The 72,089-nt window shown below is 43.6% G+C and overlaps 1 protein-coding gene and 1 long non-coding RNA gene across 2 annotated transcripts in view; one reads left to right on the top strand and one right to left on the bottom strand.

Annotated features, from left to right (window-relative positions):
- Positions 1-5,693, top strand: part of LOC138065809 (uncharacterized) — an 8,268-nt gene extending 2,575 nt beyond the window's left edge. The window contains exon 3 of the long non-coding RNA XR_011138878.1: positions 5,343-5,693. This is a non-coding gene — a long non-coding RNA (uncharacterized lncRNA). The remainder of the gene's footprint in view (positions 1-5,342) is intronic.
- A 51,995-nt stretch (positions 5,694-57,688) lies between these two features.
- Positions 57,689-64,735, bottom strand: PDCL3 (phosducin like 3). The gene is made up of 6 exons (XM_068924536.1): positions 64,615-64,735; positions 63,167-63,299; positions 62,387-62,477; positions 61,582-61,725; positions 60,566-60,774; positions 57,689-58,083 (listed from the first exon to the last, which is right to left on the bottom strand). Exons 1-6 carry the CDS (start codon positions 64,618-64,620, stop codon positions 57,941-57,943), a joined length of 726 nt encoding a protein of 241 aa, XP_068780637.1. The 5' UTR covers positions 64,621-64,735; the 3' UTR covers positions 57,689-57,940.
- Between the last annotated feature and the right edge of the window lie 7,354 nt (positions 64,736-72,089).

The raw sequence follows: 72,089 nt of genomic DNA, 5'->3' as shown, positions 1-72,089 counted from the left end.
ATGTAGAAGTTGCATAGGCTTCAGTGAAAATGTACTTATGGGACCCTTTAATCTGTCAGGTTACATCACATAAACTGAGGGGATCATATTCAAACAATTGTAAAACTATTTTCTTGCCCGAAAGAGCACACCATGATGCCATTTAGCTGGAACCTGAAGCTATGGGTATCCTGCTGTGGTATCATGTGCAGCAAGCGCATGTGATTGTTCTCCTGAGGCATTTGTTACATGCATCTTGTTAACCCTAGTTCGGTCAAAATAACTGTGTTCACTGCTGCTTGACCTATTTTAGCATAATTTAGCCCTGAATGTGGTGCATTTCAGTTGCAGTAAGTTATTCAGCTGGCATTAATAACATGGGAACTTAAAATGGAACCATAAGAGTCTGAAAATATCATTCTTATTAACTCAACAGTTTGGTTTCAGTAATTTATGCATCTTTCGGGACTGACCTAATATTTAACCGTACGTAAAAGAGCAAGCAGTAATCAATCCCAGACCTAAATGATTTTTTTCCCTGTAACAAACCAGACTTTTCTCAGGCTTTAGAAAAAGGAGTGCATTTAAGAGTTTCTAAGCCTTGTTAGTAGCTGCACCTATAGGAACTCTAAAATTGCATTCTTGTTAAAGTCAGACAAGGATCTACTGCTATTTCTACTACAGCAGGAATAAAGTCAGATTTGTTTAAAGCTTGAGCACTAATGGCAAGATCCAGAACACTTAAATACCATCTAGTTTGGGACTGAGGTACAATTCAGGCACCTGATCAGAAATCCCACTGTCCACTGCCTCCAAAACCCCTCCAAGCACCTCTCAGTTGGCCTAGGCGCTCCTGGGGCACCTAGTGCCTGTAGCTTTGTCACAGCTCTGTTGCCCCAATGAATTGTGGCAGGGTGAATCCTGGGTGCCCTGAGGGGCTCGAACTGGCAGGCACCAGCGCCTGAGTCCACAACAGGAGAACTGAGTTCAACACTAAGGGCTGCAGCAGTGGAGACAACTGCCTGCATAACCTACAGGGAAAACCCTAGGTCTTAAATCTTCCCCAGAATAAAGGTTTGAGCATACTGACTCGAGCTACGTGGGCTAACCCCCAAGCTGAAGAGGGAACAGAGCAAACATAGTAGGAAATTGCTGCAGGGAGTAATTCTCGTGCAGGGGCTTCTGCCTTAAAAGAGGACAGAAGGCAGGTCCCAGATTTGCTCCCAAGATTTTTTCTGATTCTATCTCCTGTTGCAAGAATGGAGGGTGCAAAGAGCAGAAGCCTCTCCGATGAGAGCCCTATTCCCCACGAAGGGATGGGCCCTTCCCAGCTCCTAAAAGATGCACCGTGAAGAAACATGGGTGCACCTACAAAGACTAGCTCTCGTATACATGTTCAACCCACCCCACCAGCTCCTCAGGCTATAAAAGGCTTAAAGCTCCAGATTTCTCTTGAGCACAAACTTGTAACTAAAAGCTCAAAGGTACGTGACAAAATCACTGCTCATGCATGCCTTTTTTGTAAGAGGCAACTGCGTGGTCCGGATCATGCAAGGACCAAGCAGCCCAGAACCAGGCACTCACGCTATAGACGAGGCATCTCTAGACCATTGGCTATATCTAGGCAACTCCCTCCTCAATAGGCAGGATTTCTGGGGTGCCCTTCTGCACTAGTTACTCCCCATTGGCTGAAGAGGGTACCTGCTTACCACCTGGGTGCCTCTTCTTGGGCCAGACATCTGTGACTGAGACGACACAAAATCTAAGTGAGGCACTTAAAGTACAGGGTCTGCGTCATGCATTAAAAATCTGGTGTAAGAAAGCATTCTTCAACTAATAAAACAGCTATAAACCTCATACCTATTAGTGCATTGATTGGTACAGCCTTTTGGGTGTTTACAAGGATCACTGTGTGTCTGAAGTTAGACATGCGCTTACAGACCTTGCTGGAATGGGGTCACAGAATACTGCTTTTAGTCCGTGCTTCAGGAATTGCTGTAGAGTAGCTATCGTGACCTACATATTGTGGCCTGTACTGACACTTCACGTGACAAGGCAGAATCCTGTTCAGAAGTTTTAAAGGTGATATATCCGGTGGGGGAGAGAGACAGGAGGCAGCATTCATCAACACAAGGATGATTCCTTCGTTCCCTCAGGCTTAAAACATGCCATAATGCAAGGTTCAGGGTCCCAGTCTTTTGGGGGAGGATTTAAGTTACAGGCAGTTTTTTGCCTACAGCCTTCCCTGTGAGCTACTTGGTTCACTCAAATGCTTGCAGCTCAGATTTCCAGGTGTGGCCGGGAACTTGTGGTCCCAAAAGCGCATCCTCAGCAGTGAAGGTTCGGGTCCAAAGGGCTGCGCTGGAGCCGTGGAGGCACTCAGCAAAGCACATGGCAAAAGGGCTCTGCAGTAACTTTGTACAAAGTCAAACTTGACTTCACTTGTCAGCTTGCTCTGTGTGACTCACCGAAGGTGCTGAACAGACTAACGAGTGGGAGGAGGAAACAGGGGGAGAGGAAGAAAGGGAGATGAGCAGCCAAATGAAACTAGGAACACTGATTTATGACCAAAAAAAAAAAAAAGGAGGAGGGTGTTTTGGGTGTTTTCTAGAAAGTTATACTAGTCCTTTTCTGGCTCTAATATGAATGGCATGCAAACCAAGATCTCCCAGATTTGGGGGGGGGGGGAAAGAAAGTATGAATCAGAACTTCTAGCTAAAATGAGATAATAACACTTTTAACCTGATCGTTATGTTGGAACTCCAGGGATTTGATTTATTCAGCTGTCACTTATCGCACATCGCAAGCGTTAACGGAAGACATGTTGGAACTGCAACCTTTATTTAGGGTTTGTTGGCATGATTTCATTTTAAGCGGGGCTTCTGGGAGTTGTTTTTCATCTTCAAGCAGTTGCCACTTCTAACAGGAAAAGGGAAAGCCTTTCTTTGTTAGCTGCTAGTGCAGGATGGTTATTAAGAAAGCTGGAATTGGGGTTTGCCGGGATGGGAATGAGTGTGCTGTGGGGGATGTCTCCTAACCCGTGTTGGGAAGGGGTTAGTGCAGAGGTGGTTTTTGTTAGAGTATCAGCATGGTGGGGAAGAAATGATTCCTTTGGACTCCTTTCCTTTGAAGATGCTGCGAGAGAGCAAGTAACACATAACGCTAAACCAGATTTTTTACTGGTGTTGAAAAGGGGATATTTCTCCCAGGGAATCATGATTGGCACAGGGACACATGATGTCTCTGAAGGCCAAAAGTCATGTTTACTTTTTTTCCTGGACAGGTTTCCTGCATCCTGACCTGGCCGTGTTCCTCTCTTCCCAGCCCCCACCCCATCCTACTTTCAGTCTTGCCGGGGTCCTCTGGGAGTAGTTTCTCATAGAGACTGTGCGATTGCCAAACTCTGCAACCATGTTGTGATGTACACAAAGAAAGATTTTTGTTGAGATGATTGTGTTCACTTGAGAATGAGGTTAAGATTTATATCCTGGTGTCCATAAATAAAAGGCCACAGAGCCTCTGGTTTGAACACAAATATCCCTGCCCACCCAATGCCCCGAGATGAACCTGGGCAGGGGAGGTTGCTGTAAGATCCCTCCGGTGAGACTCCCCGGAGGCCGGTAGTGAGTATTGTGAAGTGGCTTTTCCCTCCAAAGAAGGGCTGACATGAAGGTACATCAAAGAAAACAATGAGTGCCTCCCGCTCTGACCTACATATTTCATTCTGAGAGACTCAACTACATCTGCTAGATCACTTGGAACAACTGTTATCCTTTAGAAATGAAAAATCATTTCTTTAGGGAATAAGATGTGGGGGGGGGGGGAAGCGTAGTGGCTTGCTAGGGCACAGAACATTTAAACTCTGCTGTATTGATTGTAGTTTATGATTGAATGCAATCATTACTGTGTCTATATTTTTCTGTTTCAATGAAACCATCAGGCAGTGAGTCATGCTGTGCATGTAACCTGGAGGAAAGTGCAAAGAGGCTGCTGAGGAGTAGCAGTACAAAAATACCATTGGCATCTTTTCCCTAGGAGAGCAGGGCTCTGGACAATTTCCATAGTGTATTGCTGTTTTTCTATTACATGCATTCTCCACTCAAACATCTAATAGAATCAAGGACACAGTTATGAGTCTTCTCGCACATGCTGTTCCTTAATTAAAGAACAGCTATAATAGAAATCCTACTTTTTTTTTTTTTTGCTTTTTAACAAGCTCAAATTCTTATAGGCATTAAAAGGGTGTATGCTTTTCTTTTAATTTGGAGATTAAAAAAATCTTACAGTAGATCAAGAGCAAGGCTGCAGTTTGAATTCTTCAGTGAAAGAAGATGCACTATCATTAGCAACAAACCAATTTTAATTAGCCCACTCCTGGGTATGCAGTGACACACGCCAAATGTATAGAAGTTTGGAGGAAGGGGAGATATCATCCTCTTGGTTTACTGAACCAAGTCTGTAACAAGTGAAGGCCTACAAAAATGTTTTAATTTGCCATTTTTAATAATCTGGATTTTGTTTTGTCTTTTTGCTATTTTTTTCCATTGAAGGCACAAAAATCTGGGTTGGGAATTACGCGCCCCCACTCCTCCACCCTGAACTGTGCTTCTTTCAGTTCCATTTGGGGATGGAGCATATTTTTATTAAGCTAAAGAGGAAAAAGCCGTCCTAATTAGTAATGCCTCGTTGCATTAGAAATCAAGGTCCGCAGCTACCAACCTGTGGCGACGCAGTGGGAAGACGTGATTGCAGTTTGATTCAGCTGTACCAGGCACTGAGTAAAGATTACGTGCTGAAAGCCTGGCACCCTGTCTCCGTGTGCCCATCAAGAGCACAGCCCTAACTGCACGGAGCAGGGTCGCAGCAGCGGGAGCAACGACAGCAGCGCCTTCCCTTCGCGGTTTAACCAGGGCAGCCAGAAATCTCAGCTCGCCTGCATTAAGAAATACGTGATTTGAAGGGAGTTTCCCCACAAACCTCATCTGTGGGACACGACATATGCCAAAACCATCCCAGCAGCTGTGGGCTGCAGCACAGTGGCTTGCCTTCTGCCCCAGCAGGGGCTGGAAGGATTTTAAAGAAAATAAGGCTAATTGCAACACGGGGCAACTGTGTGCAGAAGCTGGCTGAAATATGAAGTCGCAATTTCTCAGCACCCTCCTTGCCAATTTATATCAGATGTGGTTAATGGAAAGAAGCTGCAGCGCTACTGTAATGGTGCCCAGCGGCGCTATTTCTGGGTGTCCCAGCCCGCAACTTCCCCATTCGGGGCTGATGAATCAGGCTGGGAAGAAGGAGGCAGAGATTGGCATATGCTTTCATTGCCACAAAGTATAACCCTCTCCCTTTGTCCCCCTATTAAGGTGTGAAACGACGCTTGCAAGGACAGAAGCGAGGACTCGTGGAGGGTCACACTGAGGGGTGCAGCACCGTGAATGTGGGCGGCCACCAGGGCACAAGGAGCTCACACTGGGCAGGAGCCCCACCAGGAGCTGGGCATCATGGACGGGGAGAGATGTTTGTCCACGGTTGCTTTGCTGAGGCCTGAGGTCCATGCAATTGCACATGTGTTTGCAGTTAAGCCCATTCATCCAACTTTGTGGCCAAGTCAGATTTTAGCTTCATTTTTTTTTAATTCCCAGGAAAAAGCAGCTCCCACGCTAGACATTTCCTCTGGAGGAGCAGACAGCGCTGGGTGCACTCAGGAGCCCACTCAGGTTGACACAGCCTCTTTAAACCTGCAGAGACATTTAATATTTCCTGAGGTTGATATATTTTTCCATCTCTTGGGAGAGTTAGGCTATTTTTGTAGCTTTTTTTTTTTTTTCTGAGGGACAGAAAGTTGTCTGGCTTTTCAGTCTATTTTTGATATCCTGGCATGTACTGCTATACTTTCAGAGGTGATCCATTCAATTCACTTGTGGCTATGGCTGAGGTTTATCTTGAGTCTGTAAGTCAAGCAGGGATTTTTAAGCAGGGATTATTTTATGGGATTTACTTTGATGGGGGTCTTCTCCCTGTTGCTGAGAAGGATACATTTGGATTCTCTCAATGGCTAGAGAGGGCAACTTTAGTTTTTCACCATCTTCTTTATCAGAGTAGTGCAAAGTGTACAGATAGTGTAACTTGGAAACAGAGATAAAAATGAAGAAATATCTTCTTTTTTTTTAAATCTCTAAATAAGGAGCAGTTTTATTTTTTTGAAATCTCTCTTTCTTAACGTTTGGGAAAAAACACAGCCACCAGCTGAGCAAAAGGCCTTGACCCAGCAGCTTTGCTGAAAAAGGGGCAGGCATTTTGATAGCAACATCATTCTAGCTTGTTAAAACCTATGTTGCATGGAAACAGCATAAAACAGAAATACAAGAGCAGGAATCAGAGAAGCTGATAAAAAAAAATGAACAAAGAATTTTATCTCCTTCATGCTGGGGCAAAAGTACATTTTACAACAGTCACATGTGCAGCCAACCCAAGGGATGACCCAAGCAATCTCACATTGCTGCCAGCTTCCTCCTCATCCAGGCTGTCAGCTAGAAACCTCATTCTTTTACTAGTCAACAGAGCAGATTTGAGCTTGGTGCCATTGTGATGGCAGAAATCCTAGAATGTCACATTAAAAGTATTTTTTTTCTCCTCTGTAGAACTGTATTAGAAAGAGACTTTTGGAACTTACTGGGAAGATACTTCCACCTTGAAGACACAAATGAGTGCTAATGGTCGTCTGCATACTTAAGTGTACAGCTGCTATCTGTTTTCTTAGTCAGTGCTTGGATCTTGAAATCAAAATCTGAGATTCATCAACGTTGGCAGCAGCCCACAGTGGCTCCACAAAAAATAAATGCTTTTGACCATAAACATTCTGAAGCAGCTTTGATATTTGCATTAAACTCCTGTTCCAAATTATTTCTTTTTCAAGCAATATTTCATCAAACTCATCCCTTTGTTAAAAGGCAATGTATCATATGAAGACGCAGGCATTTGGATCTAATTCAAAGTAGGAAGATTTTTCTTCATGCCACAACAGGGCACCACCTCAAACAGTTCTGTCTTTCCTGCAGATGGGTTAGATATTTTGGAAAAATTTCTAACATCTTCTTCTCCTTGCTTTTTTATTTTGTGTACCCTTTCCTGGCAAATGCAGCTTACTGTGGTAGTCAGACCATCACATAACAGTATGGTAGATTATTCCTGAAGCCTTTTGAAAATATAGGCAAACATTCCTTTTTTATTTATTTTTCTGGAGCTGCATGCTTAGTTCTAATGAGGGGCTATTTCACTTTTTGCTCGTCTGCCTCAGGGAAATGAACATAAAAGAATTTCAAAAGTCGTAATTTCATAACCTTAAGACAACACTGTTTTTTTGATGCAAAGCAAAATATTTTCCTTCTAGATTACTGTTAAAGTCTAACGCTCAGGAAAAGTGAGCTAATCAGGGATATGATCAGGACAGTATATTCGTGTGCCCCAGAATTATTTATTTTCTATTATAACAACAAAAAACAGAGCTTTTGCAAGTCTGCTTGGTGTCCTCAGCTATGAGAAGAGTAGCTGAAAACTGAACTAACTGCATGAACGCATCACTGGTAAGCCTGAGAGCATGTTCTTCAGAAATACTATCCTGGGTCAAAAAAGGTCATCCAGACACTCGTGCTTTTCTGCATGAGCACAAGTTTACATGATCACCTGAGCACCTTCTTCCTGGTCTTTGGGAATCCTCTGTCCAGAAGGGGGTAGTCAATGGCTGCTGTTGCCTCACTTCCCTATTAAAAGTGTCCCAGGGCCCAGGTATTGCTGCCCTTAGGTAGCCATCATTTCCAGTTCTCAATGTCTACTCCTGGAGCATCCACTGAGTAGATGCTTTTTTTTTCCTTATATCAGTGACATGCTGTTTTCTGCAAAGTCTTGGCATTCGAGTTTGCTGCAGTGCATCCCCAAAATGCAGGTTCTTTTTTTTTTAACCATTTGAAAGAAAGCTTGACTAAGGATTGGTCCCTCTTCTTTACCACCTAGAAAGATTAAATTAGCTTCTCTACTGATAGTAGACAAGATATACTTCATATTCCACAGGCAATCTGACTACAAGCCCTGAACCGAGCCAGAGTAATTCAATTGACTTCACTGAAGCTGCACTAATTTAGACCAACTATAAATTCATCTTTTCTTGTGAAATATGTCTAGGACTGACCTTGCTGTATCCAACTGACTGAAATAATTCTGGGCAGTATCTTACCCTCAAAATAGTGCAGAGATTGGGGAACTCCTTTTTTAGAAAACTAGATGAAACTTTGCACTTCCTCCTTCAGGGAATTAGTCAAAGGGGTGTACTGGAATAAAGAAGAGGGCAAAATTAGGCCAATGTCTTAAGTAATCCACATACTAACCACAATTTATCCATTGTGCTCTTAAGATATGGATGAAAAAAGCACAGTATTTTTCACAGTATTTTTCTTTCCTCTCCTTGCCTCTTCCCTTCTTTCACAGGAATTTTTTTTCTTCTTTTCAAGGTTGCTTTGTTTCTATTAAAAAAAAAAACTAACTCTGTATGCTTTATTGATTATTATGAAACACTGCAAAGATGAAAGATCCAGATGGCTGTTTTTATGAGGCTGTAAGAGAGATCTTTGCAACCATTTTTAAAATAATCCATGTTCTGTTTATTGTGCAGAGTTACAGCTCTTAACCGGACAACCAGTTGACGGCAGAGAGACCTTCAGGAAGGACCAAGATGCAGTTCTAGGAAAGCAAGGGAAGAGAAAAATGAGCCTTGGAAGTTTTCTGGCAGGGGGCACCCCATTTCGTTGCTGGAGCTGGGGCTCAGGTCGACCAAACTAGCCAGGCCAGGCCGTCTGCAGCATCTTTGCCACCCCAGCGGAGCTCTGGGCACCTTGTCTCAGGCAAACCATGTGCGGCTGTGCTATCGGACCCCAGCGGACCCACAGCTCCTGGCCTTCCTGTGACAACAGCAACAGATCACTCTCAGGAGCACCCAGAAGAAGAAAGGAGAAGAATATCCTATATGCATGCCATATTTTTTCAAAAAAAACCCCAATTCAGCAAAACCTGACTCTACTCTGTCCCTACTCTGCCATAAAGTGGAACTAAACCCCCATCTGCCCCTTCTATCTGGCAAACAAAATCAGCACTTTTTATTTAAAGTAAACAACTGAATACATCTGACTTAAGCTAACCTAGCTCCTTTTTAATCAGGGAAAGAAAGCACTTACAGTAATTAAAGCAAAAATCAGTGTATAAAAATCAGCTTATAAATGACTTTCCCTGCACTGTCAATTATTTTAAAAACATTTTTGACTGCTTAAATTAATTCCAATTTGAATTCAAGATGCATAGTGCCACAGAGTGAAATTTAGGATACCAATATTTTTCTCAGCACCACTACTGAGTTTTACACTCATATCTTTTTTTAATTTTTTCTACTCATATTGAGTCATCAATAATGAAAGTTCTAAATATAGGTATGACTAACAATGCAAACTTTAGAAACTGTATGTAAACTACCACAAGAAAAACAGACCAGAGAGTTATGCTCACCAGCAATTCAAACAACTGTCGCCAACCACTACACAGAAATAATGATTACTGCTTTTTTTCTCATTAGAAAGGCAGCTGTCATAAAACTTACTGTTTGGACAGAAAGAAAGAAGTTAGCATATTGCTTAAAAACTGTCTGCTGCCTCCCTAAATGTGACTCTTTTACTGCATTTTGCCAAAAATATGCTAGAACATAAAATCCTTCATTCTGCAGAATAATAAATGCCATGTTTCCATTTCCTCGTGTCTTGTCAGATTGTTTGAGATAATTGAGATCAAATAAGACAAGCAGGGTGAGCTCAGGACCTCAGACTGCAGAGCAGTGGTTTTGACACTGTCAAAGGCAAGTGACAAACTGCGCAAAGACTTAAATGCCTGGTACCACTGCTGAACCCATGACAAGGATTCGTTTTATATCTCCTAGCCACAACTCTTGACAAGAAGCTACTCATACAACCTGAGAACTCTCCTGTCAGACCGCAGGGCTTAAAGACTGTGGCAAGCATATGCTCAGGAGCAAAAGTAAGTAGCCTGCGTGCCCAAGCAGAGGCATTTAAATCAGACTGAAAACCAGGCCCCGTTTTAGGTGCCACACGTGGAAGACCCAGGTCAATGACCAGTTCTGAAAATCTCAGTGAAAGAAATGAAAAAACAAATTTTCAACACGTGTTGTTTGTTTAATCATATCCTACTGACACCAGTTGTAAGGAACGAATGAGCACTTTTCTCTGGTTCCAGGCAATTTCTGCAGATAGATTGGAAGTAAAACCACTTAACAGGTTGCAGCTTGGACCAAAAAGAGGCATGTTGCCTATATGTTATCCATAATACCTCTAGATTTTCTTTAAAAAGTGCCCCCCAAACCTATAATTCACCTATAATGTTGATTTTACCCATTGATGGGAAATTCAAAAGGAAGTTCATTTCTGAGCCTGCTTTCCCTGGTTGTTCTTTGCCACTAGTTCCCCCATGGTCAGTTCCATCTTCTTCAGCATCTGACAGCAGAGATTATCTGAGTGTTCATTTTCAGTGAATGGTACATTTAAACAGGTGTAAGTTATCTGTGGTGGAGGCCATTCATGTCAAATTGTAACACACTGCTGGACAGAAAGAGTCAGGGCTGATTATTTCTTGCGTTTAGGATAATTAAGTATTCCTTGTTATTAGATGCGAGTTATTATCAGCAAATTGTGTGAAGAAGTAAAAAATCAATGTGAAAATAACTTGGCCAAATTCTAATCAGTGCTCATGCTTAATTCAGTGATGCTGAACTTAGCAGAATTCTACAGTCTGGTATAGACTTTTATGACAGTCCCATTCTATTCTATTCTGTTCTTAGCAACACTGCAATGTCTGAACACCTAAGTCCAGCTTTGAAGAAGTCTGTCAACTTGAGATGAGACACTCAGTGGGATTTTCAGAAGAGCTTTTGTGTTTTTTACCTTGGTGCTCAAAACTGCCATGTTGATGAGAATGATTCCCCAACTTTTGCTATACTGTATGGACCATGTGCTGTTAGGAGGCCATTTACTGTGTGTCCTTGTTAGTCATTCAACTGCATATTGTGTCCATCTGCAACTTTCATATGTAGTTTCACTGCAGTTGCCCTTTTCAGAGTAGTGCGCTTCATTTTGCTTTATACTGGCTTGTGATAACGCCCTTTCCGAGACACACTTCACCGTGTACTCTTTAAAAGAAGCATTAGCGCCGTGTTAAATGTCACAGTAGACACACACACAGAGCACACCCGTGATGTAGAGGGAAAAGAGGCTTGATATTCAGCTTAGGGGTGAAGAGGGCACACTCCTTTCCTTGCTCACCTGCCCCTGAACCCACCTTCAGCAAAGCGTTATGGCTATTCCTGAGCTGTGGAGGATCTCCTCAGCCAGCTGGGCTTGCACCTCTCTGCTGCTCCTGCCACGCTGGAGCATACTTCAAAGCTTCCTGTCCCAGCTCAGTGCCTCCTGAGGGGTCTTTAACAAAAGCGTCTTCGTCCACCACCTTGTGGTGTCTTCAAACCCCTGGGAGCAGCTGTAGGAGCGGTGTTTGTGCGACACAGGAGCTGGGAACGCGTTATTACCTCGGACCCAAACAACTCTGCGCTGTGATCACATCATGTGCTCTAACCTGGGCAGGAGCAGCCAATGCAGAGGCTGGACACTGCACTCTGGTGTCAGCAGAGTTAGCAGGATTAGCAGGAGGAGAAGCCCTTTCTCTCTGCCAGGACTGCACGCATTCTCAGCACGGCACTGGCTTGGGGATAATTTGAGACTGACACAATTTGTATTCCCTTAAAGACCTCATTACACATATTGCTCATTTAACCTTTTAAAAAGGCTGGAAGAAAGTGTGCCAATGGATTCTGGCTGATAAATATCTAAATTAAGTAAATTTAATTAAAAACTGTTGTAAATGTCATCTAATCTGTGGATGCTTTGGTTATTATGGTAGTAGCTTTGAACCAGTTTCAAAGTGTGTAAAGATAGCCTCTCACGATTTTTGTACTGACTGATCTTTCTCGTCTCTATTTCAGGAGAAGGGGCAGGTTAGACTTACATTTTATTGCTCAATAAAAATGTTGAACTGAAATCTTGGAGAACTTTCTCGCATCTTTTTGCTGCCAGGTGATGCTGACTGAAGCAGTGGTTTCCTTCTGAAGTCATTAAGTGTTGTTTGCCAAACAAAAAACAGGAGAGGAAAGAAAGATATATGCTAAGTTTCATCTAGGGAATCCTACTTCTTAGTACACAGGAAATGAAAAGATCAATGCATTTTTTTTCAGCTTCTATTCTGGCCACATTGTGCTGTTTGGGTGAACAGACCACCAGCCTCTCTATTACTTCAGTGCACACCACTGATATCTACTCAGCAGGGAATTTGATGAATTTAGCAAAATGTTGTTGGCTGACCTTTCCATGCTGGAGACATGATTTCATTTCTGTTGTCTGAAATGAGCACCAACAAGACAAGTTATTTCCATGTCCCAGCTGGAATATCACAGTGCTAATGTGTTTCCAAATATTTCTATATCTGTACAATGTTATTACTTTCAGATCTATCTAAGAACAATAACATTTCTTTCCTTTCTGCTTTCTTCATGTACCACCAAAAAGTGAGTTTATTTTACCCTGTTTTGCCAGTCAAGGCTGCAAATACCAAACTGAATAATTGCCTCTTGGAACAGTTAGGCACAAAAGCTTGCAGAGACGTATTCTCAAATTGATGCTAAGGCACATGCAAAAACTGGTTCGAGAACTAGTTCAGTAGTAGTCATCACAATACATAGGATCCCAGACAGCCAGACTGGTTGGACTACTGGTGACCAGACTTCAGTTATTTTACTCTAGTCAGCATCCAGCATTGCTACCCATTTAGTGCTACTGGTTTAATTATTCCTCTGGCAGAACCATTAACTCCCAGGTTTAATAGTCCCACCTATTATGAGGTGTTTTTACTTTGCTTTTGATAGAGGCAAAAGAGATCATTCTACTTAATGGGCTAAGAAAGAGCTCAGGCAAAGTTACACCAGCAGAAGGGTGGATGGGGTGAGCAACACCGGAGACACTAACAGGGTAACAAGCACCCAAACAGGACAGAGGAGGTAGCCCATGCCAACAACGGGAATAGCTTGTCACACTGCATGTTTAAACTCAGTATCCGGGATGGCAGTGTCAAAAATAATCGTCACTGGTCTATTTTCCTAAGAGCTATGCTGATATAAGGCATGCAGCTCCGCTAAGATTTCAACAGCTGGTGAGTGCTTCAGTGCCCCTTGTGCTTTTTCTAATATTCCCCTGCAATTCCACTGTTTAGCACAGTGGATTATGAATCCCAAAGAAACCCAAGAAGGATGTAAAAGATGTTCAGATAATTCAAAATATTCAAATCGCCTTGCACCGGGGCACAGGTCAACCTCTAACACAATTTGAAAAATACTTTTGTCTCATTTAATAATTGGCCTCTTGAAGGCTTCTGAAACCTTTCTGTGCTGCTAGAGGACAAATCTGGGACTAAGGAACACTTATGGTTTTATTGCTTATTGTTTGGACAGTCTGAGGCAGGGAACTCATTCTGCTCCCAGTGAGTCCAGTGGCAGTTATGTGACTGAACCTATGGAACAGATGCTGTATAAGGTGAGTGAAAGCAGCTGATATTCTTGTATAGATGTATAGAAAAAGGTATTTTGGGTCAATCCTTTTTTTGTGACTGGAGAGTTGGGAGGAGAGGAATCTCATAAAGTTCAACAAAGGCAAGTACAGAGTCCTGCACCTAGGAAGAATAACCCCGGGCACCAGTACAGGCTGGGGGCTGACCTGCTGGAAAGCAGCTCTGCAGAGAAGGACCTGGGAGTCCTGGTGGACAACAAGTTGACCATGAGCCAGCAATGTGCCCTTGTGGCCAAGAAGTGGTATCCTGGGCTGCATGAGGAAGAGAGTTGCCAGTTGGTCGAGGGAGGTGATCCTGCCCCTCTCCTCAGCTGTGGGGAGGCCACACCTGGAGTACTGTGTCCAGTTCTGGGCTCCCCACTACAAGAGAGACATGGAGCTCCTGAAGCAAGTCCAGCAGAGGTCTACTAAGATGATGAGGGGACTGGAGCACCTCCCTCATGAGGAAAGGCTGAGAGAGCTGGGCCTGTTCAGCCTGAAGAAGAGAGGACTGAGAGGGGAATATGATCAATGTGTACAAGTATCTGAAGGGAGGATGTCTAGAGGATGGGGTCAGGCTCTTTTCCGTGGTGCCCAGGGACAGGACAAGAGGCAATGGGCACAAATTGAAACACAGAAAGTTCCATCCGAACACGACGAGAACCTTCCCTGTGAGGGTGACTGAGCACTGGCACAGGTTGCCCAGAGAGGTTGTGGAGTCTCCTTCGCTGGAGATATTCAAAACTCTCTTGGACACGATCCTGTGCAACATGCTCTAGTTGTCCCTGCTTGATCAGGGGGATTGGACTAGAAGATCTCCAGAGGTCCCTTCCAACTTTGGCCATTCTGTGATTCTGTGAGAGGGAACATAGACTTTTCCTTCTTTAAGTCCAGTTTTCAAGTCTTCATAGGTATTTCAAAGGGAATTCCCTTCTACCTTTTCTCCTGTGATCTGCTATGCATAGGTGGGCAGGCTTTTCTTTCCAGTTTTAGTTAAGGATTATTATTGCAGGTGCAATATAGAAAATGATAGGTAGGATAGAGCCCCTGCCAGAGCTGTGCTGGGCTCTTGACAGTCCCTTCCAGCGCACAGCCGAGAGCAGGCTGAGTAATGCCTCTGCATGGGACTCACTGGGGTCAGGGGGCACCTGTAGGATTCCACCTCTCTCCACAAAAAATTTGCCTTGTATTTACTGACATTTCCATTTACTTCCTAGGTAGATGTGGAGGAAACCCCCAGTTCTGTGAGTGCAACATGTTTTGGTCTTCAAAACTTGATGCCACGGAGCAGTCCCACAGAAACGGAAGGGTCAATTTACATGAATAAGCTCTCACCGTGATAGCAACAGCTTATAACACTGGGCTGTAATGAGGTCAGATCAAATCCGAATGCATGTAACCTCAGGTCTACTATCTGAATTTCCATAGAGACTGTCTGCATTCAGTAGAGCAAAATTTTGAAGTAAATTGGACTAAAAATCACTATTATTTAACATTAATTTGCACACATTATCTTGCAATGCCTTCTCCCTCTTTGGGAAAAAAAAAACAAAAACCCTGGTTCCCCCTCAACATTCATGCAGAGTCATAGGGCTGATTCGTTTGCACGCACAGCCAGTGATAGAAAGGGCAGGTGATCTGCACATCCCCATGCCTAGAAGACGCATATTGTATTGTTCCCTTATAGCACCCGTGCTTTTCCACTGAGCTGGACACCCAACATTGTCACTCCTAGAGTATCTGTGAAGGCTACAGGATTTTCTAGGGAAAGATTTCTTGGGGCAAGATGTAGTCAAATTTAATCCAGCTCGCTCCGTGCAGCTCCATTTGTAAAGAGCAGCTCCTATGCTAAGGAGAGCCCGTCGCTGTGCTTTTCCTCACAGTGTTACAGAACACAATAACAACAACATTAAACTCAATACCCTTAAGGGGCAATTGTAGTTAAGGGTCACATTTTCCTTCACTCCAATTAACCTACTTGTCATATTCGATGGTAGATGCACTCAGCAAACTGCCCTCAAGTGTTTCTCATGCTCTTTTAGTAATAGGAAGTGGGGGGAAATAAAATAGCTCATACTTTGCTGTTTGACTTGTCCTTGGTATTTTATCTTAGGGGAAACCCATAAGAAATGAATAAGCTTGAAAAGATTTTAAGAGTCTAAAGGTATGAACAGGCTTCTAACTTGCACTACTGAAAGTGTTAACTACAGAGTTAACAATATCAGTCGAGGGGAGAAGAGGGACCAGAAATCTTAGATTCCTCTCCAGATTTTTTCAATCCTTCTGTTACCATGCAAAATGAAGAGTAAATAAAACTTGGCTTCAACAGGACTAGACTATATGCTCTCAATGCATAATAACATAATGCTTTGTGGAAAGAAGAAATGAAATCATGTATGAGGCCCACGTAAAAGCCCCTCTGGACCACATGATTTGTGCGGGAGGGTGCTACGACCTGGTGTGCTCTGGGCCCAGAGTGCTTGTCTGTCCCTCCTCCCTGGCTGTGCCTGCACACAGCGACTTCTCATGCCCTTCCTTTTCTTGTTTCCAAATTTATGTTCCTTAAAGTTGCAGTTTCCAATGCCACATCTGCCTTTCCCAGAAAAATATTAATAATAACACGGACGTAGAATACCTACTGCCAAGTACTCAGAAACAGACTACTTGCCAAGCTAACCAGCAGTGTCAGATTAACCTTTGAGGTGCTTTACATAGTCATCTGAATTGCTGAGTCTCCCTTCAGGTGTGACTGCCAGAAGTCAGTAAATCCATTTATACTGGCAGTCTTTTGTCCAAGGTTTCTTTGTCCTTAACTTGCTACAACTGCTCTTGTTTGAGCCATCAGGCAAAAGGGCAGAATCAATGCCCACTGCAGACATCCCCTCCAGAAGGAGGAAAAGTCTTTTCCTCTTTTGTACGCCCCAGCAGACTGGATAATTTCTTAGCACCTCCAAATATTCAAACCTGACATCTGTCTTTGCAAGCATTGATTACCATTCTCAGTTGCATCTGGACTATTGCCCCCACTCCTTTGACCTCAAATCATGATTTTTTTTGATTGGCTTTATCTATTTCTTTATGTGCTTGCAAATATCTCTGGCATCAATTTCTAACACTATAAGCCTTCTGATTCTCAGATTTCTGTTAAATATATCATCAGCTTGTGGCAATGTGTTCTTCTCTGGTGGCACCCTACAATTCTAGTGCATAAAATATGGATCAGTGCTTGACTCTGCCTTCATTAATAGGTGCTTTATTTTTACTCCATTTCCACTAGCCCCCTGGGTTGATGTGATACAGTCTGTAGGTTTCATGTCCAAATGTCTACTTCACTATAAACCACTTGAACTCGTGCTATTAGATCGTAACCCATTGTTAAACAAGAATATATCAGACATGTCAACTGAGAATGAGCTTGACATGTACAGATGAGTTTTGGATTCTAATATCCACCTGTTAAATTGTCTCAAGGGAGTAAATAAAGTCACTTACTTAAAAGAAATAATAATAAAATGTGCTTTTTCCAGACAATTAACAAAATAATAATCTATGCCTACTTTTTTCCAAGAGAGCAGTGACTTTCGTAAGTGCTACTATTCACAAGGCCCTTTTCTTAGATTTTTAATTCTTTAAATCAGCATCTAGCATTTTTTTTAAAACATAATTTCCTGTCGTATCTTGAGGATTAGCATCCTGGTGCCTCTCAGTGGAGCTCCACCTAGAACTGAGAGCTTTTCCTTGGAGGGAGAGGAATTCCATCGACACCTTGTGTCTTGCTCCTTCCGAATCTGTAGGTGCTGTCTTTTGGGGTAGAATGCAATCCACCTGACAAAGGCACTTCAGTCACAGTTTTATTTTAGATGCCTAGTGAAGCAGTTCTTCTGAGATACCCAAGTACCCTATTCAGTCAGTAGATTAGAGGTAGGTGTCTATGAAGACCAAAAATTTCCCTTTTTCTGGTGCACCAGCAGATAGGAAGCTGGCGATTCATAAAATCACCACCTTCACTGCCATTTCATGAGAAATTGTAGAGCCTGAGCTCAAATTATTAGGTTATGTGATAGACAGCTCGTCTCCTCAAGCATGAAGGAGCACAGAGAGTCAATGGCAGGTGGGGAGACCTGAAAAATACCCTGCCCCAGCTACACCCAGGCCCAGGACAGCAAAGACATCAGCCCATCAAGGGCTCACCTCTGCAAGCATAGCAGAGCCCAGAAGCACAAGGGCAAGTGTGGAACCTGAATTACCTGCTTGGAGGACTGGACACCCTGTCCAGGCCTCTCCAGGGTTGCCCAGGAGAACATCAGTCCCACAGTTCGTGAAGGAAAGCTCTCACCGTGAGCCAACAGGAGTAGCAATCCCAATCACCCCTTGAAACGAGGGGGTCACTGCCTGGTGGTGTTGGACACATTGTGGGGTGCAGGGGAAGAGCATTTGGGGACTGCGCAAGACTTGTTATGGGATGTTTGGGGGAGGAACCAAAAATGGAGAAAGGGAGGGATCTAGGTGATTTGGGGAGGAAGAAACATGGGAAAATAGAGGGATATGGGGAGAAAAAGGGGCTGGTTGTTTATAAACAGGGCTGATCAATACACTTTTCTGGCCAAGACCTGTGCCTCATCAGTACAGTCTGTCGTCTCTTATTAAACTGCTTTCTAACTGTTTTCCTGGGTGTGGGACTCTCTATTCTGTGCGCATTTGCATGTGGAGGTCTGACGGCCAGCAACTGGATTCAGATCACAGGTGAGAGGGCCTAGGTGATAGGTGCCAGCAACTGGGGTGACTGGAATGAGTGAGGTCTCAGCAACTAGAGGGGATGGCAGGTGAGAGGACCCATGTGCCTGGGTACCAGCAACTGGGGAGACCAGGCATCGGTACCTTAAATTCGGTATCTTAAGTTATTTTAGCGATATATGCTTCACACTCATTGGACATCTTTGCAAAGGTTACTATTTAAGTAGTTAAACTATGGATGAAATTCCCCTCTCTAGGTCACAGTTTCAAGGAATATTTGTGTCCCTGCTTTGTCTGGTTAGAATAAGTGTAACAGCAGTAACAGCGAGCTTATGTGAGCTACGTGTATGCCCTGCTGCGTTAACTTCTCTCCTTTTCATTTTTTTGCACAGTTTGGCACTCTTAACATTTCCATGCCACAGTTTAACTTCCCCTGCCTGAGTTATCTGAAAACTATGAAACACATCAAATTCTTCAGAGGCTTCCACTGTCAATAATAAGATGAGCTTTCCACACGTCTTCATTCTTCTTGCAAACCTTTGCTTGCAGAGACAGAAGAAAAATGAAGCTTGAACTTTCTTTAGCCGTTTCCTCTGTCTGCAGAGCGTTTTGGCTCAGTTGAAGCTCTTAGCTGCTCCAGTCTTCCATAGAAAGCAACAAAAGCAATAAAAAAGTATCTTCATATTGTGAGAGGTAGGGAAATATCTCTGAAAGCAACATCTGCACTATAGCCAGGAGACGCATCAACATTTCCGGGTTTTGTGCAGTTAGAGAGACCTGTTGCTCACGTTCCGACTGGGGTGACCAGTGCTGAGAGAAAGGGGTCCTTGCTCCCCTATGACAGGGACAGTCCCCCTATTTCAGGGGCCACATGTCCCTCCTGGTGCTAGTGGTCGGCAGTACTACAGGAGCTGGCAGACGGCAGCAGCCTGCTGGGCTTTTCCTCTCAGTTTCTGCCCAACCTGCGGTTGATCTTTCCTCTTCGTTCCCTGACAGCACTCACCTTTCACTGCATGCCTGATAGCCATGTACTCATCTGTGCTCAGGGTTAGCCTCGATCTTAAATCATAGTGCCCAGCAATTTGGGTTATATCTTAACTGCAGCCCAGGCTCAAAATATGCTTTTACAGGAGCAAATTAGCAGCCGATAAGCAAAAAGGTATAACTAATATATAGTATAACCAGGTAATAAGCAAAAGGGTATGGTTATAAGCAGAGGGATGAGACCAACTGGGTGGGGCACAGTGCTAGGCAGCGATGATGATGGGGCACTGCACGTGACCCCCATCCCATAGGCTGCCCTGGATGGATTGCAGGCAACCTGGCTTAATGCTGGGGTAGCGGTAGCAGCCTGCTCTCAGCAGCCACTTTCCTCCGTCTCCTGGCTGTGCAGGGGCAGAGAACCCTGCACCTTCTTCCCCTCCTTGTGCTACAGGATGAAGAGCTGCCGCACGCAGCTTTCCTCTGGAAGTAAAACAGATAAACTGCCTGCTGGATGAAAAGGCTGCACACCTTGGAAAAAAAGAGTGTATCAGTCCTGCAAGGTCACTAGTGAGAGCAGGGAGTCCTAGGAAGTGCTTCCACCTTTGTCACCAATGTTTTCCCCTTCTGGGACTTCCCTTAGGGCTGTGGCACTGGGCTCGCCTTGAATGTGAGAGCCATGCAAAGGTACCTGGATTTAGCAAAGCAATCCAGTAGCTGGTTAAGCACATAATGCCTTTCACATGTACTAAATTTCAAAAATGCTGCACTGAAATGTCGTAATACCCTGCCCAGTCCAGCGGGGCTGCTTAGATGGGTAACCTACAAAAGTGGCTGCAAAGGAAGGGTCCGAACGGGGAGCACTTCACCCTCCAAGAACTAGAATTTTAAAAGACTGCATTTTTGTATGATAATAGGAAACACCTTCCTTTTCGGCAGAAATCTGGGAGCAATCATTACAGATCTGCCTTGCCAGTTGTTTTTGACTAGCATGATGTTTTTGTTGTCTACTCGGCAAGCAGGACGAGGGAAGGCGCTGAGCAGAGGCCCACACAAAGGGCTGATTTCTGCAGTCTGATGTCAGCCTGCTGCTCTGCACCAGCCTGTCGCCACAAGGAAAATCCTCCTCGATGAGGGCCCTGCCAGACTTTAGCAGGCTCCTCACCTGGCTTGTATCTTGAGCCCGTACAGTTTATCCTGACCCTTGATGTTCTGCTCTGCTTCCTAAGGAAGCGTCAGGTTGTCTGAATGTGTACAAGCACAGAATCCCCAACATCTCTTTTATTACAAGGACTTAACTGAGAAGGCAAAGTGACGCCCATGTAGACAATTTATTTCTAACATCGCTTCCCCAGTTTCTCCCCAGTGAAACAGTCTTGAGCATCTAGTTATTCTCTGACAGTTAGAGTGATAATAAGAGGGTTTTTTTTAACTGCGGTGCTATTCAAGATCAGAAGACTTCACATCATAAAACATCATTAAAGTGTGAATTCAAGGTTGGGAAAGATGAGGCCTTTACAAGACTAATGCAATTAATTCTGCTCATTAACTACAGCCTCAAAATATGTACACAGAGTCTGATCTCACTACTGCTGTGGAGGGTTATGTCTGAAAATGGTTTTTTTCCAGTGGATTTCCCAGCGTTAAGGGAGCATCAGAAGCTACTTGCATTACATTCCAATGAACGTAGTCCTTGCATGAGCAACACTATGTGCGATAAATCTTTTGGTGTACAGTAACTTCTTGTCAATGTAAGAAGATTAAATAAATTAAGGTCCAATATTAAATAATTTCAGTAATTGAAATGTGTTAGATTGAATGAGGGTTTCTCTGCCTGTTTTTTTTTTAATGTAATCCTTCTCACTGTGCCATCCGCCTCAGCTCTTGAATTCTGGAAAGCCTCAGTTCTTTAAAGTTCACCAGAGCTCATTCCAGCCTTAGCCTTTCTTGCTTTCTTTTCGCAGAGGAATTTGCACAGTGGGACATTTTTAATATAAGGGAACTTTTATGCAAAAAAGCAATTTATTTTGCCAGCAGCTTTCAGTATTCCCTTTGCTATTGCCGAAGGTATAGCAATTGCATCTTCATAACCAGACTCTTCTTTCTGTTTGGTCCTACCAGGAAGACTATGTTTGTGCTTACTTGCGATCATTAAATCTGTGTGGCTGTGTGCATGTGAGAGAAAGAAGAGAAGGGGAAAGAAAGAAACATCTGTGCTACCAATAGATAGCCCTACTAGCTGGGCCCTGGGGAGCTTTCCCCTCTCCCTCCCCCCTTGCACACATACACCCTGCTTTCCTTCTCTCTCCAGTGATTCCCTACACTGTGATTCCACAATCTGGCAGTTCCATGGGGCGGAGACTTCATTTTGCATCTCAAAAAGCTATGCACACTGATAGCATAATGTCATTGCCATAAACTAGTCATTCTGCGAGCAGCCAAAGCGTTGAAGCCTGCTGTCCTATGGACGTGGAGGGGAGGGGGAGAAGGGAGGGAAGAGCAAATTGAGATGCTTTCAGCTCTGCTCTGCATCAGGAGGCCGGGGGGGTGGTTTTAGGAAAACGAATTTGCAGAAAGGTCTCAGAGCCAAAGCTTAGGAGCTAAAGATCACCATGAAGCTGATCCAGAACAGGGTATTTGGTACTGCTTCTTAATTACTCTGAAAATGCTGCCTGCAATTTAATTTTTTTCCTAGTGTGAATGATTCGCTTTAATGCTTGTTTCATAGATTTCTGTTTGCATCTTATGGCCTTAATATCTATTAGAAATACAGCCTGGAGACAAACTTTCTCGCAGTACTGCCTTACTTTGTTGTGTGCTGCAGTACACATAGTCAGCTCTGACAACGTTAGTTCTGCACTGGTAGACTGTCTGTAAAACTGGCTGCAAGAAGTGCAGACGTGCAAAACGTGCTAAGTGAAAAAAAAATTCTGATTCGGGCTTTTATACGAATATATAATTCCATTTTAATACCCTCATTCCTTCATCTAAGTTTTCAAACCAAAATCTCAGAGCAGCAGCTGAATTTGACCTGACTCTATTTGCAGATCTGAATCCCAATGCTAATGTGTAGAAGGACCTTTCAAACTTCTCATCTTGTCTAAACTGCTCAGACCTGAAGCTGTGATCTGACTGGTTCCTTGGGTCTCTCTTTAGTTAAAACTACCTGAGAGAATACATTTCAGCCTGAACATAATAATCAGATAAAACTCCATGTGAAAATTGCTCCAGCCCCAAGGGCTGTTTTAGTAAACCTGGAACAAATATTCATATTTAGTAATGACATCAAGAATCAAAGAATTTCGTAATGAAAGGTACACACCGCTCACACTGTATGGCTAACTGAAATAGCTTCAGCAGAGTCAGATTTATGATTAATTCAGTACTTAACCAAAGCTTTGGAGCCTGAGTAGATCAAACATGCTCAGGGAAGTCTTTTTAAGGTGTTTCAGGCTCGGGCACGATGAGCGTACCTCTGGAGGCGCATAGGATACTCCTTTTCTACGGCATGGGAAAGACCATGTGATCTGTAGACTTCTGTCACGCACAACAATGTAGAGGTTTTACCTGCGGGGCAAAACAGGATAGCAGGCAATCTCTGCTTGCACTCCACGGCTCTGAAGTGTTTGGGGCTATTTTATGGGGAAGGGGAGCTCCCAGGACCGTCTAAAGCAGCATGGTCTCCACAGAGGGAGGGAGATAGCTCAAGGACTCACACGCTCATGAGTCCAAAGGATTTGGGTTTTCTTCACTCCCTCCTTCTCATTTAGCAAGCAATGGAGTGACATGACTTCATCTTTGCCATTTCAGAGTGGCTTACAAGCTATAGGCAGCAGTGTCCACAGACGAGTTTTTAAATTTTAGCTCTGTGGTCAGAATAAGTGTGCACAAAGCAATATCCTTGCTACCCCTTCTCCCTGTTGTAATTGGAAGGTGTATATTTATGCAGCATGGGTAGTGGGGAATATGTCGCATTTCTCATATACTCCTTTCTCCAACTGTTTGAATGTTGCTCATTATGTCTCCTCACTTGACTAGAATTCTCCAGTTGGCAGGTTTAAATGTAACGAGAAATTTACTCTTGTGAGGGTATTAGGTAAGAAAAAATACTGTTTTCAAAAGAATCTCATAGATGAGATCCTGAAACCGTGCTTGCATAGCTTTTAACATTTTGCCACATTGTTTATCCTTAGCGAAGTGTAACACTGAAGTGCATTAATATTGCCTGGCAATTAGTATGAGGCAGCTAAGGCAATTTGTTATTACTCGCTTCTTTTCTTACAGAATGTATGTATGGAGGGCTCCAACCAAATTCTAAAAACAGTGCAGTTATTCAACTGTACTGACACCATGATTTTCTTCTGAAAGACATAAATGTGTCTCAAATTTATATAAAGACGGTCACCCTTGCCCCTACTTTAACTATAATTCACTGTTTGTGCTGTGGCATTGACAAAAACCTTATGTCCCTGAAGTTAATATAAAACATAAGGGAAATGATTTACATCTCTGTATTGTGTTCTCTTTAGTATTGCCAAAAAAAAAGTACTAACAAAATACTACTTAACATGCCTCATATTTACAGTATTTTTAGAAACGTAACTGATAGCATTAGCCTAACACTGCTGTTTCAACTTGTGGTTGGTTAATTTTCTTGGCTAAACTCAAGTAGGAAGTTAGTATCACAGCTAGGATTACATCCGAACACAGAAATGCCCAGCTAAGTCTTATTGTGTTCTTGTAACAAAAAAATAAAGAAACTCTGAAAAAATAAATATTTGATTTTTCCATTCAAGTGGCTTGTTGATTGCAGAAATGTAAAATTCTACTGTAGTTTGGTTGAAGTCTTCAATTAGACAGTTTAGTTGAATAAAATACTGATAAAAAGTCCTTGGCTTGCTATCCCAGATATGCAGGCACCTTCAGCCACAGGGTGTCTGGAGGTGCCTGCTCCAGCACCAGAGGGACGGTGCTTCCTTCTAGAGGACCTGCCACTGCAAGTGCCCCCGAGGGATATTCACACCAGCTACCTCTGAGCATTGAACCCAGGTGCCTGGGCTGGATGACAAGGCTCCTCAGGCTCCCCAGATGTCTCAAGATACAAGCTGTATCTGCAAAAAAAAGACATGCAGCCTCACAGGCATGGATCTGCAGAGCAAAACTGATGATCAGTGCTCCACGTTATACATATTTTATCTAGGTCTGGTCGGTTCCTACATGCTGAGCACCCACGTGCTCATGGAGGGAGTGTACTGGAGCCCACCTGGAGTGGGCACCCCTCTTCCAGCTTGGTTTCCTCCCTGGGGGATCCAGCCAGTGCACCTCAAGATAGCTCTGCAATGAAAATCATGGTGCTGGAAGTGGGGGACAATCAGGGTATTCACTCCGAAGGTGCACTCCTGATCTGAACTGAAACTCCAATGCAACTCACCACCAAAAGTGAGTCACGGCATCTGCTCTGAACCGTTCTCTGAAGTCCACCAGCTAAAGGGAGACGTAAGGAAAACAGGGCCTAAATGTCACTGACATGAGCTGGCACTAACCGTTCTTCCCTTCTTCCCTTCCTTCCCTGCCCTGCCCTGCTATTCTTTCCAGTCGTTCAGACAATTGTTCCATTTCAGCTTTTTCTACATTAAGAAAGAGTTCTAGTTATTGACTTGAAAGGCTTTTTCTATCTTCTGTAATCTACATTTTGCAGAGCACATATCCAGTTATCCAGCTTTTCCATACCCTAGTGATATACCGCAATTAGGGTGTATAGTTGGGATTTAGGTTAAATAAAACTCACTTTTAGTTCTTCATTTTTCTGGCAAAGTTGCAATGGGAAATCAAATTTTCCATTTCCCAATTTAGAAAAACGGCTGAGCAAGTTAGAGCTCAGAAAAAGGATTGTAAGAGATTCTGAATTATTTTTTTTTTCCTATGGAAAGTCAGAGAAGGCGTTGGGTATTTGGGACACAAATACCAATTCGTTGTGCACTGTCCTCATTTTCCGCATGCAAAGTACAAATGGGAAGAAAAGCTCCAGTGGGCTTACATGCTAATTTTTCTCATTGCCTCTTTAACTTGCACAGATTTTTCAAATATTGACTAGGCTTTGAACTCAACCTACTTAAAACACTGGATATGGCTTTCACTTAAACAAACACCCCTTCACATCGTATTAGTATTATAAGGGGGCCTTGAAGCTACAGTGAAGGTTGGGAATATCAGTATCTTGACAGTCCTTTATATTGCTAGGCATATTGTGGGGGAAGACAACCGTTGCTCTACACTTACCATTCCTTTCATGAATTTCAATTTTCCTTAAGACACGTTAATATTAATTAGTAGAGGGTTGAATTTATCCTCAAGTCTGGACCTGCTGATCACCCATACCTTAAATCCTTTAGATCAACCTTCAGGGTTAGTTGGGCCTGGAATAAGAAGCTCTTTTTAAAGCCAGGCTGAGATAGGCCCTGACTCACTTCCACATCCTCTCCTTGCCTGCCAGCAACAAACTCACAATTTATCTTTCTTTCGCAGCTCATCTCCGCTCTTAACTGCCTGGCATTTGGCCTGCTTTATTTGCTCGTCGTTGTTCAGGGAGGCATTTACGCTTTTCATGAAATCAGTCCCCAGGTTTCTGATTATTCTCGGTAGGCAAAGAAGCAAAATACAATTCAAAGTTGGGCTGGTGTGAAAACTCACAGGCACCTACTGAAAGAAAGAAAGGAAAATGATGTAATATTGTGGGAAATTGAGACCGGCATGAATTTTTGATATATAAACCCTTTTTTTTCTGCACAGTTTCACAAGGAATACTCTTGGAGCCAGAAATGCCACCTTCACCAGAGAAGAGCAAAATAAATAACCTTTGCAATGGAGCAAAGTTTCAGTCACTAAAGAAGAGAAAAGCGCGACATTTCTTTCCCTCCAACAAAATCAAACTATTCCAGTCTGAAAAGACAAGGAGAACGACAACAGTAATAATAATGAAAGTATAGTTTCACCTTTCTAACCGAGACTGCTGCAATGAAATGAAACATTGTCCAGGGTGCCAGGAGACATCTTGTGCAGGTGGATGAGAAGGGGCAGACCTAAAAGGGCAGACCCAGCTCTGAGAGTGGGGATGGACCTCCCTACCAGGAGCTCCCGTGACGCTCAGCTCCATCTTCCATCTTTGCTCCCTCTCTGTCTCTCCCGCACCTGATGCATGACAGGGCTTGGGGTCTCGCTGGTGCCCCACTCACCACCAAGGCGCATCTGAGGCAGCAGTTCCCGTGCTGCTCTCCCAGTGGGTGCCGTGGGGTGCCCGCCGCAGCGCAGTTTGTGCACAACCCCCTGGCAGGAGGACAGCTCTTCCTCAGTGTCATCGCAGCACGACCACCAGCCCCATGCCGCGACTGCCATGTTGTGTGAAGAGCGTGCACCCATCAGCTGTGTTGTTTAATTCTTGAACTTATGTGTACTTTAACCAGATTCTTTTTATTCAGCTTGCTGGAAAATATTCCGTTTGATGTTTTCGCAGACAGCATCTTAAGGCGTTACTTCTACTTCTTCTCAAGAGCTGCCCTTTCCGAAGTCATTATTACTCATTAGGTATATTGCACAGAAAGCAAAGTAGGTCATGGATGAAAAGCCCCATCTTAGCGAGAGGCACCAGCATTGCACAAAGCTATTTTCAACTTTCATGAGATAAAAAATGTTTTCTGTAGGATGAAAGCTGTCACTGCCAACTTACAAATGAATGCCAAGTATGTAAAAACTTTCATTTCGGATTCCCAGTCTTTCATATGTTAAACGCATTGTTTTAGAATTCTATTTCAAAGATAATTCTCCGTGTATAGCATATACTTTCTGACTCCTGAGTACAGTACGTGCCAAGTTAAGGAGCAGATTTGCACCTAGCTTGTTGACTTCAGTGGGACCGGACGGCTCACACCACATAAGTATCTGCCCAGGACGTCCTCAAATGGGGGACAAAAAAGGAAGCGCTACCATGGCGGGTACCCACGAACTAATGGCACAGGGTGACAAACTGCATCGTATATACTGTAGAAACACCTTACAGCCCACGGCTATCTGTACGTGATATTAAAAGAGTGAATCTACATCTGCAGTCCGGGATGATCTCTGAGGGAGAGATGATAACTACTTCAAAAGCAACACTTCAGTGGAAACTGTCCTTACATAGCTATTGCTTCGGATTGTGACCTGCCAGTTAAAACGAAGCTTTAATTTTTGTTTGACCGTTCACCCAACTTCTATCATCATGTTACTTGGAAATGTCAAATAAGTAGTTAGACTATCTGGAGCAATCTTTAATCTCTTTAAATTGATGGGCATCGCCCTTCTGGCTCTCAGTTTAACGAAACACTCAGCAAATGCTTCATTTTCTTTTATTTCCATAAGGACTTAAACATACTATTTTGGTAGAAATTACATTGCAGTCATAGTATGTCCCTTTATCAACAGAAAATATCTAAAGGCCTTTCAACTGCTATGGAGGTAATTAATAAAATTAGGCTTTCAAGTTATTACGGCGTACAATAAGTTGACATGTATGGCAATATTAATGTTATTTAATGACTCAGTTTGTTTTGCTAGCATAATCACATTGCTCTCCTGATCGGAGAAAGTCAGTTAATCTTTTCATTAAAAATTTAGATTCATTACAGTTGAAATTATATCTTATTTTTGTCTTTAGAACAATAGTTGCTTAAAGTTAATATGTATAATATGGGGGAAAGGCTATATTTATTATCATACATTAGATAATATGAATTATATTAATTATAATAATCAAGCAGAATATGTCTGCAGCCACATTTTTAAGGAAAGTGATATCCCACAGCTAATGGAAGTTATTCATTAAGCATTTGGAAGAAGGGTTTACTAAGGTGATAAATCTTTTTCTTTTTTGTCAGAATTAACTTCTACTGCAAGTACAAAAACAACATTTTCTGCATTGCATAGTATTCAAGGAGCTCAGGTCAAGGACTTGCTCATTTACGCTGAAAACTAAGCACTCACTGAAAAAGCAAGAAAACTTGTTTTCACCCTCTCTTCTATGCATAAAAAATAATGTGAAAGGAGGAAAGTTAGTAGCTCTAACATAATCAAAAGATAGGTCACCACAAATAATCAATTTAATTCACCAGACAGAAATGTTATGTCCTTTGATTAATAAGTCTGTTAAATTGCTTAATGTGCTATGACGGATTTACTTTTTCCTACATGTACAGCACATCTAAATTAGCAATACTGAGAGAATTAAAACAGTAACAAAATGTTGATTTCATGTGTTTTAATTAATTCAATTTTCATTCAAATCATACGTGAGAAAGAAGCATCATCTAATAAATAAGAAATGCTTTATCTGACACACCAAGATGAAATAACTTAGGATCTGAATAAATATATGCAAACCACATCTCCATAAATAAATATGTGTAGATTTTGTTTACCTTTTAGTCCTGCAAAGGTAAATAGAAGTGTATATCAGTTATTGAGAATCGACCTTTGTGTGGAGAATTATTTTAAAACTACAAATTCAAAACAAACTACAAAACAAGGCTTCATCATTCCCTGCTAATGGTGGAAATCATAATTAAAAACAATTGCTTGAATCACTTTGATTTAAATCAGTACTACCTGTAGATTTCCATTTGTCTATAATAGAGCTCTCTGAAGACACATAAAAAAATAACAAACTGTGTAACCCGGTGGTGAGGGCCGTGCACGGGAAGCGGGAGGCTTGGAGTCCATGCCTCATGCTGCCATAGGATCGCTGTCTGTGTCAGACAAATTATTTCATCCTTCAGTCAGCTACAAGCTGTCCTGGCCAGGACAAGACGTTAGGGTCCGTGACCTTGAGTAGGCAGCCAGAAATACCTTCATAGAGAGTAGAGTCGTGTTACATTGCGTTAATGTACGCGGTTTTCCTAATGCGGTTGTCTGCCATGGCTGCACGCACCATTTGGCTGATTATATTGCTTGTCATTTCAGAAAAGCTTGAGCCAAACCGGACGATATAGTTAACAGGCTCTGTCTGCCTCAGTTTTTTATGATGTTGTCTCTGCGTGCAGGTTCTCCAAGTGGACCATGACAGATATAAAGCCAGCACAAAGAAAAGTCAAACAAGTGCAAAGAAACTACTGTAGAACAGAAGAGGCACGAGGAATCTTAACTCCTGATTTTCTACGGTTGCTTATGTGTATTTTTGGTGTGATTCTGCCCACCAAAGGGCTACTACATTTGTCAACATGTTTTCTAGAACTAGCCTATCGCGAAGGATTTCCAAGCTGCTACCAAATTTGTAACCACTGACTCTGGATTTTCTGAGATCGGCTTTTCAAGGGAGGGATCCAAACCTGTGACACAAACACAGAGTTGGAAAAGCTTTGTGCCAAACTGAAATAGTAGCCGACCAGAACCTCTGAGTAGATTAAACATGGAAAAAAAAAAAAAAGTCAAAGTACTTGTCTGTTTGATTAGAGGAGAAAAAATGCACAAAAAGCCCTGTGTGCTTGGCTTAGTCTCACAAGAACAAAAAAAAACGAAGTAGGGTCTGTACCAGGAGAGCAAACTGTACCAAACTCGGTTAGGGCAAAATGAGAGGTTCAGCTTCCACAAAACCAGAAGGTGCCTCTGCCCTGGTGGCTCTTACCAGCAGTGACTTTGATGGCACGTGTGATAGTGGTAGCCCAGCCTGCAGCGCGGCGGACGGCGAAGCGGAGCACCAGGAAACGCGGCCCCGTGTGTGTCCCCAAGGAGCCAGGGCTTTATTTTCCCTCTCTGCAATGTATCCCTCGCCACGGGTAGAGTGAAAGCTGCAAAGTGCCTGAAGGTACAAGACTTCAAATGGAAGTCTCCAATCTGCATTTATCCTGTCTTCTTGGAAAGCAAAATGTCAGAAGTACTTTGGCCTTTTAGGAGGAAATACAAAGGTGGCAAATATTTCAAGGGTTAAGTGCCTTGCTCAGTAATAGAAATAGGGCTGTATAGGTTTCTGAAAATGATTTACACTGTGCTTAGGCACAGAGAAATTGTAATATATGTTGCTTTTTTGTGTGAAAAAAACACTGTCTAAGTAATGCGACTTGTGAGGCCCACACAATACGCAAAAATGAAGGTATTTCAGTCCTTGAGATGTCGTTAGATCTGGGTTTTGGCTTGCAGCATTTGAACTACAAAGCCTGTTTTGAGGAAACGATATGCACATATTGTGTCGGATGTAAGAATGTGTTAAACCTCTTCCTTTTCAGCGGGTCAAAGCTTCTTTCACATCAAGTTTGCATTAATGACCCACTGACCTAGTTTTCTGATGCACCTGGCAAAACTCTGCATCTCTGAAACTTTGTCTGCTTCACAGATTTGTTTTGTTTAGGTTGTGTGACACAAACCATTAGGAGAGTGACACTGCAGATAAAAATGAAATGTGCCGTGCTCTTTGGTATTGCAAGTGTTTTTTTATTTAATTGTGTAAGCGTTATCCATCATGATAGAACTGTCTGTTTCTTTTTTTTTATGGCTCTGTATTTTATAAGGTTTTCTTCTCCCTGCCTCAAATAAAAAAGAAAAATGAGCTGTGTACGTTTATCTAGAGATTTCTAACCAGTGCTGCTTCTTTGCCTGCTACAGACCAAGAGTAAAGGGAAAAGGCAGACATAATGGATCAGTGAGGAAAAAGCATCTTCTGCCTGTCTTAAATCATCTACTTTACAGAGAAGCTTAAATTGCTAGAAATAAAAAAGCTCCTTGGCAGCTCAACAACTGCATATAAAACAAATCATATTTTCCAGTGAATCGTAAATGTCACCGGCTCAGATAACATTTATGCTTTCATAGAAATAGGAACTTAATTTTCCCCTGTTATATTATTAACTCACTTTGGTGAATCAGATCACCTACATTGAAACAGAACAAGCCAGTGACTCAGAACAATGATACGTTTAAAGAGCAAGTGCAGCGTGTGTAAGTACCGAGCCACACGCAGATGGAACTGCTTCTTTGAACCACCAGATAAAGATTGATCTGTTAAAATTCTGCTAAAAATGGGCACCAAATGCTTGTTGTCAGAAGTGACTGACAGCCTGTGTCCAAAGCTGAAATGAGGCTGGTTCTGCCTATTCATTCAGCGGGTACTCAGTGACAGCGCAGGAGAGAAGGAGGACCGTGATGGGCTGTCATGTGATGAGCTGATTGTCATCACTTACTTTCACTTACTGTCCTTTTATAAATTCTGGTAGTTGAAAAATAAATAAAAAACACAGCTATCGCAATATTGTTATTGCAATAATTTGTTTCACATTTCAATCTTTCTATTTGATTCCTGTAACTTGGTACTTACAGAGCCCTTCATCACCCTAGTACACAAACCTGTCCTGACCATGGATAAAGTCTGCTCCACAGTAATTAAAAGCCAGTACTTTTATCTCCATGTTGTAGATGAGGAATTACAATAGAAGTAAACGGAATGACTTCCGTGCAAGGCTGCACAGGAAAATGCAAAAGATGAAACCTAGATCACGTGCAATTCAGTCCAGCGCTACAACCACGAGCTCCTATTCCCTCCCTCCACCACTTACGCAGGTGCACTTTACTTGTGTCAGAGCTGTGGGATGTTGACTGGGATACATCCACACAATGCTCTGCAAGCAGGAGCAGTCGTGCTGTGCCTGTGCTCCCAAACAGCCAGATGTGAGTCATTCTCACGCCAAAATGGTACGGCCATGGTCCGTTCAGCACCAGGTATCAACCACTAAGCTCTGTTGTACCATGGAGTATATTAAACCGAACTCTGAGCTCACATGGCTCCAGAGTGGCTCAGGGTACCATCAAGACTTACTTGCTTTCTTCTATTGATGTATCCTTAGCAATAATATCACAGCTGGTGCTGGCCTTTCAGGAGATGCAGATGTCTCCTACAAAACTCAGTCAGGTCATACTGTGAACTCAATCAATGTTCAAAGCCCTCTAAAAAAATCAGTTATTTATCTCAGTCCTGATGGGTAGAGGGACTGGTAGTTGCATGTGAGACAGCTATTACTTGATTAAAATATAATTTCTGCTTGACCCATCTCCAGTGTAGAGTACAATGAAGTGTACTGGTGAGCGCTGGTGAGTGCCGGTAGAGTGCTGGTGACACTGCCATTTTTTTTTCCCATGCAGTTATGCATTTAATTTAAAGCAAAGGAGCCTAGAGATTGATACAGATACCTTGAAAATATGAGCAACAAGTCTAACTCACACAAAAATATATGTGTGAATGGTGATAGCAAATCCTTATTGCCAGCAGAATACTGGCTGATGGTAGCATTTTAGAATCATACCTAGATGAAAGATTTTCCCCTAGTTTAGAGGTTGCGGCATCTAATCTGGATTGTCATGAATTAGTCGTTTTCACCATGTGACAGAAATGTTTTGATATACTAGTAAAAGCGATGAAAAACATATGTCACTGTCAGATTTCAGGCTGAAAAAGTGATTATATTTTCTCATCATGTAGGTTCCAGCCATGCTAGCTACATGTATATTCCACTTCATCCAGCATCCCTTACTTATGAAAACAAAATGAATCACAGAGTAGACTGCACAACTATTTCATTCAGTCTCTGCAGATTGCATAGATTTTTGTAATACAATAAACATTATTTTCACTAGTATGTTTTGGCCAAAAGATGTTTACCTTGCATTTATTTGATTCCATAGCTGTTGAGTTTGGGGCTACCTTTTAAGGCAAATCTGTAGGGGTTTATTCCTATGTTTCTGGTTTTGGAGGCTGTCTTAACATGGGGCTGATTTTGATTATTTTTTTAAGGTGCTAATTTTAAGTAGAATGATTTTTCAGGTATCCATGGCTCTTTCAGAAACTCAGAAGGCCTCAGAGTGTCCGCAGCTGAACTCAGAAACACGGAGGCATGGCACGTTAAGGGGCACAAATGATGATTGGATTTATTTAATTACCTCTGCAGCACTGGATTTTGGGACCTAGGAAGCAGCCGCCAGAGAAAGATGTTGCATTGTCGAGTGCTTGTCAGCTGACCCAGTTTGAGAGTTGATCTCTATTTACTATAAGTGTCCTATGGCTTGGAAGATTGCAGCCCAATACAAATTTCAGGCATGTGAGACTCTCTTCAGTAATCTCTACCCATTCCATCCTTCTCAGTTTTCACTACTTGCCTTCATGATCTTTGGGTCAGTAATGCCTTGTTTTTAAACTAAACCTGCGCAAACTAAATCCTCACATACACACTGGCATACACGTAGACTTTCCTTCATAAAAAATAGAGAAGTACTTGAAGAATAGAAAATTCAAAGGTTGCACTTGTTTTCATGTGCTTTGAACTGTAGAAAATGATATTTGTGAAGAAACCAGTGTTTGTATACCCCCTGAATGGGAGCTCCATCCCATGTTCCTTTGAGGGGCTAAGTACCCTCTTCTCACTGATCGCAGGCGGGAACAGGGACACTTGGCACATCACAGCCTGCCTTAATGTTTTGCAGGTTTAAGCCCCTGGGTCTTTATCTTCCCTCCATGGCTTTTGTTTTGTGTATTCAGCCCAAGAGCTATCTATAATTTTTGTCACTTTCATTTCCAGTGTGCCAACATGGATTATGAAAAGTAAGCCACCTTCCGCCCATTTAATGGAGTGCATCGCTGCGGATAATCGCTCTGAATGTAAATTAGTGTTACCTGGTTACTGCTGTTACACACACAAAATGGGGGGAGATGGCTTCAGCATGCTGCAGGTTTAACGTGCAGTGGTGAACACACATCCAGCTCCCTTCACAGGTGTGTCCAGAACAACGCACAGTGCTGGGATGCGTTCATCGGAATATGTCCATTTGTGTTTACAGCGGCATGCAGATAAAAAGTGATCCCACAAGAAGGCTTGAAATAGGATTTCCCAAGCACACCCATTTTTTCCTCTGGAGAAGCAGCCAAAGGTCTTGGCAGGACGCTGCAGGGAGCACCGTGCAGGAAGGAGAGGGCTAAGCGCCAGTGGGGAGGACAATCAGTCTGGGTCACATACCTCCTCTCCCAGTGCAGCAGACAGCAAACAGCTTCAGGAGACCCCGGATGGTGTCTCTCGTTCCTGCACGTCACCTCCATATTGGAGAAAAATTTTGCAGAAAGAAGGTAGCCCCAAACTGAGGCAATGAGTCGTAGCTATGGGTTAGGAGGAGTGGGTCAGAAGTGAGGGTGGCCTGGAGCAAAGATGCAACCGTTGCAGGGCGCAGCAAGTCCGAGCTCTCTCCTGGAGTGACTACTGTACTGTGGTGCTAAAACTCGCTGTACGGAGAACCTACCAACAAATTACCATGTGATGCAGGAAAGGCGAGACAATTAAATCCTTCTGTGCTGAAGACAGGTCACTGTTCCTTTGAAGGAGCAGTACAAGAACAATGTCGCATTTGGTGACATCTACCCACCCAACAATGAAACTGCTGCTGCAGTTTTAAGTTGATTGTCACTGAAAGTTCCAACATCCTTTAAATCATTTTTTTCTCTTGCAGGCAGGCTTTCTCCTACACATTCTGAGAAAAGCTCTGCTCTTGAACTCGAGACATTTCTCTGGCAGTGCTCAGTGGAAAAGTACTGGATGGATTACGGTAATGATGCAGGTTTGCCGTCCTTTTGTCAGCACAAAGAGCTTAAGTTAGGCATAAAACACAGGTACACGCGTCCAGTTTCCGCATTAAATACTTCTGAAAGAGCAGACACTCTCGTGTGCATACACACTCACGCACACATGCACACACGCCCACCCACGCACATAGAGCTACTGGCATGGAAAAATAGTAACCCTCTTAATGGGCAAGTCAAAAATGAAATTCCTTGTATTCAAAAGAGCCAGCAGTATTTTTAATGGTAGCATGGAATAGACTTGCATTGTTACCCAGTAGATTGCTGCCAGAAACACTTCCAAGCAACAAAATGCAATGCACATTGTTCGCTATATGTTTTAGCGCAGAATTGGCCAAGCCTTGCAGATGTGATGATGTGCATCTGCCTGATGTGACCAACACTGTATTTGTGTCTGGGTGCACTTAGACAACAGCAGAGGCTTGCCCCTAAACACATAGAACATAACAGGGGTGAGCAGCAAGGAGAATATGCCACCCTCACAGCCACACCAGTGACCGCGCTTTCAGAGTAGGGTCAAGGCAATCGAGGACACAGCTTTTGTGATTAGCGGCTGGAGGTTCAGACCTTTAATTACATGCCAAAACTTTTTAAATATGAAGAATCACATCTTCATACTCTATCACTACTTTTTATTGTTAGCCTTTATCTCATGCTATTGAGAAGTATCTGATGAGTGGAATTTTTCCCTCAAATAGGAAAATATTTTTCTCCTCCCCCCAAAGTTTTCGAATTTACCTTTTCTCTGCCAACAAAATTCATTCTGCAATAGTTCTCGCTTTACTGCCAATATGACAGAATTTAGAGACGCTTTTCTGAATTATACTTGACAACTCATTCAAGTAGCCTCTTGAGCCCTCAGAGGTATCTTTTACATTATCTGTTGGCACAGGCACTTTTTCTACAATTGTACCTAAAGTTTGTGCATATTCCTTTCAGGTTCCTTTCCTTAAAATGTATAAAGTTAAAGGAAGAAACATTCTTGACAGCTTATTGTATAAATCCTTCTGACACAGTTTCCACATTTCTGGAGGAGATGAGAACTGATGAGTACAAAGTAGGTCAAGAACTCCTGAGAGACACAGTGACTGCCTTTGATTTTTCTACCTTGAAGTTCAAAGAGCATGAGTAAGTTCATTGAAAAAGAAGGAAATGAGTTATTTAAAGAAATAAGGATTCCACTTTGCATGTAGCACCCTGAGAACTTAAGAAAGAGTGGGTCATGAATCAGGCAGTGCATATGTGCATACAAACGTGTGTGTCTGTATATATTTTCTGAAAATTTTGGGGGGATAACATAATCATTAATTAACAATACACTCTTGCTAGCATTGAAAGCTATTTTTTAATGAGTTCAATGAGAAGCCGAATGCTATATGTTATACCTATGCACTATGCCTCATGTCAACTTGAGTTTAGCAAATAGTTTTGCAATTTGCTTCGACTGACCACTAAGCGGACTAAAATTTAGAAAGAACGTCAACTACCCTTTCCTTCAGCTTGTGTGAGTTGAAAGTAAGTAGCCTGTCAGGACTGGACCTCTGCTGCATAGGAACTGTACCCAAAATACCACTTGGCTTTAGGGTTAGGCAACTCTAACCTGACCTTCTTTTATTTTGCAGTATAGACATTGCCTACATGATTAGAGTTAGTACAGCAATAGAAATGTTAAGTAAGTAGAGTGAGGATAAAGCACACGCAAGGGGTTACAGGACTAGGGCCTAGATCAGCTACAACAGGACTACATCTGTCGAGAACGACATTTTCCACTGTTCCTCTGTTCAAGGGGCAGATTAATTGGGGAATTTCCAAGAGCTTCAGTCCCAGCTGCCACATTAGCACTGCTGGGTACACGTATACTGAGTCAGGTAATGAGCAAAGAGCTGGGCTACCTCCCGCCCATGTTGGGGCTGCACCTGACCCTGGTTAGCTGGCATTTAGGTGAGCTAAATCAGAGGAAGGTTAATATAACAGATGAAGATAAATGTAGAGAAATGATGGAGATCTTATCCCAGAAAGACTAGCATGGTCAATTTAAAAGCTGTTACTTGGAAAAATCCCCCTTATGAGCACTGAAAGATGTTCTGATTAAAGCTGTGTAGGGGACTGAATTTTATTGTGTATGGATGTATCACTGCTAGAGATGTTCCCTTTGTTTTGTACTAGAGACAGATAGCAAGTAAACCTGTCTGCTGAATTACAGGTAGTGTGAGTGAAAATGGAGAGTAAGTAGTTCCAATTTACTTTCATGTTATTGTACGTATTTTTATTGAACACCACACATGACTGCCATATGGTATGTAGGTTTTTCTTGCTCCTCATCACTGGGGAGATGCACCATAATATTAACGTGGGCTCCCTGTTGCACATGTCTTTGCTGGCCCCTTCCAAAAATGGGCCCAGGCCACAAGGAGGATGTGCCTCTGGGGCCACTGGGCTGTGCTTTAACAGAGCTGAGAGCAGTCCAGCACTCGTTGCCCTCCTCACTGTCCCATCCTGACTGTGAGAGCAGATGGCCCAACCAGGCCTTCAGTCTGGCTCCTGAGGGTCAACCTTGCATTTGGCCAGAAAGGGGTGCCTTTTGGGGCGGTTAGCCAATGGAGAAGCCATATAGAGGCAGGAGTAGGAACCTTAGGAGATGGCCTGCCCTCTCTGCAGCCCAAAGCGGTGATGTTTGACCCTCAGTAGGGCCTGGCTCTACCTCAAGGACTCTCTCATGTCCTCCTGTTTGATACCATGAGGGTCAACCCTAAGCAGGTATGTTTTCTGTATGGTAGCAATGGGGAGAAGGAGCCTTTAGCTCAAAGGGATGATTTTCGCCAAAACTTGCTCAAGATAGAAAAATAAAATACATCACCTATGGGCCGTGTCATGACCTGTTGGAGGGCTCTACTCTTCCTGAGCCCAGCACAGGGCAGCTGGGTTTTCCCTGGTGACCAGAGAGCGCAACCTGCCCCATGGCATTAGTAGCCCCAGAGTTAGAAGGCAGCACTTGCAAAACTTAAAACGATAAAGCTGTTTGCAAACAAATAAATCCTGAATTTCAGGGGGATACTTTAAGAGAGATCTAAGTGGTGCAGTCATTGAACAACAATGCTACAGTAGCTGTGATTGTCAGAGATATACGCAAGGCGTCATTTACAGAGTGAGGAGATACTTCTCCCTGAACTGGCTGATCTAGCTAAAAGAAAAGCCCAGATGAACCCTCAGGAGCACAAGCCCTTCTTCTGGTTGCTGGGTTCTGTTTCAGTCCAAAAGCCCAAAAATCTAGTCTATTTTTTTTAACTGCATCAGCTCGCCTAAGGAGAGATGTTACTTCTCCTAACAACCCTCACCTGGTTGAAGGAGAGGATTCAGACTTTGCAGCTGTGAAATAGGCTGTTTGTGAATAGTTCTGATTTTTTTTCTGCTGTGCAGTGACCTCCGCCAACATGAAATACATAGCGATCAACAGCTCTTGCTTGCTAACCGGTGAGGCTAACTGGTATTCTGTAAAAGTCCTCACAACGCCTGTTAGTCAAAGAAAATGTCAGAAAACATGAAGTATCATTTTTTTTGTAAAAGTTCCTCCAAAGGGAATCACATGTACCCCAATTGCACAAACGCTCCCTCTCAACACAGGCTGCTCATCCAGGCACTTAATTTGTGCTTTTGAAAGCAAGGCTGCACAGTACAAACTTCAAGATGTTTACTTTCCTAAGTATCTTTCTGGCCAAGAAGAATGACTTAATTCCCAGGATGGTCCAAGCTTTGTTCTGCGCGCCTGGAATCCAGATGCCAGCTTTGAGACTCCTCTCGTGAGCCGTGTGGACATAGCACCTCCCAGGGCCGAGCGCTTGGCTGTGCGCTGGCGTGGTAGGAGGCATTAGGAACGGCTGGACTTCCTCCAGTTTGCTCACAGCTGCTCCCTGTCACCTCCTGTCCCACCACACAGCTCCAGCAGAAGCAGAGCTAAGCCAGATGGAATCAGCCCACAGGCTGCGCTTGGCCTCCGGGCGGAACTGTACGACTTAATAGATTGAAGCTAATTAAGCTAATGCTTGATTATTAGGTAGCATTTTTTTTTCTCTAATGCCATTTATATCGTCTGTGAAAAGGGCTTTGACTTTGCCTTGATGGCTGCTGGGAATCTCACCTAACTTCAGACTTTTGTTAGATGTTGAAACCTGAATCGGTCACCTAAGATTCATTTTATATATGATGCAGATGAAGCAGGGAAATGGATATTTCCAGCGGGTGAGTCGTCCGATTGGCCTTAGCTCTGTGTCTTGTTCTTTCTACCAACTAGAAAAGGAGTAAAAGACTGACTAGCTCAGGCTACTAACTAGAAGCACTCAGTAGCACCTTTCTCCAGATACCTCCACTTGAGAAAGCTGATAAATAAGTAGGATCCTCACTGAAAAAATCCCTATGCCCTATATGTGCAAAAATAAAGATTGCAGTCTCTGGAGTATGGTGGTTTTCTGGCCTGTTTCTGGGGCAGCCTATTTTCCTGTGCTCAAGAGCGTTCCCTTTATAATAAAGGGTAGCAAGTTTCCACCTGATTTTGCTCTTCCATCCCCCTTAAATAGAGAAAGTAGCACTGTCAGTCATTGTGGGGATCCTTGTGGTCTGTCTGTTCCAATGCGGTCCATCACTTGCTGAGCAGCTCTGCAGCGTATCGCAGCTGTAGGGCCCACTCCTGCAAAGGGTCACCACTCAGCTCTGCAGGCCCTCCAAAATCCAGCCAGAGCTGGAAGCTGAACCCTTTACTTGGAAGCTTCTCTCCAGCAATTTCAACAGAAAAATTGGAGAGAAACCCTGCTCACCTCAGTATTCCTATTTCTTCCTCCTTGACAAGAGAGCTTTCAGCTGGTGGACAGGTATTGAATTTCTGTGTGTCAGAACCATGCACGGTGCTAAGCAAGGTTAATAGATTTTTAAGGCCAGAGGGAGTATTCTGATCACCTCATCCGACCTCCGCTATAACACAGGGCAGAGACAGGAGCTGTAATTACATGAAGTCTCTAGCAGAAATGAAGGAATGCAGTACGTATGCAATTGTCTTGCCAATCAGACTATTCTACAAGCCCCCAAATTCTTTTACCCTCAGTAATTTTGTTGAGGAGACTTTATAATCACAAGGTACCTCAAGATACAACTCACATCCTGTGTGAAAGAAAATTGATGTCTTTGGCCTCCAAAGACGAAGAGAAATAGTCCACGCGCAGCTTCCTCTGAGTTGATTTTTTCCTTTCCTTTTTTTCCACATAAGGCAAAAAGCAAAAGGTAGATGCAGCTTTCTCCTTTCCTGACAGCTCTTTACACGTGTTCACAGCTGTGCTATACTCTCTGTGGCTGAGCAAGGCCGAAGGGTAGAGTTTCAGCTCCTGCGTAGCTGGAAGGTAATTAGTAGTGGCCACTGGGCCTCTGACCTTGTGACTGGTGATGGAGCTCCAAATGTATCTCCACGCAGCTCCAGACCAGAACTACCTTCTAAGGCAGACTCACAGACCTAGTTTAAAAAATACCTTGAGGGTGGGGAGACAGTTCCCAGATAGACTTCTTGCTCAATTTTTTGGTCAGATTTGTTAATAAAACAGCTTTCCGGTAAAAGGAATCTTGGATGGGAGAATATTTAGACAGTATTCAAAATATTCCTCTGAGCTGGTCTCACATAAGCTTCTGCAAATTAATGAGGGATCTTCTCTGTTTGCACCAGTTCGCCAGCAGCACGATCAGCAAGCAATTAAATTCTAACAAGCACGAGGCTTGTGAGAGGACTCCCCGCACACAGGCACATGTTGCTAGGGCTCAAAACCAACCACACAAGGGGTGTAATTCTTCTCTTCCCTCCCTGCTGCCTTCCCCCCCAAAAAAAATTTATATATTTTTTCCATTAAATACTATGATGTGTCCTAACCAATTGTTATTTCATCAGGTCCTATGGAATGGGTAAATTCTTCCTCTGCAACTGTGTAATCTTATTTGGCAGCATTATGAGGGCTGTACGAAGGCTGTTGGAGAGGTCACTGCAGAGAGCCAGAGAAGGAAGCTTGCCAACGTGTGTTAGGGCACAGCGGCCAACTTGGCAGTCATCCTCTCCACTCATTCCCATCCTCTTGCGTACCCAGCTCAGCGTTCAGCCCCCATCCAGAGCAGGTGTAATTCCTGTTCCTGGATCGCCCTGATAATACTCTCCCAAACACCTTTGATAGCACAGGGCTCTTTGAAGAAGACAGGAGGGAAATTTGTCTTCCTTACTTGAATGATCTGGATAAAGATGAGCTTTCCAGGGGCTGATATTGCTCCAAATGCCCCTGAGATAAGTCAGTCGCTCAGAGACGCCAAGTGCAGTCCAGTACTGAATCCTATAAACATCTCCTCTTTACATTTTGTCAATTTTGCATCACCTTTTAATATTTTAATACTGACATACTGAATAAACCTTAGGAGGCTTGACCAGCTGCTTAGAGAAGGTTTTAAGTAGAAAAGCAGTAATAAAAACTTTGTTTCAATTTTTCAACTTGTCTTTTAGACAATAGCTGATTTTCTTTTCCAGGCAAATTATTTTCCTCTAAGATATCCTAATAGTCCCTTTAACTAGAGGGCTAGGATGATCCTCCCAAGGTCACCTATTTCTTTCTTCTGCCCAAGAGGAAAAGTGACTCAGTTTGGTTTTAAATGCCTCCAGCAGTCAGGTCAGTAATGTATCTTTTCAGACATGTTCAGTGCTTCACGTTTCCTTCTATTAGAAAGCTTTTTCCTGATACTTGGCTTAAGTTATCCTTGCCACCATTTGAACCCATTCTTTCTTTTCCTTTCTACAGGGAAAACAAACTTTTCCTCTCTCAATAGCAGTCTTTTGCATATTTGAGGAATATTTGCGTTCTCCCTTTCCCACCCTTTATCTTCTTTCCATTAAGCAAAGCAACTCCAATACAGTTATTCTTCCTGATCCTGATTTCTAGACCTCAGATCATGCCTGCAGCTCTCCTCTGGGAGACTCTCCACTGCGATCAGATCTCTCTGGGAACACAGTACCCAACACTAAACAAACTCCAGTTGAGACTATATCTGTGCTGAGCAGAGCAGACAGACATTCGTTCTAGATGTGTATGTGTTTTCTGACTCCGTTTAGTAATTGCCAAAGGTAAGAGAGAATCTGTTCTTCTACAAAGAGCAATAAATTCTCCCTTTGATCATGATCTGATAGGTTTCCCTATAAAAAACTGGGAAAGAATGGTATTAATAGAATTCAAAACTTATTTTGAACGTGTCTAAGAAAAGAATACATTCTTAATCCTTGCACAGTGCACCAGATACTCCTGCATAAATAGACATTTGCTGGAACATACTGACAGCACAAGTTCTAGAATTAAAATTAAGAAGGCTTAGCTGATAGTACGGGAAAAGGTCTTGCCATTTCCCAGTGATCTTGGGTAGAGAGCAATCTTCAGTCTCAGTTTTCATGGTTTCCCAAAACCCCAGTGTACAACACTGGGACACAGCACAGAGTATCCAGCTGCAGGCAGCATGCCTGAGGAAGTGCTTACTTTTTCACTAGAAAGAATAGCTTAGGATCCAGTCTTTTTTCCCATAAAAACTCTATGCTTCTAATGACCATCACCAGCAATAAGGGTGAATATATCTAAAGCTCAAGCAATGGCATTTTAATGTGCATTGGGTTTTACCTGGGACCCTCGATAGCAGCACAGGAAGGCGTTTCAGTCAGGCTGGAGCGAGGATGAAACCCACCCCATTCACCCGGTGCTCACACGTCCCAACATAAGCGGAGGGGCTGCAGAAGTGACAACCAGCCTCCTTTCGCATGGAGGCCACCTCGCCACTGTATTGGTGTCACCCTACCTGCTGCTCCATGCGGGAGGAGCCGGTATGACCTCCAGGTGGATGAGTGACCCCTGCCTACATCCGTCCCCGGCATCCCCTTCCCTGACAGAAGCTCCCTGTGGGATGGAGTGTGTGTGCCGGCACCCTGGGGCAGCTTCTCTGCCAGCACCCTCCTGATTTGGTCAGCCCAGAGCCCAGTTTGGCGTGGCTCTGGCCGAAATGTGTGAATGTCACGTTTTGGCAGAGATTATTAGTAGGCTTTGTCTGACTGGCAAACACTTGCGTTTCGCCTCAAATCTTTGAAGGCAGGCAGACGAGGGGGCAAAGAGCACTAATAGGATTCTCCAATGTCATTTTAATAGGATCACTGTTTTGTGATAGCTATTTTTTTCCCTCTTTATCTTTCTCTGTCCTGTGCTAGGCTTCTGTGTCAATGCCCTCTGGCGATACTGAATTCTTTCCAAGCTTCTCAAAAAAATAATAAAAAAAAAAATCCCACCAGCATTAATTATTGTTCCAGGAGGACATCTTGTCTTAAAGATACAAGGTTTTTCTGAAGCCATCTGTCTGGATTTTCTTCCCCTGGGACAGAGAGAACAGTTAGCCACTCAGTATTTCCAAAAGGAAACTTGCGGCTAGTGTAGATAATATGAATGACCCAGTTGCCCTGGGAAGGGAAGTGCTGTCTCGTGTGCAGTATGTTCCATATGCTATCCATCCACCTTCCTCAGCTAATGAGGCTCAGACTTCTTCATGCTGGTCAAGATAAATATAAAGCTTCATAGCCCTGAAATCACCATAGTGAGGTTGCCATGGCAAAAAGAAAAAAAAGTTCAGTCCATCACAGATTAGGCTAAAGCCTGATACAAAGAGAGACACTAGCACTGCGTTGAGACACAGAAACATGTGTGATGTTCTCCAAATTATCCTGCCCTAGGTACACTTTAGCTTTTTTAAAACTTCCTATTCTTTTCATTTTTTTAACGAGGTGTGTTGGGATTCTGTCTTAAGGGAAGATGCTCTGAGAACAGGGCTGGGAAATTGGACCATCCTAAAAACCTAACTCAAGTACTGATGCTGCAGTGTGTCTGAAGCAGGAATCCTGATTCAAACCACTTATATTAATGTTTCATGACCTAGGCTGCAAAAGAAAAGGATTTCTTATCCAAATTCCAGATCCCAACTCCACAATTCAGTTCCGCTGTTGATAGCCGGGCTGCTTAATTACCTCCCAGAGTGATTATGAAGACAAGTTATTTAAGGTTTGAAAAGCTCCATGGAGGTTCTAATAACACAAATTTATTCATATTACGGGAATAGAGATCTGCAGGGTGCATTGTCTGCAGACGCAGGCAGTGAGGTGGAATGGGCATCACATGTACCTGGCCCCAGAGATTTCCTGGCCCACCGTGCCCACATATGCAGTGCATCGGCCCTTGGAGGGGCCCTCTGCCCTATGTGAAAAGTGTAAATTTTGGATTGTGCCTACTACAGCTTTGCTTTCTCTCGGCTGCAGAGTCCTGAATGGGTCAGACTCTGAGGGAGAGGGCAGACTGCCCAGGGGCCAGACCGTCTTAGGGAACTTCACATATTGTCTGGTAAAATAACTTTCTGTTCTGTTCTGAGTGATTATGCGTGTTCCGAGCAATAACCAGTCCACCGAGACATAGGATCTTGAATTGTCATAAGAATAGCACTACAGCTTTGCAAAATACAGCATTAGATCCTGAGACTTCAAAGACCGCATACCCGCTTTGAGTGTAAGGAGACAAGTCCATCCACTTACATTATTAATAGGTATATTTGGTGCTGGCACTTGAACGCAGGTGAAGCATGTTCCAGCAGTCGTAGTCAGGTCCTCTTTGGCCGTTTCACAGCATGCCCTTTCAGAGTCCAGCACTGACTTGGAAAAACGTCTGGAGTGATATTGCTTTCCCATTCATCACACCTGGTTTTGGTCATAAAAACCTGAGGGCCAGCCCAGACAGTTTCTTCCTCTGTAAATAAAATATCAGAGCAATACTTATTCCTGTACAAATGCTGCTTCAGGAAGAACAGAGGAAGATGCATCTGTGAAGATGAGCTGGATCACCACCTTCAACAGGAATTTAGGACAAGAGTCTTGTAAGAGTCATCATGTTAGGGCCAAGCTCTCTCCTAGTCTGCTCAATGAGTGATAGCCACTGAAAAGCTCCTTAATGGATTACCCAATGTGGAGCACACCACTGTGTGATCAGATGAGAGATGCAAGACTTCCACCTCGTCCCCTGAGCTCTGCCACTACAGGACTGTACCTTTGCTTACAGCCACCTGGAGCTTCGGTGCAGTCCAGCGGGAACAACTGGCTGACTCCCAGTTAGTGAAAGACACATGGGGCTGTGCCTCGATGTGCTCTGAACAGCTCTAGAAATTAGTTTTAGCTAGCAGAGACAGCAAATAGGTTCTGCTGTATTCCTGAAGAGCCAGCTGCAATGCCTCTGTGCTGCTAAACTGGGGAGTGGAGCTGCAGAGGTGAGAAGTGACAGCAGCCGTGTGGCAACATCGTTGAGCGGGGCTCAGCTACCAGGAGCCTGAGAGCTGCTACCCTGCAGTACTGGCTACCAAGGGCACAGATGTCCATAGGGACTAGTACGAGGCTCTCTTGTCCTTTGCCAGTCTGTCTTTTGGTGTGGAGCCACCTGGCTAAGCAGCTATCTGTAATGCCAAGCCAGGGACTTTCCTGTGGGTGATCAGAAGGCCCAAGACAAGTGACAAGCGTCACTGTGAAAGTGACAAGACTCTCTCATGTTTGCATAATCAATTTGGATGAATATTTTATCACTATTTTGTTATCCTTATTTCAAACCAAGACAATGTCTAATACGAACTTTTTGGTTTTCAAGTTGCCAGGTATTTTTTAACACCACAGACAAAATATTAGCCCTTAGTTTCCTCACCCATAATACGGTTTTCTCAGTGTAAAGGTGCCTGCTCCTGGGCTAGGGTACTTTGTAAATCAGGAGTTTAACGCTTGCCCTTTGTAGCTTACCTGGTAAGAGCCAGCTGTTTATGTAGATATTTCTCCAGATAGAAGTACAACATCCTAGAGAAAGGCCCTGAAAACAAGGACTGTGATGGGGACCTGGCACAATTCAGTCCTGTGAAGATGTTCATGTGCTTACCTCGTATGCTGCGATGGAGCTGCTCTGGTACAGTCAGGTTAAGCCCATTGCTCAGGCTTTACTGAATTTGAATACAAGTCCTTTCTGAAGACTGATATAGATGTGATACACCTCTGGACAAGAGGCCTAGAGCCATGGTGATGAGTGAATCAGAAATGTGCATGGCCATTTATTCTTGACTAACCTGGTGACAGATGTAGTCCTCCTGAAAAACAGTCTTACAGAATTAATGCTACGGATACCTAAGTTCATGTGCAGGAATAGAGTCAGATCAGAAGGCAGGAAAAACAAGCTCGTCTGGTGCATTAGCTAGAGCTGTTAGAAACCTGTGGGACAGATTTACACATGCCCGCAGAGGGAAATATTTGAACACATAGCTGCCCATGCTTATCTCAGCTGTATACATTCAGAGAGTTCAATCCTGCACACAGCAGAATCGAGCATCCCAAGTATCGTCACTGATATTTCCTTGAAACTGGCATTATATCTAATAGCACACAGACAGAATAAAGCACAGCCAAGGAAGGAAGCAAAGGTACTTTTCATGGAGAACATTGCCATCTTGTGCACAATTGCAGTTACTTTGTGCCTGACACACTTGTGAGAGGTGATACTGTAGAAGTTACTCATCCCTCCTTCATTTCCTGAAAACTCTAATAAGACGTCTGAAGCCGAGTTTGAGCCCTTGAATGGGGAAGTCTCCCTAAATAGGATCAGCTTGTTCTAGTCTTTAAACAATGACAGCAAGCTCTGAACTGCTTTCACTGCTAGAAAATGTTTTCTTTTTATCTTGCAAAGTGCTTTATTAAGTATAATTAATGTAAAAAAAGCAGCTGTATCACAATGAAATGAACAAAATAGTGGGAAATTAGGGCTAACAAAGTTCTATAAAAGCCTACTATTCTTTAACAAATGGAATAGCATTATTTATTCACGGACAATATGAAAGTGCTAACAGCCATACAGATGCACAATAAGTACGACAAAGCAGAGAACTACATTAGAGGAAAGCCTGGCATAGATGGACAAACAGAGCGAGTAATACTGCATCCCAAGGGAACAATTTCCCCCACAGTACGCTACAAATATAAATGACTAAAAGCTTGAAATACCAATATGAGGTCAGTAAAGAAATTTGGTTTCACTGATGAGGAACATGAGGCCCAGTGAAGCCACATTGCCTGTGTAAGGCTAGACAGGAAAAGCTGTCACAGAGGCAGTGGCAGAGCTTAGTTCTGTAAGCATATCCTCCCTAAAACACAGAGTAACGTATAATTGCTTTGATCACCCTGGGAGTCTTCCCATGGAGGTATGTGAAAGATCTGGCACTCCTTAACCCATGAAACGCACTATTCCCAGGATCCCCACATCATTCTGCCTCGCTATATAATTTTTTTAACCATCAACGGAAACCCCTTGGGCAGCTCCACTCTCAGTTAGTTTTCATCTGACTGTTAAGCAGAGTGGGGAACATGTGGCTTTGAGCATTCACTGGATCTCAGTGGGTCTGAGCACCCATCTTGCCTGGTCACTCCTACCAGCTGCTCACCCACAACTAGGAGCAAATCTGCACGAACTTCCACACCATCACCAGGGACATGTTGTTCTCTGGTTTGCATATGTTCCCAGTTTGATGGGGCAATGGAGTAAAACACAACAAGCGTTGATATGGAGAATATGACTTTCTCGCCACTGTGCCAAGGTGCACTGCTCCAAGAGGTTCTTTTGCACAGTGGAGAGGATTGCTTGGCCTTTTTAGAGCCCTCTGTGGAGGCAGATTGAGTCCACAGCACACTCCTGATTTCCCTCTGCCCACTTTCTAACCAAGACCAATGTCTGTATCCAGAGTAGCAATTGAATCTGTAGGACACTATCTGCTTTTCAGAATGAAGTGCATTTGACACAACCCTGGGGGATATGGCAAGGCCCAGTTGCTTGCATGACCTCCCAAGGTAATCACATGAGTGCCACGCACTCTTGGAGTGGCAGATGCAGGCGATGTGGATCTGATGCTAAAGATTTCCTCTTGGCTGAATTTCTGGAACAATGAAAACATGCCAGTGTTTTAGCCAGGAGGATGCCTACATGCTTCCTTGTTATCCTACTGATGGGAGAGAAGGAGAACAGTGTGCATGTGCATGTGCCTGTGTGTGTGTGTTGCAGAGATGACACTAAAGCTCATTCTGACTCCTAATCACCATTTCCTCATCAGGAGCACCATAAGGTTTTAAGGCCTGAAATATCAACTACTAGTCAGAAAAAGGAAGAAGACACTTTCTCTCTCTCTCTCTCTCTCTCCCCCCCTCTATGTCTGCATGTTTCAAAGCGGGAGTGCTACAGAGAACCAGGAGATGGCATTGTTACTGAGCAATTTTTTTTAAATCGCCCTAGTCTCTCTTTTATAATACAACACAAACACATAAAGCAGTAGCTAGGTTTGGAAATGTCAGTATAGTGCTAGTAAAGGGAAGGGAACATTTGGCATGGTGATAGAGGGAATGCCCAGCTTACCAGGATACTCCAGATGACATGATGCCACCAATGCTTAATGTCTTGTAAAACTGAGTATAAGTAGCTTCGTTCACCTGAAAGTTTCATAGTTTTCTCTGAGCTTGAAGCAAGCTAAAGAGAGCTTATTGGTATGCAAATATTTCAGCAGTCTCTATTTCTGGTTTGAATTAGGTATGATTTCTAACAGATCAATTTTACTCATTGAAAACCTGCCTGATTACTGCTCTCAACAGTAGTGGCACTTACTTGCAGTCTCCCCACTGCCACTTCTCTATGAATCAATGCATCCATGTTTACCTGACTTTTTTCTTCCTGTATGCTGAAACCAGTAGATATGAAGATAACATGAGTCTGCACCAAAAACCCTCCCCTTGGTTTGTGGTTTAATGCTCTCATCCACTGCGCCAGCCTTGGCACAGAGTGTATCCAGGCACAAAAGGGGAAGCACCCTTTGAGAAGAATGGCGCTTCTGCTAGCGTATGCCAGCACCCATTACCCCTAAATCTTTCCCTTAATACCACCCAAACTTACCTTTATGATTTTGTTTCACGTTCACCCCGCTTCTCTGGGGCTGGAAAGACTTCTCACATAAGCCTCCCATCTGAGTTCCTTGTATCTGCCTAGGCCTGTCATCCTTCATCTTTTCCACTGTGGCAAGGGTCTTCTCCTTCCTTCTCTTCCCATGGGGAGAAAGAGGACAAGAAGAAACTTCTCTGAGCTTCTGCACTTCCAGGATCAGCTCTTTGGTTTGGACTTGGTTCACCCTGTAGCATTTAATGCTGAAATCCTGTGGATGAATGGCTGAAAGTACAGAGGAAAACACAGAGGGCAGCCTCTGCAGCTTGGAGACGGTGGGACATGGGAAAGCTTAAAGAGAAGGCACAGGCATACTAATTTGCTCAACATGGAGGCCTCTAAAGCAGGAGGGCTGCATATTCTTTGCTTATTGAGGACGACCTCTGCAATGTTATGTCTCCCAAACCACTCCCGGGAATTGTTCAGGACAAGGGCACTAGTTAGCACGAGCCAAAAGTTGACCAAGGACTGCTCCTTCTTTCTGTAGTCATCACATTTCCCAGCACTATTAAATTTGCTAGTGGAGATGTAGCCAGAGGGAACGCACTTCAGCTGAAAAGGTTTGGGAACATCACAAGGTGGGAAGCCCAATCCACATTTTGCATATTCTCTTGTTTTTGCTTCATGCCATCAAACTTTTCACCTTGTTACCACCAGCACTTTATCGCTAAAGAAAATTGTTGATGCTTTAGTACTGCGGCAGAGATCAGTCTTTCCAAGGGTCTGTTGCTGGTCTTCTGCTGTGGCAGCAGCCCTCACAGTTGCTCCTCTAATCACCTGGGGCCAGGAACAACAAGCCACAGTAAGTCAACTTGAGGGATCCAGCGCATCCCTACTTTCAGCTTTATACAACAGAAATTATCTGCATGCGAGTTGGAAATTAATCAAGTTTTCCAATACCCCCAAAAAGGGCTATGCTGTTTTACAGATGGATAAACTGCATTGAGGTACGAAGAAAAGTTTGGTAGCTGGTTCTGCTGCCCTCCTTTTAAATGGCAGTATTCCTGTGGATATTTAAGGGAATGGAAACAGGATCACACACACCGTTTCACTTTGGAGGTAGACAATAGCTGTTTGGAAAACCACGACTTCTTCTCACTACAGGTGTTGTAACAGTTGCCTCCATGAGCAGTATCTTTGTGAGGAGATTTGTGTTTCAACTGTTCAATATACTGAAAAATATGACTTTTTGTATTAGATATATCGATCCGAAGGCTTACAAATGCGCATAATAACATTCATCTCATTAATTGTCAATTAACTCCTGCTAGATGGGACTGTTCTGCCTTAGGTTATACAATTTCTTGTTCATTTAACATTTTACATGTTAAGTGGAAACGACCTCCGAATTACTTGATGTTTTTCCTTGCTGTTTTTGATCAGATCTGAGTTTCTTCAGTCAGCTGTGTAAATCCTGATGTTAAAATCTGGTGAGATCCTGAAAAAATTGGCATGATGTCAAGAAATGAAAGATTTAACACATTATATGAAAACAAGTCAGATGATTGTTCATCAATTTCCCACACAAGTCTAGAGATTCTCTTGCTGCTTGGATTTTCTTTTTTGATTGTTCTCATCTGAAGCCCGAAACTGTCTTCCAGGGGAGAGAATGAAGCCTTTCCTTGCATCACAAGAGCCATCTGCAAAGAGACCTAGGAAGTTCAGTACTTTCTATAATTCTGTGATGAGCTAAATGCATCAATAAAATACTTTATGCCTCGCACAATCCTTTGATGACTGAATTAGCTAAATGACGAGGGATCTAAAATGGGCTGTAATGAGAAGGGAGTTCAACTGGATATGTACTGCATTCTAAACAAGTGACAGGGAACAGACTGGTTTTAGCAAAGTAGTGATTTAGAAGAGACTGGTATATAGAGAAGGGAAAACATTCTCCTTTGATATTGTGAGAATTCCAATCTAAGTTACTGAGGTTTGTATTAGGAGTCCCATTTCCTGTTGATATGTAGCTTGTGATATGCAAAGCTTTCCTAGATTTCCAGAGGATAATGATTTTTATAAACTTGAACTGAAAACATAGGAATAAAAAGTACATCTCTACTTTCATGGAAGTCACTGTAGATCAGAGCTACTTTCTTCACAAACTCTCTAAAGTCTAGTATTTGTATGCAGATATTATGCTAACTTATGACCATCAGGTGTTTATTCCATACCCCAGTCTAGCAGGCATGTAAGCTTACACCTAACTTTATTATTGTGAATCATCTCACTTACTTACATTATACTAGCCTTACTAGTAAGGCTGATCAGCCATCCATCTGATTGTATTTGGACAGCGTAGACTCAAAGAGGATGCAGGTGTGGCTGAGCTGAGCACTGGGAACGGGGGACCTGAGCAGAATAGGTACATCACTGCAGATAGTCAAAGGAAAGTCCTCCATTTCACCTCCTGAGATCACAGTCTTGCTGATACTACTGCCCATGCGCAGGCCCGCACTAGGACTAACTGTGGATGTAAACACCTGCAGAACCGGCAGCTGAAATTTCCCCATCATGGCATTATCCAGCTTCCACAGCACATGGCTCTCTTTTTTCTGAGCATGTAAAGTAAAGTAAAGTAAAAGTAAGTAAAAATAAAGTAAAATGTTACACTCCAGGTTTGCCAAAGGTTGGTAAGTTTAGATTATGAGTGAGAATGGGTCTAGGTAAGGGAAAATCAGACCAGTGACTTGTCTGGATCAAGGCAGCCTGTCATGAACTTAATGTGGCTGCTCACCCTGGATAAGCAGTAGGGCTTCAAACTTGTGCTGGGAAGAAAACACTTTTTATTATCACTGGTTCACTTACATTTTGCCCCAGAGAAACCCCAAAGTGACTATCTGCTAATGGCAAATTATGTGCACCAAGATGGAGTTTAGAGTTAACACTGACACCTTGGGCTTTCTCCTCACCTGTCTGTGACCCACAGTTATTTTCTTCACCCACTGGCAATGCTGCTGTGGGTGATGAGTTAGGGAGGCTTACACAGCATTATGCAGAACTGTGACTCCTGTAAGTCTCAGCACTGTTTTCAGAATTGGTGTCTCTCACTTCTCCCATGGTAGCAGACAAATTAAGCCTTCTTGCACCAGTAAGAAGTGATCACTGATCTGACACTAACTGTTGACAGACTGCAAAAGTGTTGATAGTGCACTTAGCAACAGCGCCCCAAACCTTTGTGAATCAGAGTTCAAGCTCTCCAATTATTTTCTCACATTATATTGCCTCAGACTGCTATGTATATTTATGGACTGTTTTGGTTTGTTATTTAACTATCAGCCTCCTTTAAACTAAAGCTCATTCCCCTTAACCGTGTGCTTCCATAGCTTCTGTTATGCTGAAAGGTTAAGTAGATCTCATTATCCATTTCCTGCAGAGATCTAATTCCTACAAAAGGCCTTGAGCAGCACAATATGATTGGCAAGAAAGAAAACAAGATTACAAGAAACTGTTTTCACGCTTAGCCAACTGCCAAGAAGCCCAGAGATCGTTTAAATTTATGCTCCGCATGGGCCTCAACAGCTCAGCAGAGCGTTCAGCCTTTTTTGGTTTTCTACTGTTTTCCTGTCTCCCCCCCTGCAAACAGCATCCTCTAATGGCTTCTGCCAATACGTCAACAAATTAAGCACTCAAGACGAGACGGTACCAGTCAAACTTTCCAGCTCTGTTTCTCTTGACTCATCATACATTGCTCAATGACTCCTATTAAATGGCAAAGCACCCACTCCTGTAGCTCTCGCAGGCAGCGGCCAGGGCTCAGAGGATGCAGCAATCTCCCAAGGGGAAAATCAGGAAGCAGGCCTGGCCCGCTCCTGGTAGAGGAAAGGTGACAGAAGAATCCATCACTACTACCTGGGGGTGCCAAGACCAGACCCAAATGGACAGTGAACTGTATTCAGACCACACAAATCAATGCTGAATTTGGGAGTTATGGCTCTGTTCAGAATGGCTGTGAGCAGCTCAGGCCACTACAAAGAGCTACCAGGCTCCAGCTGCCTATGCCAGTAACAGTGCAGGGAAATGATGATCCTGCCTCCATCCTAGCTGGTGTGCCCAGTACAGGTTTAGCGCCTTCTTCTTCCCAACCAGCCGGGGTCTGGCTCCTGCTGCTCTGCAGGAGCAACAACAACCAAGCCAAGCATCTCTGGCTGCTGTCTTGGACATGCAGTGTGGGACCCCCGCAAAGGCCAGGAGCTCCAAACTGCTTGCTTAAAAACCTCCACCCAGCTGGGGACACCTGAGGACAGGCAGGGTTCACATAAGCATCACTCATGAGCACCAAGTATCTGCCCTACCACGGCTGAGCAGCTTGGGGCCAACTGGATGCCCCTACACAAGCCCAGTTCCCCTTGGGAGCTCAGTGCAGGTGTTCCCAGAGCCAGCACAACACACTGGCCTCAGCACAAAATGGAAGGGTACCTGCTGTTTTCTTTAAAGACCCTGCTGGAAGGGAAGACTGATACAAAGAGCCTCCTTTTATTTATCCAGTGATTTATGTTGCATAACACATCAGTGGTGTAATCAATTCAGTTCAGTTCTCACTTCCACCTGAAGGGCTCAAACCCATACCTAGGGCACTGCCTCATTTGTCAGGCATTAGGCTATTCCAGGAAGGGGACACCATCCTGTGTAAACTGGTTTACTTTGCAGATAAGGGGCAAGTGTCTCAAAGAGAGGACAAGAACCAGCAGGAAGCTTCAGAGGAAGATTTGCAGCTTCTGAGGAAAAAGGGCTCCAGCACCCCCTTGCAGAGGAGGGTTCAGGCCACAAACTCAGGATGGGAACCACTGGCTCAAGTGTTTGCAAGCTGGGGAGGTCTGGTCACAGGATGCACCCTGTCCTTCAGCTCTCTCTGCTGATTAACTCTAGCAGGCCTATCCTATTATCCCAGGGCAGTGGGGAGGGGTTGTCTATAACTTTCAAAATGCCACTTCTCATGCTTGAACAAGTTTTGGATTGTGCTCCGAGGACCAGACACCTTTGTGCTTATTTATTCTGGCTTAAGGTCTTATTACCTGCAGTGTCCCATGTAGGACATGAAGAAGAGAGGGCTGCCTACAAGCCATCCAGCACCAGGACAGCTTGTGGAAGAATCTCCACCCCAAAGGTTTCGAAGATCTGTCAGGACAAAGCCTGGAGCAACCTGGTCCAAATTCAGTATTAACCCTGCTTTGAACAGGAGGATAGGCCAGAGACCTCCTGAGGTCCCTTTCAAGCTATCCAGTTCTATAATTCTAGCGGTAGGTCCTCAGATGTTGTGTCAGAAATCAGGGGATGGCAGTGCACAAGGCAGCCCCATGCTGGTAGCAGATGTATATTAGATGCTGAGAACAGGCTAGACATTAACAGTGCAGGAAGATGTGCTTGGCATGCTTATAGTTAGAGTATGATTTCCTGACGCAAGTCCTTGGATGACTTTACACTGCTCCCATCCTGACTAGATTCAGGCTTCCTTCCTCCTCCACACCTGTTTTGTGCTGGCAGCACTGGGCACACAGGCAACAATGGTCCTTTTATCAAGGTGACTTGCTTTCAACAACTGACCAAACTCAGTCTCCACTTTCAGGATCAAGGAGTTATGACACAGTGACTGTACTAGGTAAAGTACAAGAGAACAGTTCAAGACAGACAAGTGCCTTTTAGAAGCCCTTTTAAATACATTTGAGGCAATGATAGGAGGTGTCTTTGATTTCTATATTCTTTCAGCTTGCGAAAGGAAGAGAACGGGTTGAGGGCTGACCTGCTGGAAAGCAGCTCTGCAGAGAAGGACCTGGGAGTCCTGGTGGACAACAAGTTAAGCACGAGCCAGCAGTGTGCCCTTGTGGCCAAGAAGGCCAGTGGTAGCCTGGGCTGCATGAGGCAGGGTGTTGCCAGCAGGTGGAGGGAGGTGATCCTGCCCCTCTCCTCAGCCCTGGGGAGGCCACACCTGGAGTACTGTGTCCAGTTCTGGGCTCCCCACTACATGAGAGACACGGAGCTCCTGAAGCAAGTCCAGCAGAGGTCTACTAAGATGATGAGGGGACTGGAGCACCTCTCTCATGAGGAAAGGCTGAGAGAGCTGGGCCTGTTCAGCCTGAAGAAGAGAGGACTGAGGGGGGATCTGATCAATGTGTATAAGTGTCTGAAGGGAGGGTGTCAAGAGGATGGGGCCAAACTCTTCTCAGCGGTGCCCAGCGATAGGACGAGAAGCAATGGCCACAAACGGAAACACAGGAAGCTCTATCTGAATGTGAGGGAAAAACTTCTTTCCTGTGAGGGTGACTGAGCACTGGCACAGGTTGCCCAGAGAGGTTGTGAAGTCTCCTTCGCTGGAGATATTCAAAAGCCATCTGGACACAATCCTGGGCAACGTGCTTTAGGCAACCCTGCTCGAGGAACCTCAACCATTCTGCAATTCTGTGAATCAGCTGAAGATCAGCATACGGGGAACATAACATAACACTGATTTCGTCAGCTGTGGCCCATAAATTATTGATTATTTAGAAGACAGTAGAAAGGCACCAGCCAAGTTTTTGCCAACCCACCTCCTCAAGAGACATAAGTAGGAGAAAATAAAAAAGGGAATAATAAAAGTAACAAAGCATTCAAATCCTTACCTATTTTTCATTGGATTTCAGCAATGATACAAGAAAGACTGTAGATCTTCCCCCATCTTCCTTGGAGGTTTGATAAACTTTCAATTAAAAACAGAATTTGAGAAGAGCACGGCTCTGTTTGTATTAGCAAGTAGGGCAGCTTAACAGGAATAGACCTGAAAGAGGCAGGCTGAGGACCTGGCACCCACTCTGCACACGTTTCAGACTAGCCCTGGCCCAGCCCTTTGGGCTGAATGCCCTTTGGTGACTGGCACACGTCCTCCAGCTTTCCTCCAAAAGGAAGCTTGTCCATGTGCTGAGAGGTCACTCCAAGATGTGAGCCAAAGTACAGTTAAATGAGGACAAACTAAGCATAAGCAAAAGATGTAGTTTTCTACCACTGCCTGTTTAATGTAAATCAAGCTAATCCTCTACCAAAAATAAAATAAAACAAAACAAAATAAAATAAAGTCACTTCTAGGCTTAAGAGGAGAAAGTGGTCCTCCTAGATTGTAAGATGACACAGGTAAAATACAGAAAAGTGCAGTCTGATATTGTTTTGGATAATCTAGTGTCAATGGAAGTTGATATGTACAACTTCTAATACTAGCATTCATCAGCTTGTATCCTGCTGCATTTGGCTCACTTGCACAGAGGTTTTAAAGCCACCTAGCATAAACAAACTAGGAAATTTTACTCACACCTGCTCATATCACACGCAGAGTTTAAATACAGGTTTTAAAGTAAAAAAAAATTAAAAATAAAAACAGAAAACCCCATACTTTTCTCTCCCTTTCCTATCTTCTTCTCTATAAGGAAATAGGCAAAACAGTGTGAGTCACTAACTGAACAGCAGAAGAGAGGAGCTATTTGTCACAAATACAAAAGAAAAAGACAAAAAGAAAGATTTAAGTGATGCTTACGTCAGAATCAAGACCTCAAAGAACTCTGCACTAAGATACTACAAGTTCATCCAAAATTTATTTAAAAAACAATGATTCCTCATTTAAACTACACACTGATTTGGCTGGGGAGATCAAATGAAGGAAACAAAAAGTTATTACAAACTAATATAGAATAAACAAAAAATAAAAACTCCACTGCTTCTGGAGTGTTACTTTCTGTACCATCCGCCCACAGAATCTATCCGCAATATAACAAGATATCCTTGGGGCAGACTTGTTAGCACATCCACATAGAGCTTGTTAGCCCAAATGCAGACAAATGAAAAGCGTAGGTGGACGTTAAGTCCAACCTGAAATAAGCAAGCAGCTTTCCTGAGTTTCAACAGAGCTATAATTAAGATGGTATTTCAGCTCAACTTCCTCCTTTTCTAAAGTGTTTAAATGCTATTATATCTAGAAGATGGAGGACTTTTTTTCTTTTAATTCTTTGCTTTAAAACAGAAAGATGTCAGCTCTTCAAACATCCATTTTCCTTCCTGTTCAGAAACAGCACTACTGCAGTAACAGATCAGACTCCTGATTTTGTGGCAAGAGTCAGTAATTTCACACTCAAGCACCACCTTTAATTTTCTTTCCTGAATTAGAGGCTGAGCGTGGTACTGGAAACTCAGCCACCTGTCAAAGGCAAAATACCACTGCCAAGCGAATTGGCGCTGTCCCGCTGTGAGCATGGGAAAGGGAGTTCTGGACTGGGCCGGTCCTGGGAGATGCCGGCTGTCACCAATGCCTCTCTCAAGACATCAGGGCTCCCGGCTCCTGGCCAGGTGCTGGCCCTTCTGCGTACCTCTGCATCCTCAGCACCTGTGTCGCAGGTCATCACCCCTTCCTTTGGGCAAGGCTAACTCTTCGCACAGACCAGACCGTCCGACATCGACAGGGCACGGGCTAACAAAAGCGCTGTGCTCTAACTGATTACATTTAAACCCAGCTGTTTAGACGTGATTTACACAGATATAAGCTAGATAAAACCAGTACACTCTAGGCCACTTCATATTTCAGGTTTTAAAAAGGTCAGTGATTTACTAAGACAATAATGACAAGAGACCTCTGTTTTTACTGATGTCTATATTTTAAAACTTTGAGTAAGATTTACTCAGGCTTCATAATATAAAATAACTTTCAGGATCTTCAGTGAAATTACAACAAAATTTAAAAAGAAAAAAAATTGATTTCTAGTTAAATTGTTATCTTTAAATACTACCCTTCCATGGCTCTGCAAGATCTCCACGACCTTCTCCAGGGCTTTGGGTGGAAACACCGGATGCAAGCATACTAAATCGTCTTGCTGCTGATGCAGGAATTAATCATCTTCTGAGTCACTGTCCCCCCTAGTTGGGGCACACATCCTGACTGAGGACATGAGCTGGTCCTGGATCTGCTTCCTAGGATTTTCCTCAAGGTCTGTCTTGATGGCACCTGACTCTGCAATCTTCCACTCCAATTCTGCGTGGAAAAAGATAAAGAGTGACAGCAATCCAGGGGTATAAAATTGGGCTTTTTCAACCTCTAACTCCTTTTGACATATCCTAGCTTTTTTACCTCAATACACAGCACCCTGCCTTTCTGGCTGATTTTCACACGGGGAAAAAAGGGACCCCAGATCTCCACATTTCTCCTTTGTCCTTCCCACCCCCGCGTCCCCAAATGACTTCTCCTACCACCATCACCTTCAAACCTGGGGACCTGCTCTATTCCTCCCCATCCTCTAGCAGCTTGGTCCCTGGTCCCAGGCCCTGCCCGTCTCCCACACCCGCCCCAGTTCAGCCAGCTCCAGAGCCGCTAGCCCCAGCACAAATTTCAGCCACAGCGCAGAGCCACTGATGTAGAGGCTCTGGTTACCACCCCGTAGCGCACTGACAGCATGCTCTGTGCCCCCGTTTAAGGCAGAGGCTCCCTGATACAGAACGTAAAGAGGTGATCAATACAAAGCAGCCTCTGTAGATAAAGCATTTTTTTCCTGGTGAAGAAGCCGCCCACCGCCTTACTCAAGTGAGTACACAAACCAAGTTTGCACATCTGTTGCTGGTGAAAGAATACTTATGATACATTAGAGCTACTTGAAATCATACGCTGAGTTTACACAGTCAAAAGAGACAGAGAATAAATCATTTCCTGAAGGGCAAAAAAGCTGCAGTAATTCCATTTACACATAGGAATTATAGGTATTCTCAGGAACGTACTTTAAAAATTTAATTCACTCCTTTCCCACTACTCAATGCACTGATTATTAGTTCCTTAGCAAGAGGGTAAAAGAAACTCCTTTGTTAGTAGTAGGCCTACTACTGTATAGGCCTAAATTGGATTGCTTCCCAGAAGTGGTAGAAAGTCAATACAACACATTCAGTTGAAACTTTTATCCTACTCCTGCTGGCAACCCTATCATTAAATCCAATTAAATCCAATTTCCTTCAGACATTACAGAGCAATGAATATAACCTCACACTTTCTTTAATCTCCAATGGAAGTCATCCGGTTTCACAGACTTAGGGGAAAAGGAAGGAAGAAAATAAGAAAACGTACAATTTCAGTACCCAGCTTTGTGAGGACTTAGTTAAGCTGGTTCAGTTACCTTTTGACAACCCCCCCTCCAAAAAAAAAAAAAAAAATCAAGTGTTAAGACGGGAGAAAGATAACTGAAGGTTCTGCAGCTATCGTTTGCTTCAGCTCAAAATTAGGCACCACTACATTTAGAGACAGTTCTCAAATTAACGATCTCATCGGTGAGTGAGCCTTTCCGCTTCTTATAGTCCAGGCAGAGAACCATTTGCTACAGCACACACTCAAGATAACCTGTGAACTCTAGCATTTTAGAGAAAACTTCTTTGCGCCCTATGCTGGTACAGTGACATCATTCAACAGAGACTTACCTGTAGTTCACTTCAGCTAAAAATGACCTTAAATTCTCACCTTAAAAAAAAAACTTGAAGTTACCTGGACTAACATATCTACCCAGAAAGCTGGAGAATATCCAAGTAATTCAAGTAAAATCCTTTAAATCACATCAGAGTTGCATTTACTTTCCAAAAGGAAAAAAAATTAGAGTCCTTTCCACTGCAGACCTCTGTCTCCCAGCACTGCTTTAGGGTATAATTTCCTTCCCAACCACCTTCAAATAACAGCTTTTAGGGAAGAGCCTCAGCACAGGGCACCATAGTACAAACCTCCCTCTCACTCCCATCTCCGGGGCCAAACGAAGCACATCGTAAGGATGAGGCAACGTGACATGACCCCCTCAGACTGCTTAAAGGAGCAAGGAGGAAGTGGGCTAGACAGAACTGTGGCCTCCAGGAAAGGCAATGGTCTCTCTCCCATGGGGCCCCATGCACCCCAAACCACGCAAGGTGGGAGCTTAAAATACCGCTGTCTCTTGAGAGGTGGCAAGAAGAAAAGGAAAGAGCCCAATTTCAGGCTCGTAGTCCCATTTGGGCAAAGAGAAGGACTCTCTCTAAAGGTGAATAAGGAATGGAGTCTGTGTGTCAGGAAGGTACGACAGACAAGAAGAAGCCAGTAGCTTTAAAATGAAACAAAAAGCCTGACAATACAAAAGAGACCAGCACCAATGTTATACAGATTGTCAACCACCTTGGGGCAATATCAGTTAATTGGCTACAGAAAATTCCCAAGAATGTGCATGGTTACTATTTTTGCTTGTGATATACAGGAGACTCAGTTTAACAGGACACAGGGTGTAAATACTGCACACACCTAAAACATATATCTGCCTATTCAACCACTCGCTGCTTTTACAAGACAGTTTAACCAAATGTTGAGCCAGAAGTGTGGGAAAGAACCTAACAACAACTCATGACATGATTTTAACGACCTCCCTCTCCTTCTAACCCTCACTTCACTTCCTTCATTCCCAGCAAAGCTGTTTGCTAAAGTTTTGTTTTTCTTTTCCAAGATCTAAGATGCAGACACTCACCATCTCTTGTCAAGTTCATGCCGCCAAACACCAAGGGCCCGATGAACTGGGCTTTGATGTCTCCCTCGAGGTAGACGAATATCGTAGGCAGGTTCTTATCAGGGTAGTTGGGTATGCAGGTGGTAGAGATCGCTTTGATAAATTTCACATCTTTGAACTTCCTTGCAAGCCCACTCATATGTTGATTTATTAAGGCACAGAGTGGAATTCTGCAAAGAACAGCAACAAACACAGGTAAGAAGACAAGCAAGAAGACAAATTAGAGTCATCTGCTCCAGAAGAAAGGGCAGAAATACCAGCTCAGTGAACAGTACTTATGGACAAATGTACCAGAAGCAATTTCTGAATATTTTTGTTGTCCAGGATGCCGGTGTTCAAAGGAAATTAGCATTTAAAAAAGTATTAGCAATACAGCATCCAACTTTCCCCTCTACTGGTTTATAAGGTATGAGGCTTGAACACTGCATGACTAAGGGCATAACAGAAAGAGAAGCAACTCCCGGAAAAGAGAAGCCAAAGACAACAAAGTATACCTGTGATGGAATTAATGACAAACAAAATCAAATATTTCTAATCTCTTCCAGAAAATCCTAGCAACTAATCAGATTTCTTCGAGAAGATTTTCCACCATGCTGGCAGGACTGAAAACCTTGTTCATGCCATTTCTATGCATCAGGAAAACAGGCTAAAGGAGACAAACAGTGATCCTTCTAAATGCATAGCCCCTAGCACTTTCTTTATCCAGAATAATTTCCAAAGCTCAGTATTTCAGTGGCAGCAGCTAGCTAGATGGGAAGACATAACACACTGTGCAGGAAATACAAAATAATGCCACTTTGTGATAGCATCCTTTTAAAGCAAAGTTAAGCAGTCTTCAGTCAACAGTAATGAAATTACTAATTCAATATTTTGCTTCTTAGAACTCCAGAACCAATTCCTTAATTTCCACAATAACCACAAATTTGTCTAGCGCATTGACAGTGAAAGGTTTACACGTTAAAAAAAAAAAAACTTACCCTTGTTTGTAAAGGTGCAGAACTACCCATATACCTTTTCCAGCTTTGGTAACCTCTTGAACGTAATCTTTTCCCGAAATTTCCAGAACTTCCCCAAATTTATTCTTCATTTGAGCTGCTTTCATTTCTGCTAACCTCTGCTGCCTGAACATCAAGGAATGGGAAAGAGATCTTGAGAAAGTCATATTTTTGAAGAGCAACATTTAAAGTAGCTGGTTGAAGCCTAGGCTTCAGAAGCAGACTACAAACTTGTCCAAACTCCCAGAATGACAAAAGCAGGTTAGCATAGGCCAAAGTAGATGTTCGTATATTTGAATCACAGGTTAAAACAGTCAGCATGCAAGAAGCACAATTGTGTTTCACAAGACCAATTTCTTTGTCATTTCTCCCTTCAGCAGACATTTCTTCTGCAGATACTACACTGCAAAAACATGAGAGATGGCTCGTGTTTCATGAGATAAAAAGACGATTGATTTCATTTATGTAAAAGCTGAGACAACTTGGAGGCAATTTTCAAAGGTCTTAGAATCATCTGCTTTTCACTTAGTAGGTCCACAGTATCTCTGCAAAACTAGGTTGTGGGCAAAGGACAAAAATTGAATCCAAGTATTTTATTAAACATACTTAGTAAGTTCCACATGAGACCAGAAGCACAACCCAGATTTTCTAGCACCAGGCCTACAAATATCCCTCCTCCCTTCTCTTCAACAATATCTAATGGCATTTGAAAAGAACCAACCCGCTCCTCCTCCCAAAAAACTAACTCTAATTTTCATTAGAGATAAATTCCGCATGCTGCTCTAACCTGTACATTTCGATAGCTTTTTCATCTTCCTCATTAAACTCATCTTCATTTTCTTCTAGCTCTTCCAGAGTCATGTCCTCATAAGTTTTCACTAGAATGGAAGAAATATCAAATCAGCAAAACTCTCGTTCCGGGAATAAAACTGATGAGCTTTAGCAGTCCAGCAGAATTTCTTTACTTTGAGGATGGGAAAACTATTGGAAATAGGGTTTTTCTGCAGGATTGTTGTGAGTGGATTTTTCTAAAACGTTATTATACGCTTTAGACATATAGGTGGAAAGATAGTGACGTAAAGGACTTGGAGCCAAAGGCTGGCTACAGCTAGGATATGAGTACCTGAGCTAGCGTTCAAGTTCTGCAACTACAGCAGGGACATACCTTGCAATAGAGTAGGGATAATGAACAACAGAGGAAGGAGGATGCACACAACAGGTAACAGTGATGAGATACCTTCACTTGCACATTCATTCTGACTCCTTTCAAACTGTTTTTGTTTCATCTTTCAAAGATTTGTATATATAAGTCATAGGGCTGACACCTACAACAAAGCTTTTGTGTGCTGGAGTAATTCCATGTATTTAGGGATGTATTTGTCCAGTACTGTAACAGATGGTGACACTATGCAAGAATTAGCTTTGGTATGCCTTATAGCTTTAGAAAAGGAAACATTGCTTTACAGGCATATTAAACAGTATTGCTGGGTGCTTCTTTGTTCAAGCTTCCTACAGAAGCCATTTCAACGTTTATCCTGCTGCCGCCTGAGCCTGCCTGTCCACTCACCGAGAGACTTCTGCTGCAGGATCCGAAGCTGCTCATCTTCCTTTGCCTGCTCTCGTTCTTTTAGGTCTTCCTTTGGAGGAAGGATACCTTTTTTGCGCAAGACGTCATTCCACTCTGTGTCTTCATTTGGGTCCTAGAAGGAAACAAGAAACAGCGATGAGCGTTTAAGGAAAACTTTGCCATGTCCAGAAATTAACGCAAGCAAGTTTTTCAAGAGAAATAATGCACTGCTAGAGCAGTAATTTTCAAGACTGTATCAGAACGACACAGTCTTCCTTACGGCCACGAATTGGTACTCAGAAAAGTGACTTTTTTAACCCCAGCCTACTCAGAGCATGTACAGGAGGTCTTGGCAGGGCAAAAAAAAAAAAAATTAAAAGCATTATAATCATCACTGTAGCTCTTGCAAGGCAAAAGGAAAGGAGAAGAAATCAACTGGGTGACAGGGGAAGCAGGCTGGCTACAGCGCTCACCTACAGCACCTCAGCAGAACAACAGGTCACCAAATTAGCAGTCATTACATTGGGAAGGGCTGGTTAGAAAACATGCCGGCTCCAGCCCTGCTGACATGACTCTGAACATAAACAAAACCTCATTGGTAGATTCAGGCCAGTATGACTACACATGTGCTTAGAGAGAAGCACACTTTCAGCCTCTGCCAGATAAGGCCATTACTAGAGAATGAGATCTAAATCTATATCTAGACCATTATTGAATGTTAAAAGTCTCCACTGTGAAATAGTTGCTATATGCGTAAAAGCAAAAGCAAGGCCAACAGGCATCCATGTACTGTTGAAAAGCTCAGGAAAACTGTTCCAAGAAAGTTACGCAGCAAGTTTTTTTTTTTTCCACTTGCAAAATTTAGTGGTGAACAACTCATTCTGATTTTGGTACCGTATTGACTTGGTCCAAGTCCACAAGCCCCTCTGAAATCAGAACAAGAATGCCTGCCTATAGCTTTGCAGTGCCTTAATGCCAACATAGCTTCTATTAAATTCATTCAAGACTGTATCTGTTCCCTAGACCAAAATAGTATTTACGGACCACCCCCCCCCCCAAAAAAAAAAAAGATTTCATTTCCCCTCTCTGACTGCAGTCATTTTTTTCTCTCCAGGGGGATTTCTCACTTTCTGTAATTGTTTATCAGCCTGACTGCTTAAAACTCAGCCTGAGTGCTTATTAACTGAGCGCTTAAAACATCCACTAGTTTAATTTTTTCCGTTGCTATGAACAGACGAACATCGCCCTTTTCTCTCTCTCCCCCACCCCCCCACCCCCTTTTTAAAAAATCACGGCGCTCGTAACAAAAAAACGCCCCTCGGCGCAAACGAGAGAAGCGCCTGCGCTCCGCCCCCATCACGGGGATCCAATCCCCGCCGCCAGGGAGCGACACCCCGCTTCCGCCCCAGCCCCGCACGGAGCCGCCCCGCTCCCCCCGCCCTCCTCACCTGCATCCTGCCCGCGGGCCGGCGCCGGGGCCGGGGCCGGGGTGGTGGCGGCGGCGGCGGCGGCGGCGGCGGCGGCGGCGGCGGCGGCGCGGCTGGTCCCGGCGTGCGCGGCGCTGCGCGGCGCGGCGCGGCCCGAGGGGCGGAGCGGCGGCCGGGGCCGGGCACGGCCGGCGCTTCCTGCGCTGCCGAATAAGGCCGGGCCCGAGGGCTGGCGGGGGGGCGAGGCCCGTTTGCGGCAAGGGGAATTGAGAAGAGCTCTCACGGAAGAGCTGAAAGTAGGTGGGTTTTCGACAGGAACTGCAAGGGAGGGGAGAAAGGGAAAAAAAAAAAAAAGTTTCCTGTTCCAGCAGCGTTTCCTTTAAATGAATTCAAGTTTTTCAACTCTTGCTGGGTTCCCCCGCCCCCTTCTCTCATACTATCACTGTTTTTCATAGCTATTACGTTTTTAAAAAAAGAAAAAATCTGTTTTCCCCCTGCTGTATCTGCACGGGTTCCCAAAGGGAAGCTCGCTTGGTGTCCTGGGCGCCGGGCCCAAGCTGCTCGCCCCGGTGTGCGCACACGAGTAACGCAGCGCTGCTAAGTCCCAGCCTGCCCTGGCTCCCCAAGCTGGGAGCCTCGCTGCCACCATTCCCTCCGGAAGGTGGTGGCTGTACCAGGGGCAGCTCAGGTGCGACAAGCGCCAGCCTCTCTGGCGGGTTGTGGTGGGAGCCCGGGCTTCCCCCACCCGCCCTTAGCTGTGCGTCTGGGCTGCCCAGCGCGTGCTTTGGAAGGGGCTTCACACGAGGGTTATCCACGCAAGTCGCAGGCCTGCGAGAGCTCAGCAAGTTTCTGTGTGAGCCATGGCTTTCTTCTGCACAGAATACAGGAGAGTCATTGCAGTCAGTCACCTTGAGATTATTCATGTGAGAAACAGTAAACATTGGCAGGTTAGCAGGACTGGAGGAGTAGACGGTGAGCCTTTAGGGGAAAAAAAAGGCCCTCTTTTTTTCCCCTGTATGCATCCAGTCATTGTAATAGGGCTTTAATCTCTGTTGCAAGCCAAAGCAGTGACATGATAAAAAAGGAATAGGCATATTATCAAGCATCAGTTGCTACAGCCTTGTTAATAACATAAAGCTCAATAATGAAGCTGCTCACTGTTTTAACGCATATTTGAAAGTCTGGCAACGTTTACTTTTGAAAAAAACTCTTTTTTAAAAACTAAACGTTGGGCAAAAATTTTATATTACAAGGAATGCTACTTTTTAGTCAAGCTGTATGAAAATATATACAATTCTTTCCAGATTATAGGAGTGATGAAGCCTTGTGACCTTTTCTTGGGACTGATAGCGGGCTTTTTGTGTTAATAAAACCCTATGCCTTTTCTGCTTGGATTTTAGACGTTGACAAAGTATCCCTCGCGTCGGTATCTGCCCTACGCAACTAAGCATAGCATCAGAATCTTCCTCAAACGGTATTTATCTTGTGCCATGATAAAGGGGTCTGTAAGCTGGAGAAATCACCATTTCGAACCTTTCAAGGCAGCCTGCTGCGTCCCTGTCACGAGTCCTTCTCAGCATATCTCTCCCAGCATCTGTCTGGGTCAATGGCAGGAGGCTAAGGCTAAGTGAGACTCGGGTCTCCCCTTTCCTTTTGGTCCTGAGCTCTGCGTTAGAGGAGACAGCACCGCTTCACCTCTGATGGACAGCAACAGCAGTCCTGCCCAAAGCCCTTCTCACCAGGGCTTTAAATATGTGCGTGGAACAACATCCCCATCCTCTCCTCATACCCCTCAAATCAACAGTAACTTGGAAATACTGGAACATATAATGAGCTTGGGCATTCTTACATGATTTCCAGGTGGCACCACCTAGTAACTTGCGCGGTCTAGAAACTTTTCCTGGTGCCCACCGTATGCCCCCAGCGGAGCTGACTCCGATCTGCAGTGAGCCTCTGCTCCTGCACGAAGACTGCCTTTCCCCTTTTGTGATTGTTTCACCAGCAAAGGATACAAAATTATATTCTCTAAAAGCGGCCCTCTAAACACACCCGTGCACAAGCGGTACGGCGCGGACAGCAAAACAAGCAATTTGAGATCAGATTGGAAAATATGTAACACGTTCCAGAAATCTCTTTTCACATGTTAAAAGTAGGTAGGATACTAGCTTTTAACACTGGGCGTGGGGGGTGGTTGTTGTCCTCGTCGTCGTTTTTAGGATTCCTTTCTCGTCTGGAAGCAAACAGGCAGGAAGAGAAAGTGCATTTTCTGCAGGCGTCACGAGAATGGCTTCCTGCTAAAATAAGTTCAGGGGTGCTCCTGTGACATGGCTACACAGCTGCGAGCCTCTCGCCTCCTGCCTGGCCCCGGGCTGGCGTGTCCTTGCTTGAAGCTGCGGTGTGCTGCAGGGACGTGCGAGTAGCAGTGGCACCCTGAACCAGGGGGTCCCAACCCTCCTCCAAAACTAACTTTTTCGCTGAGATAAGAAACGTCAGCTCTGCGATGAGGGGCTGGATTCTAGCTTTCTGCCCTGTGGGCAACTGTGCTAAGGGCTAATCTGCATTACCAAAGGGAAAGTACAATCACTTTTCTACCTCTGAGACACAATCATCTTTTCCACCTAGGAATTAGAAGAAATAGGTAGCTGCAGCTGTGCTTAGTGAGGACCCTAGTCATTCAGGAGAATACCTGGGGGCATAGAGAGAGAGCTTCAGCTGCACTTACAGATGGTGTAATAACTTCAGTTTAGAAAGTAAAGGGCTACAGGATCTAGGCACCTTCCAGTGAGGCACCATCTGAGCTGAGCTCTTCAGGGTCAAAATTTTGGAGTCTTTCGCAAGCAAGGTCTCTTTTTGGAGTCTTTCACAAGCAAGGTCTCTTTAAACGCCAGAATCTTTCTCGATCTGACCCGCAGTTGGTACCAGGCATGCTGAAATAAAGGCTTCGCTGTTGGTTCCTGTACAAATGCTCTGTCAGATCCTGGGCTTTCAGGAGGGCGTGCTAGTTTAGTATTCATCTTCTGTGGCTGAATTGCCCTTCACACCCATAGCCGATTGGAACCCATTTTCGGCACCAGAAAGCAAACACAGAAAAAGTACAAGCGCTTTTTTGAGGTGGGGGGGGAATTGTTTTTACATATGAAGTATGGACAGGAATAGCCCAGCCAGAGGGGTTAAAAGCTGAGCACATGTTACAGTGAGCCTGAAATGCAGCTCAGCCCTTGGAGCCCTGACAGCCTGGCTTCTGCCTCCTGTGTGTCTGTAACACAGTTTTTCCTTTCCCCCGAGTCCAGCATTAGGAGGAAGGTGAGCCACATGTGGGAATGACTCATTAACTGTCCAGGTGACCCACTAATGAGGAGAAAAAGCTGCTAATAAAAGACAGTCCCAGGGCTAGCAGGAAAGGCTGTTATGTGCCTTGTTTGTCTTTGAGTGTGTGCTATAACAAAATACAGACCAGGACAAAGATTTGAAGGTAACAGGCTGAATTCTTTCATCTATATTACAGAGTGAAAGGTCTGGGATTATTTTAGGCTCTTGTTAGGTTATTTTGAAAGTAGCTGTATTTATAGCAGAATGTGTCTGTATCTGACTTAAATGAAGAATATGAATGGAATATGAAGATTTTTGTCTGGTAGTAGGGCTAATGAGTTATGGCTTGGTGTTATGTTTTTTTTTGAACTTTCTTGTTTTGTTCCTCTCCTCTCCCATCTTACTGTTTTTTTTCCCCCCTAAATATTCAGCTTTTAGAAAAATTATACAAAAACCCTTCATTAATCTAATGGTGGATGGTCATCCTGTGTATTGTAAATAACTGGTGAAAGCTAACTAACTATCCTATTTACTCGTAAGTTTGAAACATTATTTACATGAGAATTTTACCCTTCCCCCCCCCCCCCATTCCAAGTATTCCAACTGGATTTCATTCACTAAAGACTTAAATGTCCTTGTTGAGTTTATGGTAAACAAACCATAACTTATATTCTTAGACTTGTAGTGCTTTATCCAAATCAGTTCTTCCTTTTCTATATGCAGAATAGAATCAGTATGCTCATAGCACCTACAGCATATCCCTAGGGAAGCTAACTTAAAACTCTCTATGAAAACCTCTTGGAGGATAAGATGATGCAGGCTGTAGGAATTCCTCAGTTGTTACCTTCAAAATAAAAGAATGATGAAAGAATGCAAAATATTGCTTATTTTTTTTTTAGAAAAAGCAGCAGAGCTGGTCTCAAGTTAACTTTGAGATAATTGTTATGATGTTTGAGGAAAATGATATTGAGGAAAATGATATTTAAGAAAATCTGTTGTTTCAATCTCAAATACCCACTGAAGACAAGAAAAACAGCCTGAGTTCTACATAGCTACCCCAATAAGTCTTTTCTGACAAGTTGTCAAACAAGTGTTTTTTCATCCAGATCTATCTGCTAAAAGGTGGGCTGTACTGAGAGCAATAGTAGTTAAAATCCTAGCACTACTGTTAAACTGTGGTGTAGGCTCTTTAAAATATTTTCTAGCAAAAATAACAATTTGTTTTTCCTTAATGTGGAGGAGTGAAAAATGTGGCTTAGCTCACTGTCATCTCCATCACCTGGTCTCTTGCTATGAGTTAGCTGTGGCCCAAGCACCCAGATCATTTTAAGATCCCAACTTTTGTCTCTTCATGCTCCTCAGATGTCTGGACGTGGAAAGAAAAATGCGGTGGCTGGCAGACCTGGAGCTGCACCGAAGAAAACCAAATCGGCCAAGGCTGGTCTGCAGTTCCCTGTGGGTCGTGTCTACAGGCTCCTGAAGAGAGGGAACTATGCTGAGAGAATAGGTCCTGGTGCTGCCATCTACCTGGCTGCAGTGCTGGAGTACCTGAGCGCTGAGATCCTGGAGCTGGCAGGAAATGCTGCACGGGAGAACAAGAAAGCCAGGATCCTGCCACGGCACATCCAGCTGGCTGTGCGAAACGATGAGGAGCTGAACAAGCTGTTTTCTTGTGTGACCATTGCCCAAGGAGGGGTTATGCCAAATATCCTTTCCCAGCTCCTTCCCAAAAAAACTCTCAAAGAAACTGCTCCTTCCCAGGAGCAACTTGGTAGCCACTGAAACTTGCTTTTCCTGGTCTGATTTGTGCACTTAAGGATGATGGGACTCAGTTGCACTAATACTAAGTGTGTGTTTACCTCTTAGTCAAGTATTTTTTCCACTATTTTAAATGTATTTTTAAAGCTTGTAATAAAGTTCTTAGAATGCAATACCGCTTTTCTTCTTTCTGAGCCCAGCTCACCTGCTACCCAAATGCTTTTTTTAAACTTGAAAACATGTTTACTTTGAAAAGGTCTTATAGAGAATGGCTGTGCAATAGGCAAAGGAGACCAGACATACATAGCTATTCATGTAAACTTCCCCCATTACAGATTCATAGCACAATTAGTTTAACATTTCATAACTAGTCTAACTTTGTTTTAGAGGTGAGTAACCCTGTGCTTTAAAGTCATTTGGATCATAGATAAGCAGTGGACAGCTACTTGTCTCCAGACAGCGCTCCAACACAAGCCTAAATCCCTAGCTTCTCCATCTTGTCATACTAGCCATAGGTGGTACATATAAAACCTAGTACAGTATCAGTGTTGATACTAGAGGTGAATAACTGTCTTGCTTCTGTCTGTCAGTGCAGGATCACAGGTTTTTGCCAGATCCAAACAAGCCCTCAGGCTTCTGCTGACCAAGTTACTGAAAGCTTTTCCTCTGAAGAGTGTGTAGGGCTTTCTCTCTGCTCATAGTGAGTGCTGAGATTTGCTGTTGAGCTGGAAAGCACAGTGATCTGCAGGTGCATTAAGATCATTGCCACAGCATTCATAGTATCTAGCACAATTAAGTGCTGGTTAGGACTAGCTTCCTAAACTGCAGCCAGGGAATGGATGCTGTGTTTGACAGAGGTCTGCTGTTTTAGTTGGCCCTGTTCAATTTGACCTTGCACCTATGCCCCCACCCACTGCTCAGGTTTTATGATCCTGAGAGGAGTGGTGTATAGCACAAATGGCTCCCTCAGAGGTGCACTAGGCAGGAATGCCTCTTCAGGAAGAGAGAAGGATACTAGATCAAGAAAAACACCTTTATTTCTAAGGTGATGAGTAGTTAGAGCAATTTTCATATTCTTATCCATTTTTCAAAAGAAATTTGATGAGGACTTGGCTGACCTGTAGCTACCTGCCGAAGTCAGGAAAGAGGGGATATGATGTAACAAGAAGTAAAAATGGCTGGGTGCAGGTCTTAAGCTCTGTGAATAGAGTAAAAATGTAGTGTATGCAGCTTTAGCCTTGTGCTGTGTGTTTACACCTGTAACTGGGGGAGAAAAAGCTTTAGGGAAGGTACAGGAGAAAAGGGTACTTGCAAATGAAATTAGTTCCTCCATTTGACCAGAGTGAGGGAAAACAGGCCTAGGAATGATAATTCCTTGGGACCAAGCAAAAGTCTAAGGGCTTGAAGTAACGATAGCAGATTCAAGTGAAGTACTTATTTCATGCACAGTTTTAAATGCAGTGCTTATAGCACCCTTTGCTAATCTAGAGAGCTGTTGCATCCAGCTGCTCCTGGATGCAAACTTGTCGTGTGGCTCTGCTCTGCACTGCACCAAACAGAGCTTGCAAGGCAGTGGCTGCAAGGCACGGTCAGCGTTCAAGCAGCTGCCAGGGCATGCCTTTGCCTGGCATTTCTGTATGATAAACGACATTAGGAGAGCAGTGTGGCTCTATCTTTACTTACAATCAAAGATAAAGAGTTTGGGATGTGGTACTGGTCCAAATCAAACATTAGAGATCCATTTTTTTAAAGTTTTTTTTTTTCCCAAAAACAGTTTCACTTTCTTCTAACGAGTAGTTTAACCCATTTGTAGATTAGCTAGATAGCATAGTGATTTGAAAGATCGCCTCTGCAGCTTCACAGTAACATAGAGTGGATGTCTCCCAACCCAGCAGGTCTGTGAAAGTTTCTCTTGAGCCAGGGCTCAACTTTTCAGCACCTATGTATTGGAATAAAAATGATTCAGCTACTGGAAAAGACACACAGCCCTGGAAAAGACATATATCCTAAACACAATTGTGTATGCTTTTGACCAGGGGTGGAGGGAACCTCTATGAAAGACGAGGAAATGTCAAAGAACAGCAAGAACCCAAAGTCAGATGTCCTGAGCTTTCACAGGCTCTACAATATGGTCGTAAAGCAGTATAACCACGGCTGGTATCAAAAATAACCGTGGTATTTATAGGTTACTGGTTTTAATTACTGATGAATTCAGCAAGGTGAGGTTTGCCCCCTTCCAGCATCCATTCAGCTCCCTCATCTGTTGTAGCTAAAAATCCATTCTAATCCCCAGTGTGAGGATGGTTGAGGAAGATGCACCAGATGCACTGTAACTGAGTCCCAGGAAGTAAATGCTGGAGGAGGAAGAAAGTGGGGAAGGCAGAGCATTCCTTTTAATAATCATTTTCATATATGTTCAAAATCATTTG

This window comes from Struthio camelus, chromosome 1 (assembly GCF_040807025.1).
Source record: "Struthio camelus isolate bStrCam1 chromosome 1, bStrCam1.hap1, whole genome shotgun sequence".
NCBI lineage: Eukaryota > Metazoa > Chordata > Aves > Struthioniformes > Struthionidae > Struthio > Struthio camelus.
The sequence above is the reverse complement of the archived record's forward strand: the minus strand, read 5'-3'. Positions and strand labels throughout refer to the sequence as shown.

What these genes read in the sequence shown, in the direction of transcription:
- PDCL3 (XM_068924536.1), bottom strand. An exon ending in CTGCACCTTTACAAACAAGG is followed by an intron (nt 60,775 to 61,581) that starts GTAAGTTTTTTT and finishes TGTTCTTTGCAG; the next exon opens with AATTCCACTCTGTGCCTTAA. An exon ending in CATGAACTTGACAAGAGATG is followed by an intron (nt 58,084 to 60,565) that starts GTGAGTGTCTGC and finishes TTTTCCACGCAG; the next exon opens with AATTGGAGTGGAAGATTGCA.